This window comes from Toxotes jaculatrix, chromosome 12 (genome assembly GCF_017976425.1).
Source record: "Toxotes jaculatrix isolate fToxJac2 chromosome 12, fToxJac2.pri, whole genome shotgun sequence".
Classification (NCBI taxonomy): domain Eukaryota; kingdom Metazoa; phylum Chordata; class Actinopteri; family Toxotidae; genus Toxotes; species Toxotes jaculatrix.
Window position 1 is genome coordinate 18,293,879 of NC_054405.1, and position 72,089 is coordinate 18,365,967.

Sequence of the window (72,089 nt, forward strand, 5' to 3'; positions counted from 1 at the left end):
GAAGGTTATTTAGCTATCTTACAGGGAGGTGACATCCTCAAAATACTATGAAAAGTAAAGGGATCAAGCCATTTTAAAGCACTATTTTAATTAAAAAATGCGATGTACTAAAGGGCCAAGAAATGGAATCTAAATCAGAAGTTGATGATTAATACCTTGATACCTGTGGAATCGCTGTGTCAGTCAGTATAATTTATCAGAATGGTGACATTTTAATTTGAGTTCATCATGACATCAAAAGTCTGATCATGTCATGTTTTCCACTGATGGAAAAAACATGTTGGCTGATTTTACTTTGCCCTGAGTTGAAAATTAAATCTAACTGACAACCATTACTATTATTATTATTAATACTATTATTATCATTATTATCATTATTGGGTTTCATGAATAAGCATGCTTAAGCTTGAAGATAAATTAGATGAATCAAATCAGTAACGTAAAAGGATTAACAATCCCAATACACACACAATATGAAATATCATTATATGCTGACAATGTTACTCTTTGCTCATTAGATGTAGAACCATCACATTCTTTCTGTCAATCATGTTTCAAGAAGTCCTGGAAATAAACTGAACTGGACCAAATCTTAACCAAATCATCGCATCACTGTAAATAAACAGAAATAACCCATCAAGTTCAAGTTTACAGCAATGCAATGACACAACATTTTAATAGTGTAACCTCCATTTCATGCTGGTTATCCCAGATGTAAAGGAGGACACAGACTTCATTATATGCCACTAATAGGTGCATGAACCCACCAGGTGGCCCTCTGATTCTGACTCTGTGGCTTTCCAGAATACTAAGAAACTCTATCTATAATCTTGCCCACTGTTGAGAAACTATCACATGGTTTAAAAGCAGAAGAGCGATAGAAGTATTACCAGCAAAGCTTTTTCCGATACCACTGTAGTATGTAGCTGACAGAGGAGATATTAAAAGAGATGGAGAGAAAATTACACTCCTTATCAATCCATCTGCCATCTCATTTACATATTTTCATAAGCAACAAATAACTTACAGCTTATGACAATCAACACGGTGTTAGATTTCCAGGAGCCATGATACAGTATTAAAATCCAGGTCTCCAGGAAAAAGGGAACGAACGCAGCAACATTAAGCCGGCCAAAAAATGAAAATAAATTTATTACTATAGCAAGGCAAGCTACAAAGGAAAAGGGGGCATTTTAAACACGAGTCACAGGGTTTAAAATACCTGGAACTGACCACGAGTCAGCAGAATTGGAGAGAAGCATCTCTTTCCCGTAAACTATTCATTTTGTACTGCTGTCTAAGGCAAGGTAAAAGAAGTTCTCTATTAGTTGTTCTGCAAACACCAGTTACATATAAATAGTAAAATATTTTACTGCGTGGTTACCCAGTAGTACTGTGGAAAAGGGGCATAGAGCCGCACTTGGTGGGGTCTGGGGATTATTTTCATGATTTCATGGCACCATATTTATTATATCTGTGCTCACATATAAAGTCATTTAAATAACCAGGGTAAAAGGGTCTGTCTGTGTGCCGTTCAACACAAAGCATTTCCACACACACTATATTCATGGGCAACAAAATTTATTTTTTTGTGAACACTTATTCCAATGCTGTATGACAGGTTTATAGTTCAGGTGATCAGCTGTTCGGTATTCAAGGCTTGATTTGTTGCCCCCGTTAAAGTCAATCCGTTGGATGCACTGCTTGAGATATTCCAGCAGTTTAAATAACAGACTTTCAACTCCTCTTGGTGTCACCTCCTTTAGTAACTCTGCACAGTTTGCCTGAAAGACAAGAAATCAAGATAGTTCAGTGCACTACCTTTCATTAGTGTTTCTCAGTTTTCACGCTAAACTGTCACTGAATTTGCTTTGTCTATCTAAAAGTAGATCGCGGTACTTTAAACCTTAGTAAAACACAAGTGACTTCAGATGACAAAGGGAATTCTTACATTTCTGCCATTGAGATAGTTCTTCAGGTTTCTCACAATAACTTCCTTCTGGTTGTGTTTTACGGTGGCTTCATGCTTATGCAGGATATCATGCACTTTGCAGAAGAATGTATCCTGTATAGAACATAAGAAAAATATATATTAGCATTTAAAATGAAATCATGCACACACATAATGTAAAATTATGCTAAATGGACATTGCTATTTTCATTGCAATTTGTGTTCTTAAGTTACCTAAAAAAACCCTGATACAATACAAACTCAAGTCAGTAAAATACTACTGTAAACTATTAGTTTTGCCAAACAATCAACAATGTTTTAAAAACCATAAACTTTTCTCACGTCACAGCCGCTTTCATACAGATCCCGCACATCCTCCACACAGAATTCCTGCAGCACATCATAGAAAAAATGGATAATGTATTAATATTAGGAGCTTTTTTCTGACATGAAAGGTTTTAACAAGATAAAATAATAAGTTAATAAGCATGAAAATAGCTCTTACCTTAGACAGAGATTCATTGTATTTTTCAGCCAGATCAATTATATGGTTTAGGTTGACATTGTGAGGAGCAGGACTGGCAACAGCCTGATTGCCCAGCAGTGCCACAGTGGATACCAGCAGAAGAATCGTCATCTCCATGATATTAACTTGTTGGCTGTCAACCTCTGGAAGAAACTGCTTCAAGAAGGCCTTGAGCAGACGGTTCAACAGTCAAATGGTTGCAGATCATTGTGAGGTCTGAAGATTTATACTTGATTTGCCCGCACCTTTGCTACGTGTTCTCTGTCACAACAGGAACACATGCAGTGAGATAAGATTTGGTGGTTGACGAGGAAATGAGCGACTTCATCAGAGCTGAGCTGTTTCTCTGAACTGGATCTACAGAGTTAGATGCCACAGTAGTTACTTATTAAAAAAATATCATATCGCGTAGCCAGAACTTTATGAGCTCACAGACTGGCAAACAGATGTGGAAATAGTGAAAAGTGCAATATTGCCGTAAATTTCTAAGCCACACAGGTCCTCTTGTTGCCACTGCTGGCCATCAAATGGCTACTGGACACTTTGTAAATATAAAACAAAACAATATAAAAGTCCTGAAAATGACAAAATAGAAGTCCTGATCCACAGCAGTTTTCTTGAACACTTCAAGAACAATAAATGCACATACTCGGGGTATTAGATGGCGCTGTTTCACTCAGGTTACTTCAGTGTCATATCATATCATGGAAGCTGTTCATGCTATCAATAAGGATCCTAACTTTTAGTGTTACTTTGTTAAATGTTTTCTATTTGTTGTGTCATCCAAAGAACATTTAAACAATAGACAGAACACAGGGATCATTTGGGAAGTACTGGATTTATCAGAGTTTTGTAGGCATTTCACCTATTACTTCTTTGGTGGAAAGGAGGAAGTTTAGGTTATTGAACAGTGTGACATTAAAAAGGAACATTATCAGCAGAGTATGTTTCCAAAGAGTTTCTTGAAATTTGTATCTGACTGGATAGAGAAAAGGATGGGACAGAGACTGCCCTTCATGTTGAGGAAATGGATAAATAAGGCTGAGCTGCAGATGGAAAATGTTACACACTGTATTATGGATATTTGCAAGTCTCTTTGGTTTGGGTAAGTTAAATATTGTAAAAAAAAAAAAAAAAAAAAAGTTAACTTTTCTGCCAGTTAATGAAAGGAGTAGGAAGCCAAATAAGTATTTAAATAACCAAGATAAAAAAGTACATCATGGGAAACAAGATTTATTATTTTGTGAACACTTCTTTCAATACTGTATGATGGGTTTACAATAAATATGTCACTCAAATATATTAAACAGCCTTAACTTATGTTAAATACAATAAAAAAATAAATATGCAGATCTGGGTTTTGCGTTCTACTTGGGAAGCAGTTTCAGCCCAGAACCTTGATCTTGTTGCTATAGTGACTGCTGTGCTGATTTAAAAAAGATAACTGTAAATATCTGTTAAACGGCTATTTATTAAACTGCGTTGTAGTTTACTGTTGTGCTGTCTTGAACTATGCTGGCTTGGTACTGTGCCGAGGGACTGCAGATATACATTAGCTTGAAGAAAACTTAACACAAACCAATATTTGTAACTGTACTGGATATAGTTACTCCTAAAAAAAAATCCATGAAATAATTAAGATTAAAAGTAAAAACAGAAACAATTTAACAATTTTAGTAACAACTTATTTTACCAAATCACACACACAAAAAAAAACTACATAAATTATTCAATATCTCTGATCTTATCCCCAATGATTTCCTCTGTCAGTAGCAATGTTAACTTTGAGAAAATGAAAATATGAAAGTAAACTTTTTAAATTATGACTTCCCCACGAGAAGGAACAAAAAAACAAAACAAAAAACTTGAAAGCTCAGGTGATCAGCTGTTTGGGCCATTCAGGGCTTGCTTTAGTTGCCCCCGTTAAAGTTAATCCGTTGGATGCACTGCTTGAGATATTCCATCAGCTTAAATAATGGACTTTCAACTCTTCTTGATGTCCTATCCTTTAGTAACTCTGTACAGTTTGCCTGAAAGACAAGAAATCAAGATAGTTCAGCGCACTACCTTTCATTAGTGTCACGCTAAACTGTCACTGAATTTGCTTTGTCTATCTAAAAGTAGATTGCGGTACTTTAAACAGAAGTGACTTCCAATGACAAAGGGAATTCTTACATTTCTGCCATTGAGATAATTCTTCAGGTTTCTCACAATAACTTCCTTTTGGTTGTGTTTTACGGTGGCTTCATGCTTATGCAGGATATCATGCACTTTGCAGAAGAATGTATCCTGTATAGAACAGAAGAAAAATATATATTAGCATTTAAAATGAAATCATGCACACACATAATGTAAAATTATGCAAAATGGACATTGCTATTTTCATTGCAATTTGTGTTCTTAAGTTATTGTGTTTGGATTCAATAAGAAAACTGACACAATACAAACTAAAATATAAATATAAATAACATATTACTGTTAACTATTAGTTTTGCCAAACATCACAGCCTTTGAACTACAATCAACAATGTTTTAAAAACATTAAACTTTTCTCACATCACAGCCACTTTCACGCAGATCCTGCACATCCTCCACAAAGAATTCCTGCAGCACATCATAGAAAAAATGGATAGTTTATTAATATTGGGAGCTTTTTTCTGACATGAAAGGTTTTAACAAGATAAAATAAGTTAATAAGCATGAAAATAGCTCTTACCTTAGACAGAGATTCATTGTATTTTTCAGCCAGATCAATTATATGGTTTAGGTTGACCTTGCTGTGAGGAGCAGGACTGGCAACAGCCTGATTGCCCAGCAGCGCCACAGTGGATACCAGCAGAAGAATCGTCATCTCCATGATACTAACTCGTTGGCTGTCAACCTCTGGAAGAAACTGCTTCAAGAAGGCCTTGAACTGATGATTCAACAGTCAAGTGAGGTCTGAAGATTTATACTTGCTTTGCCCACGCCTTTGCTACGTGTTGTCTGTCACTACATGAATGTACACTGTGAGATAAGATTTGGTGGTTGATGAGCAAATGAGCAACTTCATCAAAACTGGGCTGTTTCTCTGAACTGGATCCACAGAGTTGGATGCCACACGTTTCTTAAAAAAAAAAAAAAAAATCTTTCTAACGAGAGAAAAGAGGCCGTCATATTGAATAGCCTTTGTCTTTCACAAGAAATTTAATGACAGAACTTTAAGTGGCAAACAGACATGGAAATATAATTGAAAACTGCAATATTGCCGTGAATTTCTAAGCCACACAGGTCCTCTTGTTGCCACTGCTGGCCATCAAATGGCTAATGGACACTTTGTAAATATGTAATAGTAAAAAAGTCCTGATCCACAGCAGTTTTCTTCTTTCACACTTCAAGAACAATCAATACACATACTCGGGGTATTAGATGGCTCTGTTTCACTCAGGTTACTTCATCATATCATAGCATGGAAGCTGTTCATGCTATCAATAAGGATCCAAACTTTTAGTGTTACTTTGTTAAATGTTTTCTATTTGTTGTGTCATCCAAAGAACATTTAAACAATAGACAGAACACAGGGATCACTTGGGAAGTACTGGATTTAACAGTTTAGGTTATTGAACAGTGACATTAAAAGGGGACATTATCAACAGATTTTGCTTCCAAAGAGATGCTTGAAATTTCTATCTGGCTGGATAGAGAAAAGGATGGGACAGAGACTGCCCTTCATGCTCAGGTGATGGATAAATAAGGCTGTGCTGCAGATGGAAAAGGTTACAGGTTGCATTATGGATATTTTCTAATATTTTGGGTTTGGGTAAGTTAAATATTGTAAAAAACAGTTAACTTTTCTGCCAGGTAATCGAAGGAGCGACTTCAAAGAGGATTTTTTTCATGCTTTTCAAAATCCCTGGCTGGAATAACATATTATGGATATCAAACTATATAGACTCGCCCCATTCCTCTCACTCTGTGCTTTGTGTATGTAGCCAGTCACCTCAAAGTGCCCACCATGTGTAGTCTTCTGTCTCATACACAAGTTTACCCTGTGTTAAATTATTTGACTTAAAAGTGGATTTTCTTCATACATTTCAAAAAAAACATATTTTTACGTTATCAAACTAAATGAAGTGAACATGAACTTTGCCCAACCGAAACAAAAACAAGAAGAGCATTACTGCGTATTTCTACATGAGTGTAAAGACTAATTTATCTGCTCAGTGGAGATAGGATGAGAGGGAGTTGATGCTGCACTTTGTGATTTCGGAGTTCTGGTCCTGGTTCTTGCGGATGCGGTAGAAGTGCTCAATGTAGCTGGACCGTCCCAGCAGCTCCACAAAGTCCTCGTCGTGTGTGATGATCAGCAGCTGGAAGTTACGCTGGCGAGAGCGACTTTTAATGATTCTGGGAAGAACAAGCAAGAGGAGATAAAGAAGTACATAAAATTAATGTAGGCCAGAGTCAAATTATAGTAGTGTTTCATAGTGTTTTTATAATATAATAAAGGAATGTCACGTAAGCTAACCTAAGTGGATAAGGGATAATGGATTACTATTCTGTGTTTTTCTAATAAATTTTTACTTTTCAACTTATGTGCATCTAGTTGTTACCATCACATTACACCGCCTGCTCTTGAAAATGCTACAAATTAAAATGGCCAGACTGAAGACAGCACTCTGTCACTGTTCCTTATTCATTTCAGCGACAGCGTGGGCTGCTGCAGAAGCTTTGCACAGCAAAAAAAAAAAAATTGCTTTCATTGCAGTGGAGGAGCAAATTATTGCTGCTGTCATAACGTTTCAGAGTAATAAAGTTATCAAAGGAGAGCAAACTGTTTTGCAGCGTCTTGAACTTCTTACTAGTATCTTTAGCATAGCATGTCCACGTCAAAACAGCCTTGAACATTTTATTGTTGCAGAGCTTTTATTAGTCTAATAATGGCCTTGATGTCAAGACTGGAGACATGGGTCTCCAAGAGGTTTATAAACTACAGCCAACTTGTGTATGGCTATACAGTGTGAGGACTGTTTTGAATGTTAAACCACTTAAATGAGGACACTTTGCCTCCCTGACAAACCTAAAAATTCCTGTTTAATGATTAAGACTTTAGTTTTGACGGTTAAGGTTAGGCATGTACTGACTCTACAAGAGCATGTGCAAGTGACTCTATGTTCTCCCGGTCCAGGTTGGTGGTGGGCTCATCCAAGGCCAGGATCCCACAGTTCAGACAAAAGGTCTCTGCCAGAGCTAGACGGATGATCAGGGATGCCAACACCTACACACACACACACACACACACACACACACACACACACACAGAAAACCACATTTGGGACAAAAAAATTGATTTTTTACTTCACTTGCTTACATGATGATTTACTGGAAAATACTCACTGATACAGAAACTACTTTTCTGGTACCTTCTGACCGGCACTGCAGCGTCCTCTCATGTCCAAAGCTGTGTCGCCTTTCACCATAACAACTCTGTAGTTGTAAACCCTACGCTTCACTCCTGCAGATGCATTCTCATCCATATCAGACCTGATCTCCACATATTCAATATCTGGAGAGAGGGCAAGAGGGAGTAAAACATTTTGAAAGAAGGATGAATGAGGGAGATTATGTACATACATATATACATACATACATACAAATAAATAAGTTTTGGTTTTTTTTTTTAAGTGAGATGCACCTTGACCCCTGTAGGTGCTGCGCCATAGGTCTCTGATAATCTTGTTGATCTCATCCATCTTCATACTGTGGAATCTCATGATTGTTCTGCGGAAAATAAAAAGAAAACAACTGTACAAATACTGCACTAGATACTATGATTATGAGTTATAAATATCAAAATGTATGTCAAATAGTATATTTTCATAGTATAAGCCACACCACATTGGGCCCGAAATGGCAAAACAGCCTTTTCTGTGTCTGTACTTGCTTATGTATGTGAGCCATTACTTTTCCCACAGTCGATGGTGAGCACATCTGTTTCAAATAGATATCAAGGTATGCAAAAGAAAAATTTAGGCCACTTAATGAGTCTTGGTGCAACAAAGAGGAAAATGAAAGAAGGAGACATAACTGTGTCAATGTAACAAGTTTCTGGGTATCCCATAAGAAAAGGAGAACAGTGAGAAATGAGGATGTCAAAAAGTCAAAAGTGGACATATGCGGACCACACCACAGTGTGTGAACAAGGATTTGTGCAAAAACAGCAGGCAATTCAACTCAAACTGACACAAATGGACAGTCACAAAGCTTTATGTAGGTCAAGGTTTGCTGCTGCACATACAGTATGACCTGTCAGACTTCCAGCATTAGTAGGTTTTTATCTTCGGATCAGTTACAAAATAAAAGCAAAAGCTTTTTTTTCTCCTCCACTAAATCCAACAAATATTGATACATAAGAAAGATAACATATCAATATATCAATGTCACTGGATGTTGCTTTCCTGCATACCAAGAAGCATTTTGTCTATAATCTAGAAAACTGAAGAGAAGCTCTAATGTGGTCTGAAAACACCAGAGTGATAACAGTATAATCATCAGCGCTTCTTACAAAGACCATATATGGTGGATAAATAGATGAACCATGAAGAGAGGAAGATAGAGGGAGCACAGCAGTCCTTATCCATGCATCTGACCTGCTACATTTACATAACTGCTTATGCAACAAAAAGAAGTAATTGCTTCTGACTTCCTATTGCAAGGGTATTTGACTTCAATGCGCTAGACTTCAAGAAATACGAGTTAGTCATGATCAGAAAAATAGAGTGATTTTATATTTGAAATACACCATACTGCTGGTACGGCCTATGAAAAACATGTTTTATTGTTAGAGAATTAGGATTAAGTAACATTTAAGTGGAGAAATCCACAGTCCAGCTGTGTCATGCCAATGTATTCTGAAGTTTATCAGAAGTTAATATAAAGCTTCAGCTGTCTGAGTTAATCAAATCAAGAGGGCTTCTTCCAAAGCTATAGTCTGTTCAGTACAGAGTTCTCTTCCTGTCTTTCCCTGGACAGTGGCTATTTGCTGGGTTGTGGTGGGAGTATAGATGGAAACTCAAATAGGGAATTTCAAGTGAGAAGCAAAATAGTAGACACTGTGATAACTTTCCAGAGTTCAAATATTCTGGCTCAGAGTCTTACAAAACATGTGTTGTCTGTTGTCTGCTGATGCAATGTTTTGGAATCTAATGAGCCTTCAAACTCATGGATCTACTCCTCAAACTGGACTTCAAGAGTACAAGTTTTTCTCTAAAACTCCACTTAAGTAAAAGCAAAAAGTATTCTTTGTTAAAATTACTTCAACAAATACAATTTACTGAAACAATGAACATGCGTCAGAGTAGATCTAACTCGTTACCAACCACCTCTGCATAGCAGATATTAGTTTATGATTGTTGTGGCAACACCAGAGTGTGCTCTGTATCTCTGACCCAGTAACCGAGTTGTCTCTGAACAACTTTCAAGTCAGATACTTGACCTTGAATTTTAATGTTGCACCAGTTCATCAAATACATGGAAAGCTGTACATTCTAACATAATGGCTTAACTGTAGTAAAGTTAGATTTTTATTAAATGATGATACACACTGTGCATCAGCTTAGATTTCGTTTTGGTGAGTCTGCAGATCCTTGAATGTATTAAAAAAAAAAAAATCACTTAAACTTTTTTGTTTTTTGCCCAAATTCAACTGCCAGTTATTTGACAGATAAATTAACAACTTGAGACCGCAAGTACAAATTAGCTGTTGACCAAACCCTGGCACATTTAGATGTTAAAATTAATGTGCACGGGTCACTATAAATAAACAAATAAGCAGAAAACAATAACATCAGACACACGCTCACAAACTGAGTCACAAAATTGAAACAGAGATTAAAAATACATGACAGTCACATCATTGTCTTTGGGGTTTTGGCCTATTATGCACACACAATGTGTTGAAAAGTGAATGACAAGGGGAGTTTCATATTAATTCTTTCCACACCCAAATCACAACTTAACCTGAAACCAACTTCTGTTTATACAGAAAGAGACTGTGACCTGGATTTCTGGTCTGCGGGAAGGCTGCTTAAGCCTGCTTTCAATCTTGATAACAGTGCAGAGACTGATGCTTTAACTAACCCACACATATGGGTAAATGATGATTCTGTTCTCTTTACAGATAGCATCTTTAAAGAGAACAGACTGAGGCTCACTGCCTTAATGTGCCTCGGTTAATGGGCCTCTCGTATTTATTCTTGTATCCAAAAACAAAACAAAACAACACAAAACAAAACAAAACCTGTTAGTGATAGTGACTCTGCTGTGATATCAGTTTTCTTATATTTTTTCATTTTGTTTCGAAACTGAATCTCCTCAGGTATAGTTCTCAACATTTTCAGATGTGCATCGTCATTCTATGTAACCGTGCTGATAATTTTCAAAATATGTGCATATTTTTATCACCAAAATCAATGCTGCAAATGCAAAGCTGATGCCACAGTAAAACGGTGCCACTGACAATAGTGTGGTCATGTTTCTACAAAACCAACCTGATATTTCATGACAAGTTTTGTGTTAAATCATACTCATAGATTCTACTGCCGATTCTGTTTTAAAAATCTGCCTTTTATTGTATGTTACTTTTGAATATCAGATGTTCAAATACTGAAAATGAAAAATTTTCTTTACTCTTGATACGCCTAATAATAAGCTAAACATATTAATGCTGCCACTAATGATTGAAAACAAGCTGCAACTACAAAACCTCACTCTGGATCATCTAAAGTGTGGAAGTATTTTAGACAGAAACCCAAGCTCTGCAAGTTGGAAGCTATCACCGCAGTACAACAGCTGTACATAAATATATATATACACTACTGTACACATTCCATTACATTGCAAATATGTTGATCTCATTTCTTATTCTATTTATATTTATTTATATTTACTGCATGCGCCACCAGTGCCACAGCAAATTCCTTGTATGTAGAAACATACTTGGCAATAAAACCCATTTTGCACATTCAGTCATTTCAAGCGAAATCATTCCACAGTGCTTTGTTTAAGATGCAGCAACAGCTGCAGACTTTTTTTTTTTTTTTTTTACTTTTTATCCCCACCCAAGCATGACATACACTCGCCGGTAACTTTATTAGGTACACCTGTTCAACTGCTCGCTAACGCAAATATGTAATAAGCTAATCAGATGGCAACAACTCGATGCATCTGGGCATGTAGACCGAGCTGTAGGTTTCAGCATTAAGATTCACTTCCGCGTTCAAAAAGCTGCAGTTCCTCGGCTGCCGCTGGGGACTGGCTCCAGAAGTGAGCAATTCTCCAATAATCCCCACGTTAAAATAGCCAACTTTACAGTCTTAAAAACGTATTTACAGCCTGGTACATTTTTTGTTTTTGGTCTCTATTGATAGTTTAAATTAGGGCATAGTTACATTGAGTGACAGCTCCATAGACAGGCACTGGCAGTTAGCTCTTTGCTAAAGCATCGGCTGGGCTAGGCGGCTACAGCGGTTGACAGTGTCCATGTTTGTTTGCCAATGTTCGGATACGTTTTTTTGACAGTATGGCTTGTTGTAGTGTGGACTGTACTAACCGACCGTCGAATGAGTCTGTGGTGCAGTTTTTTCGGTAAGTAAATTTCTCACTATTTTAGTTTGCACTAATTAGCACGTATTAGCATATTTTGCCGTTGGCTTATGACTTAATTGCTTTATGGTCGCCGCTGATACAGATAGAGGACCGGAGCAGCTAATGTTAGGAACGCTGTTACGGTGTGTTCCGTGCTCTTATTGCGGGAATACTACTTTTTTTCACCAAACCCTGTAGCTCCACCTTAAACCTCTCTATCTGAAAATCATCCACCACTTGTAACAAATATTAAAGTTCTTGAATTTTTTTTACCATCATTCTACATAGTAATTTCTAAAAGTTGTAACGTTAACGTCAACTTTTAAGATGTTTTGGCGGATTTTTTTGGCTTTATTTCTTATGTAATATGACCTCAATAAAAGATGAATTATTATTTCAAGTGCTGAGGCGTTATAAGCTTGTAAGGAACTTGCCTTCAGGTACGAGAGCTCGCTGTGTGTAGCGGTCGCACGGGGTCGAGCTAGTGGGGTCGGACTCGGAGACTGTCGTGTGGTGGATGTAGCTGCGTGTAGCTGCCGCTTAGCTTGTTATCCTAGCTGATTAGCCTTAGGCTAGCTCGGTTGCTCCGAGCTAAGTGGGCGAGTTGTCGGCCGGCTGACCCCGGCTGACCGGTGGGGTAACCGCCTCTCCGCCAAATATGGAAAGTACACTCCCAGTAAAATCCAAGATGGAGCAGTCAACTGCCCATGGTTTGGTCACAAAACCGACTCCCCGAAACCAATGGGTGACGTCACGGGTGCTACGTCCATGTTTTATACAGTCTATGATGTAGCCATGGTCAAGAGAACCAGCTGAAGTTCAAATCGAGCATCAGAATGAGGAAGAAAGGTGATTTAAGTGACTTTGAACGTGGCGTGGTTGTTGGTGCCAGACAGACTGGTCTGATTATTTCGGAAACTTCTGATCTGCTGGAATTTTCCCGCACAACCACCTCTACGGTGTACAGAGAAAAAATCCAGTGAGTGACAGTTCTTCTGGGCGAAAATGTCTTATTGATGCCAGAGGTCAGAGGAGAATGGTCAGATTGTACGACTGATACTAAAAACCCAAAGATGTTCGGTTTTCTATTATTTTAAATTATGACAGAGAAGTAGCAAATCCTTATATTGCAGATGCTGGAACCTTCAAATATTCAGCATTTTTGCTTTCAATATTACTGAAACTATTAACTGATTATCAAAATGGCTGTAGATGAATTATCTCTCAGTTGCATATTTTTGCACTTTAGTTCATTTCTGCTCTAATATGCATTCAGATATACACAGGATAGATGTGACATTTCTGGAAAGGTTATACATTGCATGTAAAAAAAAAAAAAAAAAACAAAACCAAAGAAAAAAAATTCCAGCACTACACCACAGCAACACACTTTGCACGGACATCACATATTTATCACAGCACTCTCTACCACGTCATGATGAGAAAAGCGATAAGTCCGAGGTAAAATTCATGACTAGTGACGTCTCTTACTGAATAGACTGTGCCCACCTACACATAGGAAACTCAGCTACTGCAGAAAGATGCATTACCTTTACCACAGATCTCGTCACTGCTTTTCTTTGCCCACTGTGAATGAATGCGCTTTAGACAAATTCACCACTGGGGTGCTTCCTAGAGGGAGAGACGCAGGCTGAGTGTCCTGGAAGCTTGTTTTAGCTTAAGAATTTAAACGAAACACAGAATGATACTTGTAATCTTTGATTCAATTTGAAACCAGCTCTTTTTATAGTACGGATTATCCCAGCTGTACCTGAACTAGTGCTATGTGTAACCATCTAGACATCTATAGCACACGGGGAAAAATGAAGAATTGTATGGATTGTAATTATGCACACTATTTAAGCAGCGTTGAACTACATTGCACGTATTAAACAGAACTTCCTCTGTAAAGCTCATTGAATATGTTTTCTGAATTTGTTGTCTATTTGTATAATACATTTGTTATTGCACATTTTTAATTCTCATCTTATCTACCTTGTTAGTTATTAGGTATATATTTGTTGTTGTTATTGTTATAAGTTTTCACAACAATATGGTTAAAGAAAAGCTGAAAAACTAATGTAATTATGACATTCAAAATTGACATTATATTAGTTAGCCAGTTGTGGTGATAATTACAAACTGAGTCACGTTTCATTTTGTGACTGACATGTAATTGAGATAAGATGGCATCAAGATAATGCTAAAGCTGATAGCTCTGGACTTTAGCTGCTTGAGATAAGTTTAGAAAGATGATATGATGTGTTTAAAACAAGTTTATCAAGCAAAAAGAAGATCCAAACTCAGCAAGCAGAAAGGTCCAAGCCGGACAGGAGTTCAAACCCAGAGTCTTTTTTTCTGTGAGGTGACAGTGCTGATACTGCATCGCTGCACCACCTTCATTAGAAAATAGTCAAATGTTCAACTGATAGATTTCTAAACTGGCCCACATGCCACTGCCTGGAGGAGTAATGAGAGAACTGTTCACTGTTCAAACTCAATTTTCCCACCATGAAGCAGCTGACTTTGTAGCTAACAGTGGTGGTTATGATGACTTAACTTCTAAGGTAAAAAAAAAAATATATATAGATGTCTCATAACAGGAAAACTACAAAAGATAGTGAGTCAGAGGATATGTTAGCGTTGCCACAAACTCTTACCAACACTACTACATTCATGTAAGCACTAGGCAGACTTAAAAATTAAAAATTTTTAAGTTCTGTCAGTAATGCTTTTGTATGAAACTGTATTCTTGTCATTTGCTGTGCATAACTATGTAAACCAAACTTTAATGTTTTATGAAACCCACAGACACTATACCCACATATATACACCTGCGCAAAAAGGTTAACGCATAGCATACATCATGTCGCCATGGTTTCACCCTGAAATCATTCATGCAGATCTGTTTCACCAGATCTGAGTAAATGTCAGACATTTACTTATCCCAGAATGAGTAAATGTCTCTGATCTTTTCGTCTACTAGCAACACTCTCGATAAATTCTCATTTGTTTCTTAGTCCAGACAACAAATGTCATAATAATGTCATAATTCATAACAACTGAAAACAAAAACATCACTACAACATCATATCACAGCAACAGCATATCACTATTGAAATGAACACCAGTCATTCATTCAGTTCTGATTTGTTTAACTTGAAGTGGTGAAGCATAAGTGTGTGTGTGTGTGTGTGCGCTACACTTACTGATCAAGGGCCTTGTAGTAAAGGTCCAGGTCTTTAATGACCAGCTCTGTGGTCCTCATTATGATCATCTTGTTTTTGTAGCGCTCATCAGCTTTGTCATACTGATCTTCTCGCAGCTCTTTTCTGCAAGTAATCAATTCAAAGAGCGAATTCAGTTCATGAAAAAACATGATGAATACATAGAGCAGTAAAACAATTACCTGAGGTGCAATGACATACAGTAGGCCAGCTTTAGATACTAGACTGGCATTATAATGAACCTCTCAGCTTCTTACCCCCCCCCAAAAAAAGACAGATCTACATGTCTTACCTGTAATGCATTATCTCCTCCTCAAAGCCTTTCTGACGACCCAGTGCAATGCTGCGGTTCTTCTTCAAGTCTTCCAACTTGCGTTCTATGTCACGTCGTTCTCTGGACAACCACAAGAGAAGGAGACAAAGATGAGGTCAAAACACTGCGACCAACTGCTAATATTACTCCCAGCCTGACTGTTATTTAACTGGAGAGTCCCTCAAGATGTAAATCCAACAGTTAACTTTACACATTCAGGTGAGACAGTGCTGAGGTAAACCAGACTGGGGTTGTCGTGAAGAGTTAGCTTCTTTGCCGCTTGGATTGCTTTTATCAGTCTATAAATTTCATTGATCTAACAGATGATGCAGTGTAATTGGTAATGGTGCAGTGCCCTTACTGGCGTAGCTGTAAGACTTGCATGTTTCCCATGTCTTTCATAAGAGCCTCTCGCTTAGCCACAACCTCTTTCAACTCCTCCATGCGCTTCCTCAAGGTCAGGTTGTCCTGCAACCAGCGCTCCTGGACCTAAGAAATATGAAAACATTAGAAATGCATTAACTATTGACAACTATTGTGAAAGGTCCCTACAGGTTCAGTTTAGTTATATCCCACTAAGATAGCCAAGGAATCCATGGGTTACAAAGGAATAACAGTGGAGGAGGTTAGCAGGTGTTCATGGTCAACACTGATGAAGGCCACAGACATCAGTCTGACAATATAGTTAATGCTACAAGTGTTGCTGGAGTTTTCACCCTTGAGGACCTCTTCTCTTCTTAATGCTTAATGCTCTTCTTTAAGTTTAAGAACATACAGCACACTGTTTCACTGATCTATTAACCAGTACAACAGTGGACTGAACTTACAACTTACAAAATAGAATAAAAAAGACAAAAGGCAGGAATGAAGATGATCCACTCGAGAGGCTGTACCTTTTGAGTGTCTATGTCCTGACGGATGTTTCCCATCTCCTTGTTGATCTTCTCTTTATGCTTTTCAGCCTCATGTAGTTGAGTGTTGGTTTCTTGCAGCTCAGACTCTTTTTGCTGCAAGAAAAACAGACATTCAGTCATTAAAGTTGTTAAATACTTTTAAAATCCACATTACATTAACACATTACCTCTTTGTATTCATCTTTGCCCTCATCAACGTATTTGGTGATGTCTCTTTCCAAGGTGCCGATCGCCTTCACTTTCTCTTTAATGGCATTGATCTATCAGTGACAAAGTTTTAGATTAGTGAGCAGATTAAGAATCATATGTAGCCAAAGAAGAAAACTGCTGTTAGTCCATTCTTTTTTTTTTTTTTAATAAACTCTGGAACTACAAAAGTGGATCTTTTTAGAACTTAGGAAAAAAACACTGCTGACTCGCTGTTAACTTTAAGGGCCAGTTCAGGCAAAAAAGGGGGAGTAACACCAAAAGAGGAAAAAGATAACAAGGAGAGGAGAATATATTCTACCTTGTTCCATTGCATGTGAGTGAAACAACCATTTGTTGCTGAATTTTTGCAATTTCCAGCGCAGAGAAATAATTCAGTGAAAGAAAGATAAAAGTGAGACTGTGTCCACCTTCTCCTGCCCTTCTTCTTGCCTCTGCCTCTTACGCTCCACCAGCTCCTGTTTCTCCTGCTGCAGCTTCTCCAGAGCTGCAGACAAAGGGGACAGCTGCTCCTTTGCTTCCTGATGAGACACAAAGTGAGGGGAAAGGGGCAGCATGGTATATTTATAGGGAACAGACCGTTTTCTTGATGTAAATGAAGTAGACAATAACATAAACAGAAAAAGATGAATTAAAAGTATTGCCTACTTCAGTATTTTTACTGTGTGCATGCACATGGCAGTAGAACCATGAGATAAAGTCCTGTCCATTTTTTGTGAAATACAGTAATTCACAAATGCCTTTATGGGTCTACAACTTCTCAGAGGAAGAAGCTTTCATAAGCAGACAACAAATAAAAGTACCCTGATGTCCCTGGTTAAGGCCTGTATCTCTGTGGTGAACTCAACACACTGCTCCTCCAGCTGCTGCTGTTTCTGCATATCACTGCTCAGCTGGAGCTTCTCTGCTCTCGTCTCATTCACAGAACTTTTCAGCATTTGAATCTGATCTTGCTGGTCCTGGATCAGCTTACGTTTCAGCTCCATCTTGCTGGAGGCTGCAAGAACACAAAGAGACAAAGACAGAAAAATAAAAAACCTACAATGCTCCTGATGTGAGGTCAACAATGTGGAGATGTGCATCAACATCTGGGGACCAACGGGTCCTCTTTATTGCAGGTGTTTTCCAAGGGACACCATTGGTCTTTAGATTAAAGATGGATTCCCCATGTTTAGAAGCACCCGAATGCATCATTAACAAATGTACAACACAGTCCCTGCTCTAAACTGTGTTGTCACCCAGTGTAAAGATAAGAGCAAGAGCTTAGCTCTGTATCAACATATCAAAAACAGTGGTGGCAGCTTGGAAGACATGAAAAATACTTTTTTCAACTTGTGAACCTATTTTCTACAAAATGATCAGAATGATTTGTCTTTAAAATGCATAACGCACATCTAGGTCATTGAGACATTTAGTCAATTTTTGACGTATGACATGATTTATAAAACTTTGCAGTTGAGGCTACGAACAAGGATGTCACTCAATCGGCGCTGTCCATGAGAGAACATGTCAGATAAGTGAACAAAGCTCCACACACAGGTCACATGATGACACCTGAACCAGTTCCATTATCTGAATGAAAACTGGGATCACCATGAATACCACAACTTTGGGTGCTAGTAAGTGAACCTCTGAGCATTTCACATGAAATGTGAAATGTAATGCAGTGCAGAGATATTCCCTTCTAAAATTTTTGAGTGAACCTTGACCTTGATACCAAACGGAAAAGGCCAAAGTGAAGGGAGGAGCGGAGTGGTTCACTTTCAAGTCTCTCAAGTCTGTCATACTTAAGACAGAGAATTAAGTTTAAATGGAATTGTTTTAAATTGTTTCTGTGGTTACACCATGTGCTGTTTTGCTAAGCTGTGTCTTACATATGGGCACTACATCTCATTAATTCAAGTACAGACGTGTGTGAAGATTCTCAGTCATCCAGGTCAGGGTATTTCCAAAAGCCTTCTTAAAGAACCTCAAGCAAGTCCAGCTGACTCTTAACTAACTAACTTTTGGAAGCACGGAAATGCAAAGCAGTGACGACAAAAATTACAACATAAGATCAAGACTGTAAAAAACAAACGGAATTTCCCTCTAAGTGGGTATGACTGTGTAATGTCACCTTACTTGTGTCTAGCTTGTGCTGAGTTTCTTGTTTCTCCTGACTGACTTGCTGGATGGTTCTTGTCAGGTCTACTCCCTGGAGTCTTGCTGACTGTTGGGCTATTTTCCTCTCCACCTCTTTAAGGTCCATCTGAAAAGAGATAAATATATTGTTAGGTGAAGTGAGACAGGGCGGAACCATGTGTAAGACGTGTCACATGATCTGTCAGTGGCTCATGGCTCAAAGCCCAATTTAATCACTTTTTGATACTGCTGTTATTTCGATTTTATTTGCTTATTTCCTGTTGGACAGATGAGGTCAGAAAGACAGACAAAGAGGAGAACGGTACCAGGAATCTGTCCATGAGAGATATGTCCTGCAGACAGGCCTTGGCTGTTTCCTCCTCTGACATCAGGGTACCAAGCAGAGTCTCCTGCTCCTCCACTTCTCCCTTCAGCCTCTCGATTTCTCTGTTAACAGTCTGCAAACGGTTCCTCAACTCAGGCAACTCCTTTTCCTGAAACTGTATAATGGACTGCCTGGGAGATGGGAACGAGACAAGAAATACACTTTGAGCAGAGAGTAAAGGGGGCTTCGAATCCCAGTGGTTATTCAGGAAACAGTTTTCTCCAATGCCTCCTGTGGATAAATGAATGGATGTCCACTTGGAATTGACAGTCAATTACACCCTGAATTTTAACACATTTCAAATTACCTATGATTTGTTCCCATGAAACACTTCACAAACGTCAAGTTCACTCAAGTTACAGGAGAGTGTCCTCTGCATGCAAGTTGGAAATTTACTTGACACGGGGTTAAAGGTATTCCTGCTGTAGACAGTGCTTACTGGGTTTCTTTTGTTTTCAAGTAGTCTGAGTTTGTTTCTTCTGAGTGAGCTTTAACTTTGCCATGTCAGTAGATTAAATTCTTCTGGATATCATCCCTCTTGCTGAAGGTTTAGACTAAAACTTCCCATTTCAAATAAAAAGAGAGAATGGCTGCTTCTCAACTGTGGGGGTTCTGCTCAGGTTATGAGAAGACAGTAGGGAGAACCAAGGATATCTGCTCAGTAATATGGGAACCTGGCTCCATCTAGTGGACTGCATGTCATAAAACCTGCTCTCTAGTCTTCTGAAGTTATTTTTCATATAATAATGTAGTATTATTGAATTAGTCTTAACCTTTTAAAATACAACATCCCATCCGTGGGACGTTTTGGCCTTGGTAAAGGTACTTTAAGTGCATTTTGGTCTGTACTGGACTCAGTATGTGCATAACCTTGACCAATTATACATTGTTTGAAAGCTTTAAGTCTCCTGATTGTATCTGTGCAAAGCATTTTGGGATCCCCATATCACTGCAACAGCTGTTGACACAGAATTGGCTCATACTTGTGGCTATGGCTCCCCAGTGTTTTCCACACAAAAGGTACTAGTACAGGCCTTATAGTCCCTTTTTAAGGTAAAAAAAAATAGGCCAGGATGAACACATTTCTACATTGTTTGTGCCTTTTAACTTTTGTACAGTATCTAGTACTCTTGGTTTGTTTTCTTGATTGTAAAATTTAAAGAGTTACCTTGTAAAGATGTTTAAGGGTTAATGTAAAAACACAAACCAATTCATCTTAAGCAATCTGAATCTTTGAATCCTTAATATTAGTGAAAAATGGAATGCTATAAAGAGGCCAATCACCAAATACAGATACACAGATGCACTTTTTTCCAGAAAAGAAGTTATAAAACAAGTTATGGAAAACTATGAAAATAAATTCTGAATTGTACAAACTGCAGTCGCAGACTTATTCAAATGCCCAGCACACTTTTTAAAAGATGAATTCCATATTTGTCCTTCATGTTTTTTTCATGTCAAGTTATTTATTTTCATGAATCAAATTCAGGATAATAATCTTGTGGTACACAACCCCAGTGGGCTTCTGAGGACTCATCCTCCTTCCTCTACATGTCGTACTGCTTGAATGAACACAGCAGATGAAAGCTGAATATCTATTTTTAGTGTGGCAAGCAAGTTTACAGCCTGTTGTGTGTAGTGTTTGGGTGACTGGATGAATACATCATGGATATTTTTGGCGATCTCAGTTTATTTTAAATTTCCTTAATCATGGTTAATTCATGTACCCTGGTATAAGACTTTCAAATGAGGAAGCAAATCCACTAATAAAGATGATGCTTGAGCTGATTTAGAATTTGTTTCGGAACACAGCAGAAAGTAGTTGATCCTAAACACACCTGACACGTCTGACGTTTTAAGATTATCGGACTGCCATTGCACACTTGGTTAGACTATACCTGACAGGTCTGAGAGTCATCATCTCATCTCTCTTCTTCTCCTTCCTCTTCAGGTCCTGCTCTGTGTTCTTCAGCTTGTCTGGCACCAGGCGTAGCTTGGACTGCATGTCGCTGATAACCTCCTGCAGATCAGGCTCTGAAGGGAACGTCCGCTGGCACACAGGGCAGCAGGGCTCTCTCTCCTCTGTCAGCTGGCTGATGAACTGGGTGTACACTGCCGTGGCTCCAGCAAGCATGGCTACACAAACACAGGTGCAGAAAGACAAAGCAGATATACCATACATACATTTGTACCACTTCCACCATTACGACAACTACTACTAGAGTTAAAGCCAAACCACCTGACATTATGTGAGCAACTGACTTCTGAATTGTGTCTCTGAAACACCATCTCTCAACCTAACTTTAACCTAAGTATTTTGGGGCATTTTATGCTTTTATTAGAGAGCCGACAGAAGAGACATGACAGGAAATGAAGGGAGATGGGAAACTACAGGCTAAATGGTCCCTAAAATTGCAGGCCACCAAACCATCCTTCTATTTGATATTTTGAAGAATTCACCTCTTTGTTTGGAAACCTTCTCCAGATCTTCCTGCAGTTTGCTCAGGTCCTGCTCCAGATCCTGACTGCCGCACACATTGAAGAACTTCTCTTCGTCACTGGCTAACTGCTGCTCCTTCTTACGCAGCTCAGCAGCAATGTGGCTTTTATTCTGTTCACTTGATGCCAGGTCTTTACTGAGAAAATGAAAATCACAACATCATATTAGTCAGTGCCACAGAGTGATCACTGTTTGAATCATTTTATTTTAATGCAGGTAAATCTTACGAACTTGAGTTTGGCAAGTCTGTCCCTGGTGTTGTTGATTTCCTTAGACTTGGCATAGATCCAGTCTTCCAGCTCTCTCTTGTTGGGAAAGTGGCCCAGTAATGACACCAGATCCTCGCTGTGACGAGACTTAATCTTACGTACCTGGTCCTCCTTCTCTGCCTGGGAGTACGAAAGAGGAAAGACAAGATTAGAGTCAACAAAGAAAGGAAAGATGAGAGGAGCCGATAGTAAGAAGGAGAAGATGAAAAAGGGGAAGAGAAAAGCAGAGAGAAGAGATAAGCAGGCAAGATTAAATTATCACCAAGGGTCACTCACTTTTGCTTAAGGAGGGAAGATGTGTGAGAGAGAGAGAGAGAGAGGAAAAACACTGTAGTAGAGTGTTTCTGTTGTGTTTCTGACGTTTTGTAACATTTTCACACTCTCTCCTGCTCCAGTCTGAGAACAGTCAGGGGTTGATGCATATGAATATTCAACACCATCTGTTATACATTACCTTGTCTTTTTTCAACATGTCCATCTGTGTGCGTGCGGTGGTGTGTGTGTTGAGCGTCTCCATCTCTTGGTCGAGCTGTCTCTGTGCACGGTCAAGTTCGGCCTTTTCTCTCTGGAGCTCCACGACCTCAGCCTTCAGCTCTTCCACGTTGGAGCTCTGCACTGCGCTCTGCAGCTCACGCTCCTGAAGATGAAAACACACACACACACAAAGCAGGGCTATCAGAACATAGGGTACTTAAGGATGATGTATGAGTTGTATATTACAAAACCGTGGTTTATTAGTACATTGTGTTAGAAGTACTTCCTGTAAAATGTCACATGCACGTCAAATGACATGCATGTAACAGGTTCGCACTCATGTACACACATCTATATATTTACTGACTTATCCAGCTAAAAAGTACATGGGAAGAGTGACTTAAAACAACAGAAACCCTGTTTTATCCATTGTCTGTACACTCACTGCTTTTGCCAATTCATTCTCCAGTTCTTGCAGTCGAGTGGACGAACCCTCCAGCCTCTGCAGTTCTGTTCTGACGTTCCTCAGTTCTTGCTGCTTCTTTCCCTGCAGGTCTCTCTTCAGCTCCACGGTTCTCTCCAGGCCAGTCTTCTTATCCCTCATTTCATCAATGGACTGCTGCTTGCGCTGCTCTTTTTCCTGCAGGTCCGCCTGAGTGCACACGACGATCAGAGGAGAAATCAGGCATTACAATCACGAAGAGCACATTTATTCATCACCTGACTGACTATGCAGTCACTGAAAATCCCTCTTGCAGGTTACAGTGAAAATGTAAAAGAATCTTCATATCTTCATATTAAATTGAAACTGACCTGATGCTGATAAAGCATGAGGAGAGGTGGTGTGAAACAGAGAATTTCTTACCAAAACCTGACTGACTGTCTCTTTTTCCTGCTCCAGTCGCTGAGTGACGTGACGATGAAAGCTCTCAAGCTGAAGAGCAGTGAAGGGCGGTCGGTCGTAACCCTCCATTTCGAGATAGGATGACAAAGAGCGCACCTGAGCAAAAGATAGGTGAGTACTTGTTAACTGTTTACTTTTATCTTTAGGTATAGTACATGCATTGAACTGAAATAATGATACTCTTCCATGAAGTCATTTTCAACATGCTGATAACAACTTATTACATTTGATTCTGTGTATGAAACAACATTTGATCTGTAGAAGCTGGCAGTGTTAATTGTGTGCGATGGAGATCGCCTGCTCTTTCATTGCATTACATTACAGTTATTTAACAGACGCTTTGACTAACAACAACTGCATTTTACTTCCATGGGAACAAGAGTTGGATGTCATCAAAAATTTGCGCGCATCCCCTCCAAACAAACAACAAAGAGTGTGTTTGGTGCTGCAGTACCAGTGTATAGAAGTCATCATTTTTTTTCTCTCACCTGAGTGTCACGGTTCTTGATGTTTTGGGTGTGGCGGTCAGCTTCCAGCTGAAGACGACCTGGTAAAGGAGAGGGGGATTTCAGCAGCTAATTTAGTCTCTTTATAGACCAGCATGTCCATCACAAATTCATTTTTTATGAAATTATACAAATGAATGCAAGGTGCGCCTCAGAATTCAGGCAAGATAATATTTTGGACAAAAAAAAGGTAAACGTGTGCAGAAGTGTGTACCTTGTTCTACCAGGAGATCAGCCTTGACTCTGTTCAGTCTCTGACACTCCCATCCAGCTCTGTCCAGCTCCTTCTGGCAGTCCGTCAGCCTCCGCTCTTTCTCCCTCACCGTCCTCTGGTGGTTCTGATACACTTCCTGTAGCTGCTCGTCTGAACCCTGAAACACCTGCCGCATACACAGTTCACTGGCTTAGAGCCGCTCTGAAGCTCAATGAGTACAGCTTAACAAACTGTGAGGGCCAGAGGTTTGACTCCACCAGGGGACATATATCTTCAAAATAAATGCACCAAAGGATCTTTAAAAAATGTTCGGGATAACAACATCACGACGCATCATACATGTACTTCAGATGTATATAAACCTACTTCAGATGTATACAAACAGGAAGCACATTACAGACAGCATTACTGACAGCATTACTGACACAGACTCAATCACAACTGAGAAGCACCCACAGGAGCAGGTGTTTCATCCAACAGTCATAAAAGACATTCGTGTTAATACAGGCCAGTGATGAACTGGCTGGTCACTACTGAATTACAACAATCTCGTTTGCCATCTGCAGTCTATCTATTAGTTTCCCATTTAGGCTAATGTCACTTCATACAGAGTAGAGTCTAGAGTACTGTTTAGCAGATGTTTAGCTAAATACACCCTCAGAGAGACAATGTTTTCCTCTTTTTAACTTTATCTTCACTCATGCATTTCATTTCCAATCTCGTTCTTTTTTTTTTTTTAATTCTATCCTTAATTATCTTTAAAGTCTCTTGTCAGGTTTCCCAAAACATTTTAGCCAATGTGCTGCCTCCACAATCAGTGGGGGGTAAGAGAGAGCAGTGATTCTGGTGCTGGAACTAGTGTTTTCTTCCATCTTTAATAGTTCTATTCTGATTTGATTTACTGTTCAAGCTTTTTCATCAATTTTCATTACATATTAATCTGTTACCTGTTCCATAGTTTCCTCCAGCTCCCTGTTGTCCTCCTCCATTTGTTTCTTCCTGCTGTCTAAAGCCTTTATGTCGTTGTCCAGTTTCATCACTTTCCCAAGTTTTGTGTCAATATCCATCAGTCGATTCTGAAAATGATTATAAAGCTTAGCAAGTTCACACCAAATAGTGATTTGATTTAGTTTTTTTCTGCCTACTGCACTTTGTATGAAGCTAACTGGCAAACAAAAACTATTCACGCTATGAATTTTTTTTAAACCATCTTACTTTTAGTGCCTAAAACTTTTGCACAAAACTGCACATGTATCAAGATACACAAAATCATACACCATCAACCCACCTCAAGTGGATCTATCTGGCTCTCAATCTGCTGGATGCTGTCTTTAGAGGCCATAAGCTGAGCCTCCTTGGTGGCCACAGTCTCTCTAATCTGCTGGGCCTTCTCCTTGTTCTGCTTCAGGTAGCGTAGCTCTACCTGACACTCTTTGACTGTCTGGTTCTGTGAGAGGCGCAGGTGACGCATTGTCTCCAGAGCTTTGATATACCTGGGAGGAAGACAGACAGATAGTAATACATATCTGATTGACATATGCAGGTTAATGTTTTTACTTCTGTACACATCTGCTTTAGATTCATTTTAGGTAACATGATCCTTTACTGTTTACAAAACACAAACATGTAAAACGTAAAAATGCGTTAACTTTACTTGGTTGCAGCGAAGATGGAGTCAAACTTGTCTTTGAGTGCCTTGCCCTCACTAAGTGGCCAGTTAGACTCTTCTTGGTGGCAGAAAATGACATGATTCAGCACAGGCTTGGATACGCCCAAGGCAGAAATCATCTCCCGGTCCAGTTCACCACACTTAGACGACAAGCTCACCCTCTCTCCATCTCTGGATGAATGCAAAACAACGGATCATATAACCTTAATTTCGGTTCAGAGACATTTATTTTTTTTCCAATATTAAACAAAAAAAAATTATAAGTAAAGAAACTTGAGAGTGTGACCTACTTTATTCTAGTGATGACCTGCTCTAAGCTTTTGAAGGAGTAGTTCTTTGCCTTCTGAGTGCAAGACATGGAGCGCTGGATGGTCACTTTCTCTCCAGTAACATCCGTGAATAAGAGACGGATCTGCGCTCGCACATCTGTCTCATGGGCATCCTAGAATTCACACAGCATAAATTTGCTTTAACAAGGATAGCAGGAGCATTCCTTATCTGACAGAGACCAGAAGAAACAGCTCTGGTGCATTTAATAGTTCCTGGCAGTTCTTAAACACGTACAGAAAAGGATTACGAGTCTTTTGTGAAAATATAGAAGTAAGGTATGAATGCAAAGTAACTTTCAGTCCACAGCTGGATAAATCTCATGTACTGACAGGATTTGTAGAAAAAGAATTTCTTTAAAGATTCTTAGCACAGATATGGAGGAGTTAGGAGTCTCATTGTAAACTGACTTAAATTTGACCATTGATCCGCAGGGCACCTCAGACCGTTTGCACGACTATGCAAATGTGCAAAACACACTTAATGTATGAATTGAGCACTGTGAACTAGAGGAAACTAACATCACCTTTGGATCGTGAACAAAGGCACCTCCTTTAGATCCAGGGGGAAGTTCCCCTGATGTTGCATATTTAAGGCACTCAATAATAGTCTGGAAAATAAAAAAGAAAAGGGTCACACTGAACAAGAATTGCATTTGTCATTGCATTTATTTATTGATAAATGATAATAAAATGATAAATGCATTTGCCTTTATAAATCGGATACTTATAAATTGGAACTTGGAAAAAAACAAATCATGAGTCCAGGCAGCCTAATCCCAATGCACACATGTCATCTCAAAGGCGTGCTGTCAATTTTCTTGTTCCTTCTCTGCAGGTCATGTTTCACAGTCAGTCTTTGCCCTGGTCGAGAAATGTTCTCATACCGTTTTCCCTGCTCCATTGGGTCCAACCAGCACAGTCAGAGGAGTGAAGAAAGATATGACTTGTTTGTCTTTATCCTCAATCCCAAAGCTCCTCACCCCCAGGATGCTCATCTTGTCTATCTTTGACATTTTTGCTTTTTGAAAGTAGAAAAAAAGGGAAGAGGCACAAGGTAAATACATGACCTAAATCAGCAGCAGTGATGAAAACAGGTCAGGCTCTGCCAACGCACTTTGCGGCGAGATCAACTGAAGAACATGCTCCATCAGTGGAAGATTACTGGTTTCTAATTAGCAATGCCAAATTAAAATTAGTTGCAGCCACACTGACAAACAGGTCCTTCGTGGTTACCAGCTCTATCAGTTAATCTGCTGACAACAGCATTTGGTTTTTGAAAGTGCTGGCAGTTTGCACTTTGAGGGTACTAATTTACACTGACGTATGATAAGCATATTTAAAAAAAAACATACCAAAAGTGAACACAAATTTCACCCATGGAGTCTTTGAAAAGCTGCTGTACAATGAAACTATTTTATCATTGTTTAAACTTCTATCCCATCACCTCTTCAAATCAAAATTAAAGTGAATTGACTATCCTCACACTCCTCGCGCAAGGATTTGTTTCACATGGCTATACTTGGAGGGTGGTTCTGCACTGAGAACTGCTGGCCCTTTCCTCACCAGTGGGTGTTCACAAAGCGGTTAGGGGAGCTGCACCGATTAGTCGCTTGAAAGAAAATTAAATGATCATTATTTTGACATTTAAAAATGCCTCAGACTGGATGGTTCTGGGTTCTAAAATGTGAGGATGTGTCAAGGCTTCTCTTCACCTTATATGATAGTAAATTGAATACTTAAGGGTGCTGGATTGCATTTCGTTAATGACAATTCAGGTCGCTGTAACTGCCACTTTTCCACGACGTCTGATGTTTCATTGACCAGTCGATTAATCAATAATGAAACTAATCCTTAGTCGCAGCCCTGCGCGCATTACAACCATCTAACCAGCTCCCTGTCCTTGCAGTAATTTAACAGTGGTTCTTCTTGGACGTTAGCTGATTTCTTGATGGGAAAAATACATACACTGGTAATTAAAGCCCGGCGTTTTAATTCATCCTAGGATGTTTTTGTCTTCATTGTAAGTCAGATAATAAATCTGTTTTAGAGACAGTGTAGTTTGTGTCTAATGCTACACACACCTGTCAACTCAGCAGCAGCCTAGCTAACATCAGAAGTTTAGCTGTCATGCTACACCGCAGCCTTCAACACACCAACCTGCCCAGCCTCCGTAGAGTAACACAAGAACATTTTTTTCGTTAGTGGCAGTTGTCTACAGCAAGATCCAAGCTGTGAATTCAACTCACCTAATGTAGTTGTTTTCGGTGTGCAACTCAAACGCGAAAGTACAGTTTTCGCGCTTCGTCTTCTTCTGTGTTTCCGGTAGGCTGGATGCCTTGCGGCACTTTGCTGCCCCCCGCAGGCTAGGATTAGATTGCAGTTCGGAGTGATTCTATTTTCCACTGGTGTAATCCTGAGTGTGCAATGAATTCAAGGACTGCTTTCACAGTCCTTCACCGATTACTCGGTGGGATTCAGCTGGCTCTTCACTGTAATCGTCTTTGTGCCCAGACGTGATACTGCAGCATAAAACCTTTCTGTTTATTCCGTGTAACACTTGCATTATGTGAGTATGTGTTTCACAAGACCCATGCCAGCCCACAATGTCCCAGTCTCAGTCTAGTCATAACAACCGTGTGCCTTCTCTCTCCCTAAATAACACTGTTCTTTCTTTACACAATTGCAAAGCACTGATGCCTCTTCTTTTTATTTCTTTCACCCACACCATTATGTTTCTCTTAGTAATGTATTTACACTCATATGTTCCAGTGTGTCCTCTCACAATGTCGCACTTCAGTGCTTTTTTAGCTGCCATATCAGCTGCCTCATTCCCTTCCACCCCCACATGGGCTGGCACCCAAAGAAACCCCACTGAACCTCCAGCCTGCTCAGTCCTCCATATCATAATCAGCAGCTCCACCACAAGGCTCTTGGCTTACATTCCCAAAGTGTCATGAGAACTGAAGCTGAATCTGAACATATGACTGTTCACCTCGGCTTCACCTCCTCGATCCGCTGCAATGCCCATGTTATAGCCATTAATTCGACTGTAAAGACAGAAACCCCCTCAGACAGTTGTTTTGTATTTTATAATGTCCAAATCTGTATTGTAAAAGGCAAGTCCTGATTCATTTTCCAGTTTTGGGGTCAGGTTTATCACATTTTCACACTTCACAATGCTGTCTATATGCTTTTTCCATTTTAGGCTTTCATTAACGTGCACTCCCAAGAGTGTGACTTCTTTTACCCTCTCAAATGCATGTCCATACATAAGCAAACCCTGACATTGTTTTCTTATTACCAAATATGACATACTTAGTTTTTTCTTCTGATATCTTAAAGCCCCACTTGCCTCCTCAGTCACCGATTTTATTTATGACTTCCATTTTCTCAGATGGGTGTTTAATATTTCTGCCTCTTTTCCAGATTGCTCCATCATCCGTGGACAGGGAGAGACCAGAAACTCCCCTCATGTCTTGAGAGATACAATTTATCATGATGTTAAATAGTACCAGGCTAATTACACTTCCCTGTGGTGTTCCATTATCAGTACCTGTGCCATTATAGAAAGCATGCCCAGCACTAACCTGTATTACCCTGTTCTTCAAATGTCTTGAATCCAATTAAGTAAGCACCCTCGCAATCCTACTTCATGCAGCTTTATAATTAACCCCTCCTTCCATAACATGTTGTATGCCTTCTTAGTGTCAAGAAACACAGGCTACTACTCCCTCTTTATTTATCGTGGAGTCAAGGGAGAGCACAGAGTCCGTTGTGTTCCTCCCTCTGCAAAACACACTTTGTATTGGAGTGAACAACCCTGCTTGTCCGGTTTAGACCACACTTCTTTCGGTGCACTAGATCTATATGACCCTGCCTGCACGGCATCCTTTCCAGGTTTTAAAATTGGGACTACCCTGCTTGCTTCCAGTAAGTGGGAAGAGTTCCTTCTTTCCATACATTATTTATGAGAACCAGTATGCCATGTAACACTGAATCACCCAGTCTCTTCAAGATCTCATGGCTCATGAGATCCTTTGCAGGAGCTGTTCTTCCCTTTTTCTTAGTATGTCTATGAAAAATGCAGATTAGCAGCTTCAGTGTTATCTTCATTTACCTCAAGTTTGGATATCTGTCGCCTTGGTGTTGTGTTCCTTTTCCTCATACCATCCTCACCAATGTTGGTTCCACTGTGAACCTTATTTCCACACACTTTTGCTTTCTCTATATCACTTGTGGCAACCACCCCCTCTTCCTCTTATACTGACATTCTCCTTTTCCTTAAAACTCCTGACATTCAGAGGTCTGCTGCCCATATTTCTCCAACAGTTGTCTCCCCACCCAGTCCTCCGCAGTGTGTTCTCCAACACTCTGTTTTTTTCCAGACTTTCCTAGCCTTTGCTCTCAGCCTTTTATATTCTATTGCTTTGTTCTCTGTGGGGTACTTTCTCAATACTTTGTAGATGCGGAAACTATCTCTGAGTGCTGAATGCTTTATCCCACCATGGGACACTTATTTTTTTCAGGGTTTTTCTTTTTAGGGATGCATTCATATGCATTGCATAATTTTATTGCACATAAGCTGTTATTCCATTCATCCATTCTTCACTCCCCATTTATACTCTAAAGGGTGTCATCACAAGGGTGTCATCACATTTGTCAGAGAACTGCTCCCACCTTACCTCATTGCAACCAAAGTATCTTGGTCTTTTTTGGTCTTCGGTTAACAAGGTTTTCCCAAAGTATTGGACCTACAGCTGTTACATGCCCCAAATACACAACACAATAGACGGCATATGTATTCTCTTACTTCAAAGCTCATGTATCCCATATTTACTCTTGTTGGCTAGGTTGGCAACACAGCTTTAAACCTACGAGTGGACTCAATCTCAGCTCCAAATTTCAGTTTTCTCAAGACTAATGTGTATCACTCCTTCAGCATTTTGAGCTTGAGAAAGAAAGCATTCAGTGGGCCTGAATACAAATGGGGGACTTTCATGGCCTTCAGTTTTATGGAAAATTAGAATGTTTCCGTTCAACATCACTTTCACATTCAGTACATTTCCCATTTTATTTTTTAGCTCTGCAGACAGCTTAAGGGGGGATAAGGCTTTATCACTTATCCTTAAAATTGGCAACAAACGTCTTCCTGAAATCAATCTTGCTCTTCAAACTTTTACACTTCTCATATCTGAGCTCACCCTCACCATTCTTCTGTCTCCCTTCAGGATTCTTTGTCTGCCCTTTCGCCCCTTGCTGTGGCTACCTCCTGAAGACAAAGTTTAACTTTGATGGCTAGACCTTCAAGGGAAAACCTGGTCATCAAGTCCAATAGTCCACAATTCAAATTCTCACGGTAAATGGACGGGTTACAAAACAGCAGAAACCTTTCTTGTTTTGAGATTCTTCTTTCTTCACTCCATAGGTAGTTATGATATGTCATCATCACCATGTTTGTAGTTTTGAGTGCCACATAGTGCTTCTGTTTATATTAAATCAAGGTCTGTTTATGATTTGACACATACATCAGACAAATCTCTTGTCATTCAAGAGGGCCTGTCCTTATACTGTTCTCATCTCAAAACATTTACCACAAGAGGACAGTGTTTCCCTGTGGAAAAGCCAATGCTGCCAAATCTCACAGATGGCACCATCGTCTTTCTCCTCACCTTTCCTCTCCTCTCCTCTCCTCTCCCCTCCCTTCCTCTCCTCTCCTCTCCTCTCCTCTCTTGTCCTCATAATGCTCAACACTGACTTGTCGGAGTCTTGCTGTGACAGTTCTAGTGAGGCTGTTGGGCCATTGCAGTATCTCAGTTGTAAGAAGCCAGTTAGATGCAGATGAGGTGCCTGTACTGTTTACTTCAGCAGCAAACAGAATATTATGCATATTTCCATAATTTACATAATAAATTACAATAGATTACAAGCGAAATGTAAAAACTGTACAATACCTACTGGTGAAATTTGGTAGAAAAGGAGAAAAGTCCACTTTCTGTAAACCCCTCTTCTTCCACATTACAGCACTGAAACTAGAGTAAAAACAGATGGCATGAGCAAGAGCATAATACTTGCAAGACAGCATGTGTGTATTTGTGTGTATATGTGTGTGACAAAGGGGGGGGGGGGGGGGATGAAATGAATTGGAATAAAGGGGCAGGAGTTATTTTGGGACTGCGTTTGGGGATGAAGAACAGTTTGTGGATGTCCACAGGGACCTGCAGGACTGGTGTTCACCACCTGCAGCTAACCCCCTAAAAACCTGAGAACATCATCTCTCTGACTTCCTCTCTGTTCTCTCCCCCTTGAAAGAACACACACACACACACACTCCCGCAAACCGCCTTCTGCTTTCAGCCCACTGATTCAGTCTGTCTGTGTTATCAGCCCACTGACTCATTGTGCCTCAGTCTGTCCAGCTCATGGCCTTCTTTCTATTTTCATCCTGTCCTGACATGAAAATGCCATGACCTTGTGTCTTGTGTTGGACCACTGGATGTATATGTGTATGTGTGTGTTATTATGTGTATGTGTTTGAGTGTGAAAACCTAATCCCACATGCAGTCGCCCTTCCTGTCTAAATGGCTAATGGAATTGGTTTATTTGTCGTTTTTCATAATCACACGGACAAACCGGGAACCAGCTGGTTCTCTCCTGGTTATCATCAAAACATGATTGGAGAGCAAGTAAGGATAGAGTAATAAGAGGAAATATTTGGAAAAGAGAGGGGGCGCAAAGGAGAAAAGGGAAGAAGTTAGAGGGGAAATAATTTAAAGACAGTGACGTAAAATAATAGCAGATAGAAAAAGCGTTATTTTATAAATAAATAAATGAGATGTTCTAGACCGATGACGGCAGTCATCAGTTGCAGACACAGAATCCGAACTGACAGACTTACCTTTCACTGAACTGCTACAATGTTTTCTGACATTGTATAAACTCCTTTCAAAAAAATTTCAGTGCCAATATTTTATAAAATCCTTAGGGACTGTTTGGATGGCAAATCAGCCTCTGTGCTGCCACTGGCTGGAAAGTATCTTGAGAGAGAGAGAGATGATATGAAAGAAGAAGAAAAAGCTCATTGATTTGATGGTGTGTCAGAGTGCTCTCTGGGTCTATCTGCTGTGTGATGGATTGAAATTAAACATTTCATGGCAAATTAAACATTTCACGGCAAAATAACCAACAATAATCCTACAAAGCGATTAACAGTATTTTCAGAAGCAGCCGTTTTTGAGACTTTTGAGTCTTTTCTTTTTTGACAAATTGCAGGGCTTAGTTTCTATCCCGCTGAGTTCTCTGAGGAGGGCCCATTTTGACCAGTGGCTTTAAGATGGTTCTGAGCTGAAAATAGAGACAGATTGAGGTCTGAAAAGCAGCATTTCCCCCCTCATCTTCCTTGCATGCATTGAATAGTGACTTTTCCTCTGCAGGACCTGTTTTGTATGCTGTTTTCACATCCATTTCCTGAGTTACAATGTAGGATAATAAATCTAAAATCCTTTTAACTTCTACTACAACTACAAGAACTATAAAAAGAGAACAAGAATCATAGCATTTCTATTGAAGCTCTCTGGTGCAATGTCTGTCAAATAAGTATACATGCATCTGTGTATGACTCATCTCTCGGTAAGCCATCTGAAGTACATTCTAGTGCTTTCATGTGGCTTTGTGATTTTACTCTGCCAGAGTGACATTTCCAACGGTTTGACTTCACATTTATGATGTGCTGAGGGCTTTAAGGTATAAGCACTTGAATGTCTTAAAACATTTTTTCCTTCTTTTTGATTTTAAAGTCCTGCTGCTTGTGCATATCTAGCACAGCACCTCCCACACAGTCAGGATTTGTCAAAATGAGTTTGAGTTTCAGCAGAGGAGGCTGTCTCCTCCGAAAAGCTCTTGATAGGTTTCAGTTCAGGGCGATAAGAAATAAAAATAGGAACAAATAGCTTTACCTTTCCTTGGCACAAATACAGTCCTAGAAGTTTTAATAGCCAAATGACCCCTCACAGTTTTCATTAATAGCACCTCAGAATATTAAAGGTGTGAAATGACTTTATTCAATGATAAAGTCATTTCACACCAAGAGGTTTGACGTAAGACATTCCAGTGTAGGTTTCTGTTGCATTTCAACCTCCTTTGCACACTTTTTACTTCACTTTAGTGACTTCACTTTAGTGCTATCAACTAATATGAGTGGAAACATTTCTTTGGCCAACCTGGCAGTTTTTTATCATCACTTCCAGTGTGCTTTTCAATAAAGACCCTGTTTTTTGTCTTCACACATGGCTACACATTTATTCACTCACCCTGAGTCAAAAAGGCAGCCAAGGACATGATTGATGACAGTGTCAAACACTGTGTAAAATAAAGATAAGACACATCTGGACTATCCCTAGCTGAGAAAAGCTTTGCCCGCAAAAACAGTGGACAGTGCTGGCTAATTATAATATTATTTTGATATGTTGTTAAAACTTATGTAAAGAACCTGTCATAATCAGCCCCTCCACTAACTTTTCTTGGACTTTCGTTTGGTTTCTTTGTTTTTCTGTTCAGTGTTTCCTGTTTTGTTTTTGAAGTTACATTCCTTGTGCAACAGTTGCAGAGTTACTTCCTGTCTTTGTGTTTTTTCCCACCTTTGTGATTACCTGCCCTGCCCTGATTTGTTTCACCTGTTCCCAATTACCTCTGCCTCCCTTGTGTATTTAAGACTCTGTGTGTTCTTTTCTCTCCTTCTCAGTTTCTTTGTGTTTGTTTCCCCTTGTGTCTGTGGATTTTGCCTCTTGCATTTTTTTCATGGAATAGTTCCTTAGGTTCCACTGAGTTTATGTTGCTGAGTTTCTTCTCTGTGTGAATTTTTGGATTCCCTGAATTTTGTTCCTACCTGCCTAGACTCTAGTTTCTCCACCCTTCAGCCTGTAAGTAATTTTTTTCCTTGTCCTCATTGATAGAGAATGTCTTCCTGTCCTGTTTTTTTTTTCTTTCTTTCTTTTTGTTCCTATTTGGGGGGGCAAAGGTACATTTTATTGTTGGGCAATTTATATGGCTGAGATAATTATGACATTAGCAAAGGAGGAAGTTATATGATGTGGTGTAGAGTGACAAAGTCCACATCAGAGCAAGACTGAGGTGACTGGATGGGTTGATGAAACACAGGACAGGAGACCATTGTTTGTTTCCCATGTGAAACAAATGGTTGTTGTTTATTTTATATATCTTTAACTGTGTTTTTATTATTGTCACCATGGTGACAACCCACCTTCTACTAGTGCACCTGCTACTGGTGCACTTCTATGGCTCATGTCTGAGGGTAAGGACAATATACTTAAATGGTTGTCTAGGTTTTAGGACTTCCTGATTGAGAAAGTTAAAGCAGCAATGAAAAGGTGGTAGGAGAAAATACAAAGGTGCCCATGAGTGCAAACATAGTACTTTTTTGAAAGTCTGTACCAAGTACCAAATGATGTCACACATGCCAATTTCTACCCACTTAACACATACAAGTGTTTTTACTTCACCTGTGTACTTCAAAGATGTCCTTTACATCCAAATAAAGTCAAATCTAAAATTCACTGATGAATAGCTCGTGTTGGAGCATTATGGCAATTACACACGTCTTACTGAACAATGGCTCATCAGAGAGGAAAACCTAGCATGCTTACTTTTGTGCCCTTGGGTGGCTTTCTAATCAGGGAGACAAGTGGATGTTATTGATTTTGAACTGGTTGGAGAAAAGAGAAAAGGGAATTTGGCGGAAATGGGTAAAGATGTGGAGGGAGATGACAAATACACAGGTTCTGGTTGTTGGTTCAGGTTAGGTCACTGAAGCATCTTTTCCGCTTGTGTCTCTCTATATCCAAGTGCCTGTCTGTCTTTATTTCACTCTGTATAAATCATTGTGTGCCACGTAACAGTAATGTAATCTAAATTTCACATAAGCTGTATAATGGGCAGCTGCATCTAATTAAATAATGGGAATGCTTAATTTGGTGAGCCAATTATCAATATTTGCTTGACAAACAAATGGCTATTGTCAGTGCTTGAATATTGGCACACCTGCACAAGATGGACCCTTTTATTTATCTTATTAGCTGCAGCTGCGAATCCTGTAACCCAACTATGACTTTTTGACTATGACTAATTCCTGGGGCGTGTCTCTCACCTGTCAGCCCAGATCTTACTGCCACAAGTCTGTCTATATCTGGACCACTTGATACTCATTACTGCTCACATACTAAGCAGGCATCTAGAGTTCAGTGGACAGTTTCATTTTCAGTTGGATGTACATGATTAGCCTGTCAGTCATCCGTATAGTTGTCAGATTTGTTGTAATCTATATGCTGCCCAACAAATGTATACAAACCTAAAGCAGCTTTGAGAGAGAGTCAACATTCACAATAGAAACAAGAAAGTGAGCAAAACCACCACACAGCTGGGGAGTGACAAATACCGTCCTCTGGTTTTCCTCTAATATTAACAGAAAAGGTGGAGGTGATGGAAGTGGCTGCTGGGTTTAAATTAATAAAATTCGATCAAAAGGCAGCCTCATTACACAATAGTTTAGACCCTTTTCACAGCAAATTTTGAGCATGTTTGTAACTAATGAAATTAATGATGACTCTGTCGTTTAAATACCAAAGCAGGTGTCCAGCATGCATAACAGGCCTTTTACACAGCTGATTCTGTATTTTGGCAGCTGAAAGTAGCAGAAGCACAGGCGTTACTAATAACATTAACAACAGTTCTGTTCTAGTCACTGAGCAATGACAGTGAGTGCACACAATACAAGGACCTTGAAACTGCAACAACAAATGAGACTTCAGCATTAATTTTATTGTTTACACCTGTGATTTCCTAGCATGTCAAAATATCTTATGTGAGGAAGGCCTACATACAAGGACTGAATGTGGCATGTAGCCAAATGGAACACAGCTGTTATTAATGTTACCTATGTCTACAGAAAAGCCTATTATGGGGATTTTGGAAGCCCACAGCACCTGACTGAATTATGGCTCTGCCAAATTTATCTTTTACCAGCAGACTTATGTGTGGCAGACTGCCCAAAACATAATGTTTAGTACAATTATGATAATAGACACATTACTTGTTGAATATTAAAACACACATACCACACATGGCAAACACACACACACACTGCTCTCTCAGCCTTTATGGCAGTAAATACTCAAGCAGGGAGAGACTACTGCAGGCAGCGATAGCACAGGTGAAGCAGACATGAGCACACAAAGCTGGTGAGGGGAGGGTGGTGGCATGTGCTGGACCTGGTAATGGGAGATAAATTAGCCTCCCACTGCTGAGGCGTAGCGGTGTCAAGAGATACACAGCATTGATGGAACAACAGTGAGCTACTGGACCACTGCAACAGAGGGAGGGAGGGGGAGGCAGCGGGAGAAGAGGAGAGCAAAGAAACCAGAGTTTGCTCTGAAATCAAATCAATACAGTTTTACATGAAGTGAAGTGTTAAATTAAGATTTTTTTCCCCCTCATTTACCATACAAATCATTTCTATTTTATATTGGTGTCCACCATTTTATAAAACACGTCTTGTGGTTTTAATATTTTTGAAGGACTTTCCCTGCCTGTCAGGCAGCTGCTGGCCTACATTTACTTCAGTGCATTGTGAAAATGGACTTACAAAGACTTGGAATGTGCTTGGTGAGGTAATCTGTCACAATTTATTGTTGTCATAGTGTCAGCTGTTTGGTGATTCAAGCCTTGATCAAAACACTTGAACCCTTTTGCTACACTGAACTATTAAAGGAATTGTTCTTTTAAATCATACATGTGAAATGATCACAATGACTTTTCGGCTCAGTTGACACCTTAGATCACACAGGTTTGCTTGATACCAGCCTTACATTACCACCGACTCATGTATTTCTGAACATGACTGACAAATTTTGTAATTCTGAAAACCATCTTTTCTATCACAACGTGAAAGCGAATGACAGCTGTGCTCATGCTGCCATGGTTCCCTTTAATATTGTTTTGAATTTCAACCCCTGCAGACAGAGGAGCCTGCGAACATGTTTTGATGAACAGAAATATGGATGCATTGAGCAGATGCTCTAGGGCCCATTGTCTGAATCTCTCACCGTATTGTTTGTTCCTCCTATCTTATCTCAGCAGAGAGCTTGATGCCCCGCTTTGATGGAACTTGTATAATGGAGAACGAGCTGGTGTGTGAAATCAGCAGAGGTAAGGTTGCCAGTTGGAAACAGGTGAGTTCACCCTAGACAGCCAGCTAGAATGGGAGCAATAATTATGAACAAGAGAGGTGACTATACTGTCTGGCTCTTGCTTATGTTGAGCTAAGGCTCTCATCTATTCTAGGTGTGTTTGTCCATTGTATTGTATTTTTAAAAAAGTGTTTGATTTTTTTATTACTCATTAATTCTTTATGAGTACTAAAGAGAACAATGATAGCATTGTAACTTGTTTTATGTTTGTGTGTTAGTGCATGGGAATGCAATAGATCTGAATTTTGCAGCCAGAGATGGTGTACTTTGCTGTGCCATTAATAATTAATGTTGAGACAAACACATGAGATGACTTGACCCTTGTGTTTTGTTGACATTGTATTTCCTTCCTTGTTGATTAGACTCTCACAGATTCAAATGCTTTATGCGTAGAAATAATAATGAGTCCACCATCCCACATACATTTCAGATCATTGACATTTTTTCCAGTGTGTTTTGCGAACATATTTATTTTTATATCCGTATTGACAAGCTTGCTTAAAAAATTCAGGGGCTCAACATTTGCTGATACAAATAAAACTGATGAGGTGTTTTCTGAATGAATAGATTCCTAATGAGGTGTATCTTATATTAAATACTGTACAATTATGAAATTCAATCTGGTTTCAGAGAAGTTATGAGAAGTCTATGTTTATTACATTAAACATTATTCATCACTTTTGCTCATGCCACGTTTAACATGCAAAAAAGCCAAATTAGTGGAAAGCTGTTCTTCTTCTTTTGAAGTAATTCTGTGCTTTATTGTTTTTTCTGCTTGGATACATTTCAGTGCGTGTGTGCTGGTGTCGGTCTCTCTGTGGTGTTTCTGAATCTGTGTCTAACAGTTTCAGTCTGTCTGTGTGTTTGACGTGAGTAATGACAGCATGCAATTGTGTGCTGCGGTCCCGCAACAGTTGATCACAGCCCGTTTCCAAAGCTGATTTGCTCATCCAGCGACCAGCTCAGACTCTCCAGTACACTTCCAACTCCCGATGGCACAAGTCACTTCCATTTTGTTATTGTAAGAAAGTATCACCCAGAATAATCATCTTTGGAAAAGTTGCTCTCATGCTGTGCCATTTCCAATTGAACATTTTTTTTTTTTCATGAAATGACTGCCCAATTTTGCCTTTTCTCCTTTTGTCGCTCATTGCTGATTACATCCAGGCACTGCTTCTCCTCAGCCACCAAAGCTGAGAAGCACAGATTTCATACATTTTAGCATGCACAACCAGAGGTCACACTGCAAGGTCCTTGTTAGAAAGAAACAGATTAAGCTTGTCAAGAAGGAAAGGTTTCAACAAAGTAGGGTGATAAGATGCTTCATTCATCATTGTTTTCTGCGTAATGCCTTGTTTCAAGCCACTGCATGCTTGTCTCCATCATTAGTACTGCTATAGCAAATCTCACAGAGACATACACACTAACAACGCACACACATGCAACCTAAATCGGAACATCTCTAGCTTGGATTTAAGTGAGGCTAAACTTTGTTTATTCTACAGCACAATCTGCACTGGCTTGAATGTAAAGCTGTATGAACTTAAGCTGAGCTGCAAAGCCTTCTTGGAAAAAAGGATGCAATGCTTTATATGTCTAGTTGAAAGGAATATACTATATGGTATACACGCAACTGTGATGCAAAGAGCAAGAGAAACAGTGGTGGACAGATAAAATATGCCAAACAGAAAACAATCAAATTTCGTACTGCAATTAGAATTCATCAGAAGGTCAAACAATATCCAAACAGGTGTCGGTGTCCTGCCAGGCAGCCGCAGCAGGATCAAGACAAAATCAAAAGCTTTTCCTTAGTTCTCTTAACCTTTGGTGAAATCTACCAGTATTTGTTACGCCTCAGGGCAGAGACAAACTGACTGAAAAATATTTTAAAAGATAAAAAACACAGAGTTAAACTGAAACGCAGACACCGTCACATTTTGGGGCCAAAACATGTTCCAATCAGATCACATACCTTCGTCGCAAGGAAAGCATATTAGCAGACATGCCAAAGTAGATTAAAAAAATAAATAACAGAAGTCAAGTTTGCATAATTGCAAATTGATTGTCTTTGGGCTTGTGACACTACCATTTAACAACTGAACAAAGAAGCGCTATAAACACAATCAAATGTGACATTTGAAAGGTAAATGTTCTGTAGCACTTTGGAACAATCTATTAAGGGGGTTGAAAAAGAGCTAGCAAATGATATAACTTTTTTGCTGTACTGCTTTCAGGTGGGTTGTCTTTCTTGGTGTTTTGCACATGTGTACAAACAAAAAAAACATGCCTTTTGAAATGACAGTGTTTCACTTTTGAAGCAGCAAATACTTTTGCAAGACACTGTTTGTACTGAGAAGCCCATGCACCATTTCCTTGACTGTAAAGAGTAAGAAAAACTGACTTATTGCCATTTTGCTATTAAACAGTGATCCATTTTTTAAAAAGTGTGATCTGAAATTTGGTTGGGTGAGTCAAATAAAAGTAATAATGGTATAATTGTAGTTTTTTGGGGGTATGTAGTCTCATTTATTATAGTGTTTACAGATGGCTGTGAAACGTGATAGATGGATGGATAGAAATCGTAGTGCTTGTGCATGTGTGTGCAGTATGTTTAGAGATTAACCTTTTGCATGACTGATGCTTCCGCTTCTTTATAAACCTACTTTATCAAATGAAACTGCCGGCAGATGGTCCAAATATCAGTAGCAGTGCTAAATCTTTTATCATCGGATATAAAGGAAGAGACGAGGGAGAACGAGGAGAAGAAAGCGAGATAAAACCATGAGTGCCAGAGTATGTGCATATATGCATAGCTGGAAATCCTCTGAAATATGAGCCGTGTAGAGATTAAACATAGGCTATAAAGGCACCATATAATAAAATAGTTCCACCAGTTCAATGCCATTTTTCCAAGATGTAAAACCTTTAAATGATCAATCCTAAATTCCTCAATTTATATTTCTTTAAAATAGACATTTGATCTCTCAAGGGACTGACTCTTCTGCTCCATTTTATTTCTTCAACTAATGATGAAAGGGTGTTTTTATCCTGGTCATCTGTGCCTGTCATCTCTTTACTTTAACTCACTTTCACCTCTGTCCCCATTATCTTACACAGGGTAAATGAATATATTTTTAGCTCTGGGGGAATTCAAGCAGATCACAAATTAAGGGCCTAATGGCTCAATGAAATCAGTCAGCGGTCCTTTTGGGAACCGCAATAAGCTTCTGTCACACAAAAAGCTGTCACACACTGCAAAGAGCAGCATGTACACACATGCACACAGATCATACTGTAGGTTGTGATCGTGCTGCCTCAGATTACCATAGTAAGGATGGTTATGTTGTTATTGTTGAATTAAGTTGTCATTGTCGTGTGTGTGTGTCAGCTGGTGAATCTTATTGTTGAAAGTCATGAGAGCAGTGTGTGTGGGTGTGTGGGTGGGTGTGTGTGTGTGTGTGTGTGTGTGTGTGTGTGATTGGTGCACAAAATTCCCTTCATGCTGGGTGTCTAACGGTTAGAGGCTCAACAACGACCTGGGACCTGATGGATGTCACACTGACAAAGAGGATTTGGAAGAGGGCAGAAAGACAGAGAGAGTAAAAGAGTGTGTGTGAGAGAGGGAGAGAGAGAGAGTGTGTGTGTGTGTGTGTGTGTGCGCACGCGTGCAAGAGAGAGAGAGAGAGAGAGATAGGCTTGCTCTTTAATCTGGGGTCCCTTTTTTTGTTGAAGTGGGACATCTTTGTCACGGATTAGTCTCCTATTCTTCCTTGGCCCTCTTTTTCTCTCTCCACAAACCCACGGAGGTTGCTCCATGCCCTGTGACATGTCAGTAAAATATTTGAAAAGCATGACTCAGTAATATCTGACAGTTCTTGTTTTTTAATGCTATTTTCAGTCAGTCATTTCACAGGGAATAATCTAATGCTGTTGACAGGCCTGAAAAACGTTGTCATCTTGTGGCGATCACCTTGATACAAGTCTCATCAATTCCCACTGATGTTTCATTATCACAGTTCAAATGAGATTTCTTGTACTAAAGAGAAAAACCAATATGCCTATAAAAAGCTATGTCTCCTGAGAGAAAACATCAAGAGGCGGAGTTAACACTGTTTTTTTTTTAACTACTTTGTCGATAGATGGTTGTCTGCCAAAATGCCTCTGACTGTGCTTTGGGTTGCTTTGTCCTCTTGACTTTGTTTATAAGTGCCGGTCGTCCTGTTAATGCCACTTTACCTTAACTATTCAAACACTCAGCTAAATAAACAACCACGTCATTGATACGGCAGACTGGATATTTACACCAACTCAACAACCTTTGTAATAACACTTAAAGATTATACTTTGCATAAATGGTTTAATGGATTGGATGTGAAGGCCAAAGCATTTTCACACACATGCTGATGCTACGTGGAAGTTTAACCCTACATGTGCCTTACTGGATGCTCAGTATTCACTGTTGTTTTGAGGTAATTATCCCACTTATTGTAGAAGAAAATAACTAGGCTCCAGCTAATGAAAAATGAATGCTGCCTCTGGTAAATGTCATAAAAAGCTATCACTTTAATTGAATTCTACATTAACTTCTGTAAATTTACTGCGGCACATTTGAATTTCAAATGAGCGTTTGCTAGATACATTCAGCACTGTCCCTTAAATATCTTGTTATGCAAAACCAGCTTTGGCTTCACTTATCCCTTCTGGCAGCAGTTATCCATTATAAATGTACATGTGTGTAGATCATTGCTTTCTGAACCTTATTCAGTATTCAAGTATATTATGAAACTTGTGTTGAGCGCCAAAAATTAATCTGAGCTGTCCCCTGCAGATTCTGTCCCCCCCACCCCCCACCCACCAGCCTTAAATCTTTTGCATTTCCACCTCAGCTTGAATGGCTGAATCTCTGCTTGTGGTAATATTTTAAAATTGAACTGGGTTCAGGATGAATCCTTGAAAATTAAAGTATAGTACTTTCCGACCCGCAGAGATCAGCATGTACTGTACAAGCACAGTGAGAAACCTTTCCGGAGAGTTTTCAGGTTATCCCCTCCAATTAATTGGATGTAGGAATAACTGATGGTCAGCAGAATGGCGAACAGAGTCAGATGATGAACTTCCTGTTAGGAGGTGAACTGCCACACTCTCTGTGCTTCATGAAAAGTCACACCAAGTTTTGTGACACCAATTCATTTACAAACTTGATGCATCTGTTTCAGTTAAACCAGCAGACACGTGTCCAAAGATCTCAAAACAACATTCAGGTCATCACTGAGACCAACGCTGATTTTAATTTTAATTTCCCCAAACTTGGACTTAATGGTCTTATTTATTTGTATGATTTTTTGGCTTTTTATATAGAATACTCCATTGGAAGGTACAGAGAATGCAATTGTGAAACCATGCTTGGAAAAACTGAAGGACAAACATGTGACCCATACATGTATGTGACAAAATATAAATTAAAAAAAAAAAAAAAAAGTCATTCTAAAAGATATTACTGGAGCTCTATTCTATTCTACTCTATTTTGTTTGCTTTTTGGAGCAGACATAAATTACCCTGCATGGCTGGTTGTGTGTGCGTGCGTGTGTGAGTGAGTGAGGAAGTCTATGTGTGTGTTTGTGTGTGACGTGGTCTTGGTTTGAACTTTGTGGGCTGCACGCACACCCTGGCTCTGTGCTACAGGGAAATGTGGGCGTTGTGTCTGCCAGGCCTCTTACACTTGGCTTGTCTACATGCATTACTCACACACACACACACACACACACACACACACACACACACACACACACACACACACACACACACACACAAAAATGCAAACACACACATTTACCACAAAGAAACACACAAGAATGCAGAGTCATAGATGCACACATACAAGTCAGACATACATACAGAACAAGAGTCACATAAACACACATTTACCACAAAGACACACACAAGAATGCAGTCATAGATGCACACATACAAGTCAGACATACATAGATGTCACATAAACACACACACACACACACACACACACACACAGTGGGACAGGGTCCATTGAGGATTTCATCTCGCTAAATAGTTAACATTCAAACTGGCCAGGCCTGCCAGGCAGACAGCAGCATGATAGCATTAGCTTCTGTAATTCACATCTGCCTCCCTCTCTCTCTCGCTCTCTTTCTCTCTCTCTCTCTCTCTCACACACACACACACACAGTCACTTACACACACACACACACACACACACACATACACACATCTCAACACTCAGTGTCTGTCTTAATTCATGGGTCTTCCTGCTGCAGCGTGGCTCATGAGACTTTAATCTAATTCAGAGTTGTTCAGTCATGTTTATGGAGGTGACGTTAATGCAACAGCTCTGCAGCTCGCTCTCTCTTTCGCTCTCCTATCATCTCCTACAATCTTACATCCAGTAGATGGCCTCATCGTGCCTCCGTGCACATGCCCGCTCGCTACAAGTTCATCTCAGGACATCATTCCTTCATCCCACTTCATTTTTAGCTTTCAACTCTTTTTGTGACTTTACAGCGGTGATATTATTCGAGGTTTTTTTTGTAAGTGCAGGTCAAGTTTAAAATAAAGTTAAAGCAAATTAAGCAAATATCATTATTGTTGCTGTAAAAACGCATCACACCATGAGTTTATTATGTAGCTCGTAATATAATATTGGTAAATGAGAAAGTTACCAAAATCTAACGGATTTCAGAAATTCACACCATTTGACCCACGGGAAAAATAACGCCTTCCTGTTTTTTGTATAAATTCTTCCATAACAAAGCTTACATCAGTTCATCATTTTGGGTTGTAATGTTTCTGCCATCATGTGGCTGAACTCTTTGGAAATAAGGAGTGTGCTGTGGGATTATGAATTTGGGTGGCTTTACTCCTCACAGCCTCCCTGGATAGATGGAGCAGTTGTGGCAGAGACCGTGGCGCACAGCAGCAGGCAGCAGCTGAGCGGAGAGAGAGGAGCGCGCATGAAAACGGTCTTGGAGAGACCAGAGTCATTCCCATCACTCTCCGCCGGCCAGTCGGACCGCAGACACATCACAGGCTAACTGAATGTTGCACAACAAAGGATGACCCAATAAAAAACGCATAAGGACTGATCAAACACCTGAGGACCGTCGCAACAGGGGAGCGTGACTGACTTCCCATGGAGGAGAGCGCAGAGAGGGTGAGCGCCTTCTCTTTCACTTCGTACCAAGATACAAGTTGGATGTATGCCGAAGAGATGTGGATTTTGGGGGACTGAATATTTCCTTTAGTCCGTTAAATTATTGGAGTTGATTTTTGGATTTTGTTGTGTTTTTTAAGCCAACCCAAGACGTCGCCGCTCGTCCTGAGCTGTCCACATCCACGGAGGGGAGTGCACGCTGCCTAAAAAAATAGAAAATAAAGAATAAACTGCGCCTCTGTTTCAAAGACGTCAACCCAGTGATTGCACTGCCATTGATAATTTAGGTGGGTGGCCATAATAACTCTTGAATGTTTTTGAAAGCTGAGCAGTCGATTTGCAGTATTCACATAAATGGGCACGCAAACTAAACGAAAAGAAAAAAAGACCTCGTATCTGGATCAAAGCGACATGGCAGCATGAAAATAGCTGTGATTTTAATGTGCTTTTCCCACATGTGATGAATTAGACATTGTATGTCTCTGCTTTCAAAATGAACTGTTGAGACTTCTGAATGCTGTTTTCAGCCTAAATTTTTGGCTCACAACACTCAGGTGGAAATGTTGGCTGGAGACTGTGCCATTTACTAACGGGGAGCTGCATTCAAAGAAAATAAAAATAAATAAATAAATAAAACACAATACCTAGCAGGCGGGGTGGATCAGCGCCAATGCATGCACCAATATAATCACATAGACACGCCTCGAGGATCATTAAACAAATCAGATAAACGAAGCGCGAAAACCATCAATACAAGTTATTGATGAGGTGGTATATAAGGCTAATGATTGGCCAAGCCTCTGTTTACTCAACAGCTCGGCAACAATATGGTGTGAAACTTTCGCTGAGGGCTTGGCAGCTGAGACATACAGTGAGAGGGGAAAACAAGGACTTTTCTTTAAATAGCCTATCATTCATACTGCTGCTTTAGACTTTTTTTTTTTTTTTTTTAACTTCTGGGCTGACTGGAAAAATAATTGGAGATAACAGTTGGAATATTCTTCCTGCTTTTCATACTAGAATGTCTGCTGTCTGTACTGCTGCTGCAGGAATTTATCAACCAGGCATTTTTGTGGGGCAAATTTCTGACGAGATCTTTCTGAAATATTTATAGCAGCTCTTTTCTGCAAGGATGGTGGTTGTGACAAGGAGCCTATGGGTGACCCAGTCTGTGGGAGAGCTGGTGCCGAGACAATTGACCTCTCCGCCAGCTACGCCGTCTGCCTAAAACTCTTCCCCGGAGAGGCACAGCTGCTGCAGGCTGGGGATGTGATGGGGTGACTGTTGACACCCTTCTCACCCACCCCCTCTCTCACTTTATTAGCAGTGTAATATAAACAATGGATCAGAATTTCTCAACGGTTCAAGATGGCAAGCAGCTGCTACCAGAGAGAGACTCGTCCAAACGTGTGCTGACAGGATGCTTCCTCTTCCTCCTCATCTTCACCACACTGCTCGGCAACACGCTTGTGTGTGCGGCTGTCACCAAGTTTCGACACCTGAGGTCGAAGGTCACCAACTTCTTTGTCATCTCGCTGGCCATCTCTGACCTGCTGGTAGCTATCCTGGTAATGCCATGGAAGGCAGCAACAGAGATCGTAGGGTTTTGGCCATTTGGTGCGTTCTGCAATGTCTGGGTGGCGTTTGACATCATGTGCTCCACTGCCTCCATACTGAATCTGTGTGTGATCAGTGTGGACCGTTACTGGGCCATCTCGAGCCCATTCCGCTATGAACGCAAGATGACCCCTAAAGTGGCATGTTTGATGATCAGCGTGGCATGGACCCTATCTGTCCTGATCTCCTTCATTCCTGTTCAGCTCAACTGGCACAAAGCTCAGACCACCAGCTACGCAGAGCTCAATGGAACGTACCCCAGTGATCTTCCCCCTGACAACTGTGACTCCAGTCTTAACAGGACCTACGCCATCTCCTCCTCCCTTATCAGCTTCTACATCCCTGTGGCTATTATGATCGTCACCTATACCCGGATCTACCGCATTGCCCAGAAACAGATACGGAGAATATCTGCCCTCGAGCGGGCAGCAGAGAGTGCCAAAAACCGTCACAGCAGCATGGGGAATAGTTCGAACATGGAGAGTGAGAGCTCATTTAAAATGTCTTTCAAACGAGAAACCAAAGTCTTAAAGACGCTGTCAGTCATCATGGGAGTGTTCGTGTGCTGCTGGTTGCCCTTCTTCATCCTTAACTGCATGGTTCCATTCTGTGAGCTGAACTTGCCAGATGGTGCCATGGACTTCCCCTGCGTCAGCTCCACCACCTTTGATGTGTTTGTGTGGTTTGGCTGGGCAAACTCCTCTCTTAATCCCATCATCTATGCCTTCAATGCCGACTTCCGCAAGGCCTTCTCCATCCTCCTGGGCTGCCACCGGCTTTGCCCAGGGAGCAACGCCATCGAGATCGTCAGTATTAACAACAACATGGGCGCTCCTACCTCAAACCCCAACTGTCAGTATCAGCCCAAGAGTCACATCCCGAAGGAGGGCAACCATTCATCCAGCTATGTGATTCCCCACAGCATCCTGTGTCAGGAGGAGGAGTTACAGAAGAAGGATGGATGTGGAGGGGAGATTGAGGTGGGGATGGTAAACAACGCCCTGGAGAAACTCTCGCCAGCCATCTCTGGGAATTTAGACAGCGACACTGAGGTCACACTGGAAAAGATCAATCCCATAACACAGAATGGACAGCATAAAGCTGTGTCATGTTGAGAAAAGGCAAAGATAGATCCGAGTACACTAAGGCATGTATGTACGCACAAAGGAAAGAAAAAAAATTACAGTGAAGGACAGCAAATGGAAACAAAAAAGACAGACATCTCTAAGAACATGCCTGACAGGGAAACAGTGAGTGGGATATACAAGACTTTAAGACTGTCTACAAAAATCCACATGGAAAAACCTTCAGAATGTTTTAAAGTAAAGGCACTTTATCCTGGATATAACTATCTGCAAAATACTCTCAGCATTTATTGATGAAATTGACACATTTGATGATAAATGTTGATAATGTGAATATTAAAGCAGAACACTAGCTATTTGCACATGTATACATTTTTGAAAACATTTACAAAGATGTATCCATCTGCATGTGTATACTGTACAGTGCTGACACTATCCTGGGAGGACACAGTATACACAGTATATACAATGGAACAAGATGTAATAACTATTAGCAAAATGTCTTGTAGGTAGGTGCTTTATATGTGTTTCATGGACGAGAGAACAATGTGGGTAAGCTGGTTTCGGTACAGTCTAATTAGTTGCTTATTGCAGTTATTTCTCTTCAGTACATTTCTAAGGATAATAATTTTATTACAAAATTGAAACACTGGTATTGCAATGGTAATTTACCTTAGTTAAAATTATTTCAGACAGCAAAGTGACGATGTTCTGATTCACACTAAAACAGGTATGGGACAAGTAATGGAGTTCAAATCCCTAAGCCCAGTTGTCACATCTTCATGAATATTTAATTTTTACACCCCCCTTCCCATATTATTTTGCAGTATGTACAAATTTCTTATGAAATCTGATATGGCCAGAGTCCAACTGATGTGTGTGAGAGACAGAAAGAAAGAAAGGCGGATAAATCACTCCTGTGGTTAACTTTCCTTCTCCTCTAGTCCATTCTGATCCATCCTCAGTCATGGCCCCCTGGGACCTATCAGACAGGCTCACCTGAGGTTTCCTCTATTTCTTCTCCTCACTCCCTGTTTTCATTAGCTTTGTCCCCTCTATCTGCTCCTATTCAGAAAATCCTCTCTAGGGCCCTCTAGTCTCCTCTCCTCTCTATTTTCCTGCTCTCCTTTCCACAGTAACAGCAGTCCCCTTCTTCCTTGTGCTGGCCTTATTTCTTCAGTGTTGTCAACCTCTTCTCTCTTATCCCAACTGTGCCCTCAGTCAGCGCAGTCCTTTGTACCTGCACCATATCTTACTTTAAATTTTTTTTTTTCCCTGCCTGCTCCCTTCTCACCATCTCCTTTGGCAGCCCTCCATTTTAAGTCCTTACTCCACTCACTTAAAGTGGCACTAATGGTTCTATTTTTGGCAAATGTCGTCATTCCATAATTAAAAAAGAATGTAAATCTGTAAACTGAAACTTCTGCACTTGGACAGAAGAGGCAGAGCAGCAGCAGCAGTAGAGTTCACTCAGCTGGAATGCAAGTGACACTTAGTGACCTTTTGCAAACTTGCAGATATCTGATTTTGTAAATTGCTCATGCTGGAAGCCATGCTGTGCTGTAGTGGTGATGTGGAGCATGCAGTGTGACAGTCGCTCTGTTTGCAGGGGTGGAGTCCAGGACAAACCATCATGATGAGGATTACCTTCAAGATACTAGACATATTTTTATTGATTCTCCTCTTCCAGAGATTTCTCTTTGCACAGTTGCATTTTAAAAAATAAAGACGCAGCACTAAAATACAATTACAATGTACAGTTAAGTGTTGATGCTAGAATACTTTTTTTTTTTAACAGAAGGCAGTTTGGAGTAAGCTAGTCCTGATTATGAAATACTCCTGCCACAGATTTGCTGTAATACTACAGCTGCCTGATAGATTTTAATTACTTTTTTAAGCAGTGCTCAAATTGTCAGTGTTTGTTCTTAGCTCTACGCCTTGCACTGACCAAATTGGTATTTTACAGTTAGTTTGCAAAGGATAATAGTTTAAAACTAATTAAGTCTGATTTTCAGGTTAGTCAGTACAACATTTGCTGAACACTGGCCACTGTGGCCAAAACTGAAAATTACATCATAATGGTAAAACAGTGTAGCAGTAGATATTAGAGCAGAGTCATAAAATTAACTAACTGGTTTTGTAATGTTGTACAGCTAAATTGATCTAGAGTTTGCTAATGTTAGCTAACATTAGCTTCCATAAGCTACTGGTCGTACCGGAGTAAGTAAGACAGTACAGAAACAAAACTGAGTGTGTTAAAGTGAGCAATGGTGTATTTTAGTGCTAATGAATTCAACCTTTCCCTCATAAGTTACAGTTGTTTCTGCTTTCAGAAGTTAGTCACATGTAAAGTTTACATTTTATGTGTTTGTGGCCATTAAAATCAAATGTAAGGACAAAGAACAAAGAATATGAATGTAGGGAGTAAGGATAAAGTCCCTAAATGGCCTATTCATTATGTTTACGTAATGATTTAATGCAGAATTCACAATGTCAAAGATGTATGTAGTTTATTGTTTTTATAGGGTGAATTAAAGTGTATATTTTTTCAGAGTTTAAATAAGTGCAAAGTCTGTGCGTGGCAAACATAACTATCAGAACCGATAAAATTAGCTTTCTTGTCGAAGTCTGTACAGCGAGCCTTTCTGCTCAGCGGCATGCCTTCTGACATTGTATGCTGAGGGTCCACTGTGTGTGTCCATGAAGGCGTGAAACTGTTGCTCATCAGGGAAAGGAAGAACTGATCCAATAGAAAGCAATTGGTCTTGAACGAAGCATTTGATTTTCCTGCAGTGGAAAATCCAATTCTATCTAGATGGCAACAAAGGGGGGGGGGGGCTTTTAGCTCAATACGTGGCTTGGTTTGTGGCACAAAAGCAACTCATTGTCCTCTCTGCATCCCTGTCCTCGGCTTCTGCCATTTGCTGCTCCATCAGCTTGAAAACCGATATTTATGAACTGGAATTTGGATTGGCTATCTTGTATAATGAATTAATTTAATTTTCCAAGTGCTCAAATTCTATTTCAACCGCCACAACATGCTGTAACATCCCCCTTTACTTTCTGCCTTTTACAAATTCTCAACCATATCAGCTTAGCAACCCTCTATTTTCACTCTTCACCAGTTCTTCTTAATTTACTCCCTAATTATTTCCAAACACAAGCCAGCTCCAACATGCGATAAAATGTGAACTGCACATACTCTGTCCGGATTGGACATGGAAGGTAACTGCCTTGAGGTTCATTTGCCCCCCCGCTCCACCATCTATTGCTGCTTTTCTCTATCTCTTTCCCTTTTCTCTTTGCTGCGTGTGTTGACTTGTTCTGGTTCCCAGTGTTAACACAGATTGAATTTATTATTTAACAGACAGGACGTACTGTTTCCCTTCTGTAATTTGAGGCAGAGCGCTGAATCCAAGCCCCACCTGGCTGGTTGATTATTATTATTATTATTATTATTATTATTATTATTATTATTATTATTATTATTATTATTATTATTATTATTATTATTATAATATTGCTGTTGCCAAAAGTCTCATTTTTGGCTGAATGTGACTGTACTGTAGCTTATGCTGTGATTTAACCGGTGTTTTATAAGCTGAAATTGGGGGGTAGGGGTACTCTTAACGACATAGAGATTAATCTGCCATTCGTCGTGACATCATTGGCATTTACGGGTTTACCAGATGTTTCTTGTATGTGCTGTATGTATACATTTATAGAAACATACCTCCAGCTGAGAGTTGAAATGATCTCTGCTTTATTTTGGCTCCATGTAAAACTCCTCTGAGCTTTCACCTTGTCAGCTCAGTGACTCATCTTTCCAGCTGCCACTGCTTTGATTTTGGAGAAGGGCGATGTCAGGCAACAAGCAAAATGCTTTGTTTGATCTGGAGCGTTTCCCCTAGGCTGCCCTACAAGTTGCTTTGGGGAGCTATAATGACAGTACATGGTCTCTCAATCAGTGTAGTTACATGAATAATGACAACTTAAGCAAATCTGACAGTGCAGAATCTCTCCTCCTCCCCTGACTGGGAGGGGGCAAGGGATGCAGCAGGCGTAGGGCCGAATAACAGTCCCAGGCCCAGGGAATTTAATGATGATGTTTCCAGCTTGCCTGAACTGTCTAGGATAATGACGGCGTCCCTACCTCGACATCAATTCAGTGATAAAGCTTCATGTAAAAAAAAAAAAAATATATATATATATATATAAATGGCAGTGGGGGAGTGCAGGGATAGATTATTGTACAATGATGTTCAAAATGTAGTCGTGATGAACACAAGTGCTTTTTATCTTCAAAAATCCTTAATGTGTGTAGCAAACTTACATGCTGTATGTTTTCTCCAGTGTGGGATTATAACTTACATTAAGATGCAACAGTCACTGACTATTTATATACTTATTTATTTACATGTTTTGGGTGTTCATTCATGAAAGTGATGTCAAAGCTTATAACCCTCAGAATTATTACGGTATTTAGTTTACAGTTTGTACAAAAAAATATGTGCCCTTCTTGTAAAATAAACATACATGTTTTTTTTTTTTTCATTCGTGGTCAGTGAGTTGTGTTTATTTGAGAGGGGTGCCTGGATGTGAGTGGTGTTGTACCTTTGACACTGAGTGGGTATTGGAAGATCATGTCGCTGCAGAGGATCGATGGAGATTGATTTTGAACAGTGACGCATATTTTTTTCCAGCTCCCTGAGCGTGGTGTCCTCGCTGTGTTCCTGCCTTCGCCCCGCATTTACATAACCTGACAGCCACTTGACAGTTGACATGTCCTCTTCCTCTACTCTCTCCCCTGCCTCATTTGTTAACTTATATGTGGCCACCAACACATACAGACTCAAGTGCACATTCAGTAACATTTTAAGAGACAAAAATCCACTGCAGCCAAGGAATAACTGCACCTTTTTATGATCCCAAAGCAAAGCAGTTTTTGTGGTACATAACAAATAACTTCAGGACTAGCCTGCACTTGTCCTTTTTTTATATGCACAATGCCTGAAACAGTTTCCCTTATTTTACCTTACTGATCAGTCTGATCACCTTTAGACTTTTAATCTGTAATGTATATTAGTGTCTGAATTGGATTTAGCCTACAGCAATGAGGTCCCTGCCTTTTTTATTTAGCTTCAATACAGACTGGAATAATGATCAATAATCTCTTCTCCGCTCACTTGGTTTGAAGCTTGTTTCATCAGCGTTTGACTAGAAGGTAAAAAACTAAGTCTAAATCAGTACGACCCCTCAGAAGGACTTGACAAAACCCATGACTGCGGAGTTAAACTATCTGATTACTCAGTTTTACTTAAAAGTATTGTTTTGCATATCTTCAGTGAATCAAGCAAAGTAGGATTCAACAGTGAGCAGATTTGATTTGATTAGTCTACTGTTAATCCCGTTTCACACCCTCGTGCATTTGCTCTTTACATATTATGAAAGGGATGTATTGATATTGGGAAATGTAGCTCAAGCTTGGTCTAACCTATGGAAAAAAGGTGATTTCAGGGCATCCTGTGGTCAGTAGAGCCAGGAAAAAAACATAGCAGAAAACATAACAGTATAACACTGACCCCTTGGTTAATCTCTCTGCTTTCTCTAAAATCTGTTTGATTTTGTCATTCACTTCTGCTAAGGAAAGGAACAATTTCATTTTTTGCAATCTGTATTACACTATTAAAGGAATTAAAGGTATCCAGACACAGCACTTGTGCAAGGTTTTAACATGCACTGATCGGATTGTTTCCTCCATGGGTGATGTATAAATTGCACTCCCTCACAAGATCATCCTGGGCTCCTAATTTGAAATGTGGCCTAACTAAGAGCATACACTCACATACACTCAATTGTAGCAGTACAAACATAATTACAGGAACAATCACAGCTGGAGATACACAAAATTTTCACAGCAGTTGTGTACACAGTCCTGTTAGTCACTGAGTGACAGTGCTCGAGTGAAGGTTAAATATAGTTGCTAAAGTCATATTTGAAGAATGGATCAACAAAGTAACAAGCCCTAAAAAATTCCCAAACAACAACCAGAGGATTCAAACAGTCAATCCTTATTTAAGACAGATTTAACAGCAAAGCACCACTTGATATTTAAATAACAGGTTCATTATCCTGTGTCAGGGCTTGAACACAGACCTACGGAGCAATCGTTTAGCTTTCAAACATCATGATAAATCTCCTTCTAAAAACAAGAAGCTCTGTATGTTCAATAAAGAGGGTTACAAGGCATGCTTTCCATAACTGGTTTTATTTTAGTGGAGACAGGAGACATAAATTCAGCAAAACCTAGGACCTGAATGCAGGTTTGTGATCATTTGAACTGTGTGTTTATATAAAGAGACATGCCTGACAATCCTGTGAGCAGTCTTTCTGAAAAAGAGATTCATCATGATGTTTGAAGACCTAATTGGTTTCTCTCTGAACTCTGTTAAATCTCAGCATGAAGCTGCAGCAGACATAGCTGAGAACTGAGAACTAAAGCTATCAGTCAGGTAAAATGTCTGCTCAAATTATGGGAAACAACATACTAACCAGATCTGTCCTGAAAAACAAAACAAAACAAAAAAAAAAAAAAATGACTCTATCCTTTAAATCTGAGCGCTTCCGACACACTGGCACATCCCATATCAGCCCTGTGTATTGATATTTAACTTCTCCTGATCCAGCCTGAAAGAGAGAGAGGCAGAGAGGCAGGAGTGGGGTCACAGTGGAAATACAGTCAAGGTTAATGATAGACTGCAGGCAGCAAAATGCAACATAGTGTTGTTCTTGTGTGCGTGCTTGCATGCATGCACACGCTGTAATGTGCTTATGTAACTACACCAGCACTCATTCGGCTCCTTTTGCTCAGTCCCAACTTAACAGAAGCAGCAGGCGGCATCCTCTCTGAAATCCAGAGCTGTCCACATTTGCTGATAAATTTGAATGAAGAAATCCGATGACCTGTGTGCATTACACAGATTGATTATCACTACCCTCAAATTTGTGATTCTGATCCTAAAATGAAAGAATTATAAGTGTCCGTGGGAACTGAAGTTGCAAGCTGTTCTTGCTTTGGTCAGTTAGGGAAGAGCACCCAGAACATTAGCAGCAGGCTAACAGCTGAATACTATACTCTCAACACTCTCATGTACTTCTGATATACATTATTTCAGGTGTCCTTCATCGCTGTTTGCCATGCCAAAGAAATGAACTAGCGAAGGTTGTCAGGTTGTGGATAATCTAAGGCTATTTGGGTTTAATATTGTTTGGTTTAGGACTTTGATATATTTTGATATACTTCAGGAAGACACCAAAACCCCTCTGAACTGCTGGTCTTTATTATTCTAAAGGTTCAAGGTACATTTGTAACTGCCTTACCTGTTGTCTGAATTTATTAATCTTATTGCTTCTTTTCTTTTAATTCAGTGTAGCTGAGCATCCATTTTAAGGAATGTGTCCTTGAGCTGCGTCTTTACCTCTGTGTCTGCCAGCAAATTCTCAGAGGCCTTTTTGACAGCTCCTTCCAACATTACTCAAGTGCCTCTGTTCACCACTGAGGGGCTGGGGCTTTTGATCACTTTTATAGCATCAGCTTGACTCTTATGCTCCCTTGAAGAACAAAAAAGAAAAAAATGGAAGAAACATAGTCCTACTATGGTTAGACGACAACTTTAGAGTGCTGTAAAAATTGTAATGTTGAAGCATCATGAAGTCTTAAGGATCTGAGAGACTGACCTTATTTTGAGGAACCAACATAACTCTAGTTTTCAATATCATTCTGATAATAGCAGTGTCTCTGTTTAGAAGCCATGAACAAAGGACTCTCTCTCTGACAGGACCCTATCTGTCACCATTAACAGTTTGGCTGTGAGCGGTTTATAAGTCGTTGGTTCAGCGATGTCTTGCATGAAAACCTCCATCTGTCCCCTGCATATTGTTTCTGAGCAGTTTCTGTGTAAACTGCAGAAATTTAACAAACATTTACCTACAAACACTTGTCTTGTTACTTTGTTTTTTCTGGGTTATATGCAGGTGTTCAAACTTTTCTTAATAATTCATTTATACTGCTCAAAGTTCATTTCCAAATTGATCCTGTTCATCCAAAGTTTTCAGAAGTTGACTAATTTGGCTTTACACAGATGGCATGACACAAGCAGCTTGGCAAGATCTGCTTGTGTCAAGACGTCTCCTCTGCTCACATTTGAACATATTATTAAAAAAAAAAATCCACAAATTCTGTCATTAAATTTGTCGTGCCAACAGCGGAACAAGTTGAGATCGTCAAAGTAACCAAACAAGTTCATAGGTCTGTCTGTAAAGAATAGCTCACTGACTCTCTTCTACGCCCACTTTACTCTATGAAGATGAAGAAAAAATTCTTTATTCTTGTTCCAACTTTTTCAGACACTAACTTTGAAAAATGTGTCACTGCCATCACATTTATAGGCTGAAATACATTTTATGGCTTCCTGCTGATGTTTGAAGCCAAAACACGAACTCAGCCTCTCCTCTCATCTCCTCCTCTCTTGTTTCTTCTTCTCTTCTCTCCTTCCAAACATACCCTTGACTAACTTTCCAATGCTCTTAATGCTTCTTTTCCAATTCTCCTCCTCTCCTTTCCTCTTCCCTCCCTAAGCAGTGGAGTCCCTACTCCCTCTGCTGTGATGTGCTTTGTCTCATCAAGGAATGGATCGAGCCAGGCATTCTTATTACACCAAGAAGGCTGCTTCACTTCAGCAATAAAATAGTAAAAAATAAAAAAATTAAAGTAGCCTATTTCTTGAAAAGAAAGTTAATGGAAATTGGCACCATTTCAAAATACAAAAGGTCATTTGTGCCATTAAGGTACACTGAATAATAACTTTTGTCATATGCCATTTCTTATGCATTTTGCATTTTGGATGAGGCGCAGAAGATGACTGACAGAGTGCTACATAAAGAGTTACAGTGATCACAACATGAAGAGTTGAAGCATGTAAATAAGTCTTCAGTCTCCTAAAGTTGAAAAAAAAAATTGCTTTACTGTTTGAATGGCAGCTGTCCAGAAACGTTTCCTTCATTATAATTGTGGCACAACCTATCAAATCCATTTCAATGACAAGGACAAAACAAGAATGCTCAACTTTCCAGGTCCGGGCAGAGGGGAGACACTCTGTATCGGTAAACTCGGGTTTTTAGGAGTGAAGTTTCACTCTCTCGTTATGATACTATGTATTATTCATAAACGCACTCTACTTCCTTTCTCTGCCATACCTAGGCTGTTCCCTCGCTCTGAGCCTGGTTTGCATGGTAAACCCAGGTTCCTTTCTATTCCTTATCATTTCATTGTCATAACGCTAATATGCAAATTTTTAAATCACATCAGCTTGCTACTTTGCTTCTTAGTTTGTACCAACCTTTGGTCCTGTGAATGTTTTATTGCGTTGCTGAGCTTTTGCATTTATAGTTCATGTAGTTCAACATTCCACTCACAGGTTTAAATCCTCAGCCTCACAGATTAAAGCTGCAGCTTGATAGAGGACCATTGCAAGGTCATTTTACAAAGGACTAAAGCAAATTAAGACATTAATTAAAGAAACTAATGAAGCCAGATATATTCATGTATGCTACATAGGAAAATCTTCATGGTATTTAAAATGATACTGTGGAAATCAGAGAGCTTACGTTGCATGAACATAATAATTCATGGGCCTGATCACCACTTGTTTTATTCAGTGGCTCTGACTCTGCACAATCATTCTGCTGATATCAATTTCAATTCAATTTCTCTCTGCTATCAATTTTGCATTAGTCAGCACATACTGGTGGCTACCGCTGTGCTCTTGCAGAACAAAGACAGACAGTGAGTCAACACCTCTGACCTGAGAAAATCAAAGAAAGGAAGAAACCAATGTTAGACTTTGAAGAAAGAGCAAAGAACAGCGGGAAGTATTTGCTGGCATGGAAACTATACACTGTAGGTCTGCGACTAGGCCTGAACCTGAAGGAACCTTAGAGTATTGATGTATTCAGGCTTGCCTTTGCCCAAGAATGAATCACACGGGTATGCGTATGCGAATGGCACTTTTTGGCTGGCAACTGTTTTTACCAAAAAAAAAAAAAAAGAAAGAAAGAAAGAATGGGAAAGCTCACTGTACTGGACTGCAAACAGCAGGCATCAGACAGCCAAAATAAATGACTGGGTTGTGAGCAAAGTGGAGCACTTTGCAGCTAAAGAACCAGATATTTCCCTCAGGAGTTGGAGGAGACCGATATAGACCTAAAAGGAGAATGAATAAATTATCAGGTAGACAAAAACATAACTCCAAATGAAAGCTAATGCTGCTCTGTATCTGCTGGATGTGTAAATAGGCAAATGTTTGCTTACACATTTGGCATATCAACTAAAAAGTTGGTAATATATAAGTGTTGTGTTCCAAGCCCATTCAGGTGGGTTCAGGCTCTCCTCTCTCCTGCTACCTCCCACTTCCTCACGTGCTGCTTGTCTCAGGGACACCACAACTCAAACCTCCACCAGAGGGCTCAGGACCTCTTGCAAAGCACTCTGTCAAGATCTCAGGATCTCATACTCATGTGTGGTTTTTGGGGCATCAGGCACACCAGGACAAATCCTGGTGGGCTAGTGGACCATCAAAAAAATCCATAAAGTTATTACTGGCTCTGCGTATCTAGAATCCAAAACTCTCCTGGCAGAGATATATGAATGGCTTTTATGAACATAATTGTCTCTGTTCATAAGCTTTGGAAGCTAAAGGCAATCTGTTTTGGTTTTTTAGGTGGGTCAACAGTACTTGTTGGTTGGCATTATCAGTCTGGTAAGGTCTCATCCCCACTCCTACATATAATCCAGCTAAACACACCTGCTTTCCATTTCCACCCTACCTCAGCAGGTCAACCTCATGTATGTAACAGTAGATAATAGCGAAAATGATGTGATGTGTGCAATTATACATACACGTCTGTGTGTATTGTTCTGTATGCCTTCATTTACTGCTATCAGAACGTGGTGCATCTGCGTGTGACTGTGTGCAGCTGCTGCACTGCATTTATCTGCTCCTGACCAGTGCTGTGTTTGCTATGTTCTGTTCTACACTGAGCACCTGTCTCCTCTTTGCTTCCTTTCATTTTGTAATGCAATGATTTATGGCCATAACCAGTGTGTCCTACTTTAGGCCACACAAAGGTTAAATAATAATTCATAACCTTTATCACTCCCTCAAATGAATCTCTCTATTGACCAGCCAGTTCTCTTGACAATACCTTGTACATTGTATAACACATATTGTTTCTCTCTGAGATAACGTATCCATTAATCTTGATGTCCACTACATGTGTGTAAAAGCCTGTGATATGTAACCATATGTTAACAGACTAGACGTGGGTCAGACGTTTTATTTTAACCTGAACATGAGATCACCCCATTGCCCCATTAAAGTTTACTTTAGTTGAATTTACTTACTTGATTTGTATTTGGACAGTGCCAGAAGCAAGTAAAAATGGCAGATCCTTAACAAGTTGTTTTTCAGAACAATGTCTGTGGCCAGGAATATCTGCAGTCTCCAGTTTTTTTTTTTTTTTTTGATGCACTGCTCGGAATTTTACGCAGTTCATGCACAGCAGGTAACTCATTTTAAATTTAAATCTTCCAAACACGTAATAGGAATCTTATCATAATTTACCTTTGTGCTTTAAAGAAAATCTCCAGACCCTATGTCCTCTGCATGATCCAAAATTCTGTTGCGTCAGCAAGATTATTTCTGTTGCTGATTACACCACATTTTAGATGTAGCTTTACTCATTTTCTAAAATTACTTAATATGTCTGCATGCTGATGGGTGTATTAGTCTCTACATAATCCAGCATCATCCTCTCTTGAATTCATTGTTGGAATGCTAAATGTGACATTCAGTACATTTTTGCTTCCTTGACATGTTTCTTTGAGAAGGGCCTTGGACGATGAGCAGAGTAACACTTATATCATTTTAAAGAAGCCTTTCTTGTTGAGGTGCGGTGGACAATTTGCTGGAAATTGGCATTAAAGGAAAGTATCAGTTACAGCACTATTAACATGAACATCACACAGGACACATGGATTAAGATTTTCCTCATGTTCCACTCTGCTTGTTGCTGTTTCCTTGTTGGCTTCAGGCAAGGTCAACCAGCGCATCCTCCGCTCATCTGTCTGCCTTGAATTTTTCACTTCATTGCTATCCTAGTTTTCCATCAGTAAATCCAAAGAAAATTAATTTTTTTCTGATTCTGATTCTGAACTTCACATCCCACTTTCTCACCGTTGAACTTATCACCATTGCATGATGTGTTACCTGTTTTCTGTGAAATCAGTTTCAGCATGCATAGGTGTTTTCTCATTACAATTCTGGTACTTACAGCTGGCACCCTCTGTGAAGGCAACATAGTGTCAGGTCAATATAATTAGAGGTAGGAAAGGCAGAAATGCATAAAAGTAAAGTTGATGGGTGAGCAAAAGATGAACTCATGAATGCAACCTCATGTCACACATCAGGACAAAGCTTATTGGCCAGTGTAGTCAGGATAAGTAACCTTAATCAAGCTAATTTCACACTTGTTTACAGTCTTATTATATCAATGTTGCTTGACTAAGTCCTGGCCAACAGGGAAAAATCCTGCTGTTCCAGATGGCCAGTCCAGTCCTGCTGTTGGGGTAATTGTAGTTTTATATATGGCAAGTCACAACTAATTGCAGTACTAATTCATCAATTAAAAAATGTAATTATAAAATTTAACTCATTATAAAAAGAAGGGCACCCCCTGTTTTTTGTAAACCATGTAGATATCAATGCTGTCCTGAGAAGTACATGGGTATGGGTGTGTAAACCATCTAACTAAGTTGGAATAGCCAGTCAAAGCCCTTTCAGTTCACTGCAACAGCCTAGATGCTTTAAAGTAATAGTCTGAAACTGAAACTCGAGGAAAACAGAGCAAAAGAGGCTGCTTTGCAATAACAAGTTAATAGAGATTGGAATAATGCCTAATAACACTGCCACGCTGAAAGCAGTCAATGGTAAATAAGTCATTCTGCAGTTTCATTGGTTTCTTTAGATGCTGCCATCCATGAACTGGTCACTGGATTTGCAGGGTTTGCTGCCTTCACAGCACCATTTTTGCTGTGCTGTTGTGACAAAGGTTCACATCAGTTAAAAAATCTTGGCAGAGACACAGCAAAGACCATGCTTAATTGCTGTGACAGGACAGTTTTCTCCCTGCATGTATTATGTCAGCTTCCTTTATCGAAACCCTCAAGCGCGGGACCAGCAGAGAGAAAATAAAACAATGCTCATGTTCAACAGTTCCACTGCTACTGAAGTTTTGTTCTTTGAAATGCAGGATGTTTCTCTATACTTCTGTCACATTAAAAGATACTGTACTTGGTATTATTTTCCTCTCATATCTCATCTTAGTTTTCACTCTGAATATCTGGAAATGAACTGTGTAACTATTTCAAGGCAGTCTCCTTAGAAAAGAGGGAAGCAATTTTAAGTAATAAAAAAACATGCGCTATTTTCTGTTTTATTTTAAAGTTGGCATCTTGAATCTTGTGTTGGTTTGTTTATTGGCTTGAAAGGTTGTGGCTGACAGATGGCTGATTGCAATGTAAATCATCTGCTGAAAATGAGATCATTGATATGTTAATATGTTTTAAATTATGATTAGGGTCATATACATTTGAATCTCATACCAGCTTGAAATCCCATTTCCCATCAACCTTGACTGTTCCTATTATGAATTTAGCATTTTGCTAATATTTATAGGTGATTTTATTTTTTTTAATTCTACAGCACATTCAATATTAGGCCAACAAGCCAACATTGACTATGAATTAAAGCAGAAATATTCCACAGGGGGTGCCTCTTTAAATCCACAAAGATTAAGGCTCCTCTATTTTGGAAACATTGTGACCTTGTGCTGTGTTATTGCCACTAAACATGAAATCTAAGCCGAATGAGATATGAGCTATTACATCTGTGGACCTCAAGTGTGAAAGACATAACAGAGAGTGGTCCTTGGCCCTTCTGCGTGCATGCATGGGCGCCTGCTGTGCACTCCTGTTTCACAAGGTGATGAACATGGCTCTCAAATGAATAATTGAAAATGCTCGAAGAGCCTTTGCTCTTTGTGACACACAGTTGACCTTTACTCTCCTGCTCTGAAGTACGAGCAAACACTGGTACTGGGCTCTTTGAAAATGCAAACATAATACATAGAACAAAATGCGGTATCTTCATGTGGCGTCATATAAAGTATGTTCCTTCTACCACAGTGGAGAGAGAGAGAGAGAGAAGAGCAGCAGGTCCAGCCACTCAGAGCAGAGCATGTGCTGGAGATGGTGTTGATGCAGCCTAACCCACACTGTACATTTCTTATCAAAAGAAATAAATGCTGTCAAGTTGTAGTAATTCTACAGTTTAATCATTGTCAAGTTAAAATTTAATGATTTGATGAATGAACACAAGCCATAACATGTTTTATTTGATGTTAGAATAATCAGATAGTCTCTTCATTAATGATCATCACTCCATTCTTCTTTCAAAGAATCTGTTTTTATTAATATATATACCCATGTTTAATTCACGTCTTTTCCCACTACAAACTTGCTGTTGGCTTGTGTAAATGCCAGTTGTGCTATTTTTGTGCCTGGTCTCTAGAGATGGAAAACTTTCCATGTTAAACTAAATGTAAATCTGAGTTTTCTGAACAAGCTGTAGGCCACAGCAAAAAAAAAAAAAAAAAACCTCAACTGAGCACTGTATTTTGTACTTAGAGATGTACAGTAAAGACTGATCTGCACACTGCTGTAGGAGCACCTTTTCTTTGCTTGAGGATTTACTGAATTATCTGAGACTTAGATTTTCTGCAGGGATTGGCCTACCTTTGCAAGCTTCTGGAGTCTTATATTGCTTCCTAAAGCAGCATTGCTTCCTGAGACATTTGCCTTGCATTTGCATAGCAGGTACTTCATTACCTTATTACCTCTTTCGGTGGCTGTGGTTGTAGCTATGTTAATGAACAAAAATCAGTGCCAAGTGGAACTTGATGATGTGGTAATGATAGGCCAATTTACTTGCAGATCAGAATCACACTCAAGATTATCAGCCAGATTACAGGATCAGAAATTAGAATATTAGCTTGACTGAAGGGGTTGAGCTAACTGATGGGCCCAGCTTTTTGAGACCACTTAGCTCTGACTGCCATTTTTGTTTTGTGAAGCCAGGTATAGAAAGACTGCACTGAAATTCAGAGTATTTTTTTCAGCCAAAACTTGAATTTATTTAAATTGTTTGACTTCTCTCTTCTAAGTCTCATTATAAACAAACAGCAAGTAGAAAGCACAACAAAATTAGGAAGACAGACTACAACACACCCAAGGAAATTTTTCAACTCTGTTGACATAAAAAAAATTATTGGAGGAACCTTGTCATGTTAAATGTTTTTTTGTTTCCAGTGCCAATAGTTTTTAAATTCTCACCGTCTCTGTCTGGACATAACAAAAATCAAAGTTAAATAAACTATGATTAGGGCATGGTTCAGGTAAAACACTTTGCTAAGATAGAGTGCAGTTACAGTACAGAAAAAAAAGATTAATAACGTTTCATGTCTGTGACAGGAAGCTAACGCTGGTCTCCTGCATGAATGTCGGGCACCCTTCCGCCATCGGAACCTCCTCAGCTTTACCTTTTTATTTATATAGAGCACACTATATACTGTATATACTACTCATAAATTGGCACTGAACGTGCGCGTTGGGCATAAATTTACACGTTGTGGTTTTCCCTCCCAGCAAATGTTAACCCAGTTACCGTGGCTTCGACTGTGTAGTAGACCTTTGAATCCCAAGATACCGTGGAGCTGCCCAAGGCTTTGTTGATTTGTAGCTTTGGTCAATCATGTGAGCCAATACATCAACCTCTTCATGGGATTTCCTGTCTGGCTCAAGTGCCAGCTGGACAAATATTGACAGTTCAGAAGGATGGTTTAATGGAAAACAATACACTCAAAGAAAGGCAATCATTATAAAGCAGCAGTAGACTCCCTGTATCTCTGTATCATTTTCCATCCATGGTGAAAGACTAAGTGATGCATTTACAACAGGTAATAGAGATTAGTAGTGTACATATTTAATAATACGTAAAGCCCATGGAATGAACATGAAAATAGCAACAATGTCTAGACAGGACTAAACTCACAGAGCTGTAAATTAGAAATAGGAAACTTTGAGAAAAAGTGTGACCCATGACAAAGATGTGCTGGCCAAAAATCCAGTCAGGACAATCTCTCCTTCCCCATAGCTGTCTCAATCAAGAATTAAAAATAATAATTGACAAGTGCAAATTACACATAAATAAATGAACAGCAGATCAGTACAAGACACAACTCTTACAAAGGGCAAAAAAGCCCACAAGGGCATATTCGAATGACTAATGGCCTATCTGTCATCTGTCTCATTCCTTTCTGTTTTATCTCTTTCATGTGTTTATGTGTGTGTGCATGTATGTGAGACTGAAAGACTAATTTAACACACAGACGAGGTCGAAGAGTGGCCACAGTTATCGGGGAAACGTGAGTCACTCAGCAGCTGACCACTGCAGAGAGATGAAAAAGAGAAAGGAGAGGTAAGCTGGAAGAAGAAGAAAGGGACACAATTAAAGGGAGGAGAATATCAAGGATTGAAGGAATAAAGAAACCAAGCAAATAGGTAGAAAGAGAAAGGTGCAGATTAAAGGAAGAGAAACCGGGTTGAAAGGAAGAGGAAATTAATGACAGACGAGTGAACAAAAGAAGAATTAAGGGGAATTCACTGCCTTTTTTATTTACTGGCGTGTTTATGTTTCTTGCTGTGTTTAAAATCCTGCATGATGCCGACTTTTTGACCATCTCTCCCGCTATCACATGCACACACAGACACCCAGCATTGCTCATTCACGCTGAGATTTCTCTTTTGCTTTTACTTTACGAAGCACACCCTGATGTTCGAGTCATAAGTTCACTCTCTCTTGAAGTTGTGGCATATCGCTTCGGAAGTTTAAGAAGAACTTGCTTATGTGTGGAGATGGTTGTAGATATCTGGGCAAAGACTGTGAAAACACATCACCTCAAATTTATGTTTTGCAGTGAACAGACTGACTGAATGACAAACAAACATTACCTTGAGCACCGCAGTGAAGGAAATAGTCAATGTGCCAAGTTATTTCTAGGTTCAGTAATCAAACGTAACAACAACACAACAACACAAAGGTGTATTGCATATAATGTCCTTGCAGAGGTTATTTTGCTTGACTCTCTAGAAAAACCTATTATGATGTGCCATTGGCTATAATAATCACATTTTAGAGACTTTGATGGAGACTAGAGACAGCTGATTGCTGTGTGCAGTGATGCTGTGTTTGATATACTACAAAACTGTTCAGCCTCCCTATCTGCAGCAGATATTTAATCAGTCAAGTTCAGTCTTGTCTTTTGACTCACATTCCTTTGATTTCAAAGAAGATATTAATCTTAATATTAATCTCTGAAAAGAGCAATCTGCATGTCTATGAGAGGAGGCAAAAGGGAGACAAAGACAAAGAAAGATGACAAGCAAGTGAAAAGAGAGACAGGTGGATGGAGCTATGAAGAGATAGGTCTGAAAAACCTTTGTGGAAAACAAATACAGCTTCCCTCAGGACACTCCGTGTCTCCACACAGAAAAATGACAGGCAAGTCCTTTTGAAGGAAAGAAATCAAAGGTTATATTTTGTGTCTCTTGTACTATGAGTGCAGGCAGAGCAGTTTAATGACCTCTGAAGACTGGCCCACTAACCTCTGCAGAGCATTGCACTGAAATTTGCATAAAGTAGTTTGGCCAGTCAGGGCAGAGCCAACAAGAATCACCTCCTGATATAAATGGCTGTTTTATCCTGACTCCCAGCCTCTAGCCTCTCCAGACAATAAAACTGCCTCACAAAATCTAATACAAAGCAGATTTACTCCTTTAAAAGCTTCACAACAGTACCATCATGAATTAATTATAAATGCTCAGTCCCAGAGATATACAGTTGCCAGTGGCTACATGCGATTAAAGGACTTCCTGAAGCGCCCCTACAACACAACAGATGTAAAAGTCTATTACTGAAGGTGCTTGTTTGTTCTACCAAGGTGTCATGTTGAGGTGAGAGTCATCTTTCTTCTGGCTAGCTCGTCCACTAGTCCTAGATAATTCTCACAGCAGATCTTGCCCTCTGGACAAATTTTTTTCAGCATCTAAAAGTGAGGTTAGTCATTTTAGACAATGCTGCAATTGTTGTTTTTGCCCTGGACAATTTAAACACTACTTTTCAAAGGTAAAAAGGAAACAAAATCTAATTCATGCAGAGTAATATAAATTGAGAGAGAGAGAGATGCAGAGATTACACAGGGGTTAGGAAGATTAATGTAAACATGTCGGGGTGATAAATGTGATGTGCGTTACAGTGGAATGCCAAGTTGAAGTGGATGGAGTGGGCCCAGCGAATGACAAATATTGCATTTTTACTGAAACTGAGCTGTATTGACATCATGCCTAGGACTTCACGTGGGTAGTCCTGCAGCGCCTTTTCCATAACATCCATCTCCCTCTGTCGAAACCTTGATCTATAACTATTCTCTAGACAGTGTTGTTGATTTCTCTATAAGATTTTGCTACTTAAATTAATAATACATGATACTTTGTGATGTAGCTTGGCCACAAATCACTGCTTCCGCCATCTTTATTGCACCAACAAGACTTTGACATCCTGAACAATTCAGTCGTTTGCAGCCAACTGAACCTTTGTCATCGAGGTACCTTCTGTCCATCGTACAGTATTATGCTAATGGAAAGCTGGGAGTCATAATTTACTCAGTTATTACCATACAAATTATTCGCGCTCTGCTTTCAGCAACCCATTATAATTCCTTCCTCATATATAGGTTGATTTAGCCACTGATTGCTTTTGATGATTAAGTCATAAAGTGACTTGTCTCTAAATATGTCACTACAGTAAATAAATAAGTTTAGACAAAATATGGTAAATTTTCATTTTTTGTCTTTGCATGAAAGCCTTCAGTTTTTGTCCCAAAGTTCCCTACTTTCCCCTGTCCTTATCCTTATCCTTACTTGACTGATTAAGACTGCATTGGTCTGGCAAGCTATCAGTTAGTAATGAATGAAATAATCTAAAAAAAAAAATCTGTTAAAGGGGATGTTCACAATCCTCGGTGTTTGGAGGAAGGCTTCTTAACTGTGGGAATTTTGTGACCTTTTCTGATCCATGGCCATACCTTTACATAATCCTGGATTACAAGTGTTTGAACTGTTTACAAGTGTTTGAAGTTCTGACGGGAAAAAAGTTACTAGACATATTCGTCTGACTGCTATCAGGAAAAGGAAGACTTTAGGAAGACTTTAGTTTATATGAGAATCATATAAACTAAAACATAAGGCAGATGCTTTAATGTCATGTCATGTCATCATCTGCCGCTTATCTGGGTCCAGGCCCAGGTTGCGGGGGCAACTGCCGCCCTGTACTCAATGCACCGAGGTATGCTTTAACATGTGATGCTTTATTGTCATGCATGTAGTATGCTGCAAGTTGTGTTATTGCCACTAAACATGTAACCTGAGCATCTTGCATGTTGCCCTAGTGGGCTGTTGCTTACACTCATAACTATTACTTTTTATCGAATCATTATTTTATTGAAGAGATAAACATGTCTTCCTCGTTTAAAAAAGAATGTCTACAAAATAACATCAGACTGGGTATTTTTGTCTCAGTGTCATGTCTGCGCAGACCACAAATCCACCTTCAAACACCTTATGGATTTCCTGCACTAACTAATCCCAGCCTAAGATAATAGATCAATCTTACAACTAAGCCCTACAGATATAAACCAAACTGAAAAGAAAAAGAATCACTAAGTATCCCGCCATCAATGTAATTTCTTTTACTCCCTGCTCTATAGAGCAACCAGGCATGGGGATAAAGGAGAACCTTGTTTAAGTGGAAGTAATTAAGCCTGATGGATGAGACTGTGAGGAGTCTGGGGGAGGAAGGGGGGAGGCTGAGTTAGGCCAGCGGTTCTCTCGCTGAGCTTGATTCAATTCCCACAGCGCATGAGCTGTGAGAGGAGATTATCTAGCAGTAAAGATTGAGCTGAATTACATTTCCTTTCCCTGCTTATCAAAAGAGCTCACATAGTTTATTGACAATGGCAGTGGTGACCCATGAGGGGGGGAGAGGCTGGCTATCCCAAGGTCGGAGTGCCCGGCTTTTACAGTTGTAGGTCACAGTGAGCCGAGGCAAAATACGTAGTAAGATGGGCAAGATGGAGGGTACTCTGAAAGTCACCAATAAAATGTTTTTGTGTATCTTGTCTGGTCCCTGAGAAATGTTTTGCTGAGTAATACACCCTTAATTTTAGTTTTTCTCTTGCCCAGTTCTGTCAAGCGAACATGACTGCTCCCAAATTCATGATTATCCCTGTTTATGTTAATTGTCTCCATTGTGTAACTTACAAGTCAGAGATGTAACTCAACAAAGAAGACAGTGAGAGTGTGAGCTTTATTCCCTGTCACTCACAGTAGTCTAAAGATCAGTCTTACCCAGAACTTTGTGAAATTACCATATCAAGCTCCTTGTTGTTAATCTGATAGAAAAGAAAAATCTTCTTACACATTCAGTGTTAGTTTGACATTAAGGTTACTTTTTATGATTTTATCATCAAAATACCTCTGAGATGTTTTTCATTTTAAATGGGTGATCAGCAGAGTTACCTACTTCGACAGCAAAACATGAGCAAGAAAATAAAACTGAAAGTTGAATTGGGGTAATTAGCAACTTTTGGGGGACCAATTAAATCTAGACAGAGACAGAGAAAGGGCAAAACTAACAGGCCTATAGCAACATTAAGAATAAACTGTGAACAATCTATAATAACACCTTGTTAAAGTTAACTCCCCACTGTGTAACACAAGAGTGAATACATTCAAAGAGAGTATGCTAATACATAGGTGTTTACTTGTCAAGTCTCTTCCTTTTTCCAACACAAATTGCACAAAAAAAAAATGAATTGAAAAATGAAAAAAAAAAAATTATTCCTTTAGTCAGGTCAGGTAGTTGCTTCGTTGTTCCCTCGTGTGAACAGCCATGCAAATCACTTAGCAAAGTGAGTCCTGTTCTACAAGGAAGACAGGGTGGCTCAGAAGTTTATTTGTAATGTCTTCTAGCATCTGTGTGCTCTGTATGATACCTCAGGCTTTTAACTTCCCTCCTCTCCGCCTTCCCTCATTTTCTCTCTATTTTCTCTCTGTCTGTCCACACACACACACACACAAATTATTACAACCTTTCACAACCCTCTGTGTTTCCTATTACTCCAGGGCTCACGGTATGGACTGCTGTTGTGAAACATTAATATATACTAGCAGTAATAGTCTTTCTTATCCCTGTGAGGTACTTGAAAATAACACACTCGCATGCATGCAGAAAATCCTCTCAGCAGACACGAGGTAAAGACTGATAGAAATAACTTACATGCATAATAAATTAATTTTTTATGGTCTTCCCAATTAGGTTAATGCAAATGTGTTTCAAAGCATGTATTTTTCATGTGGTAATATGTTTGTGAGTGCATACCAGGCTTAACCTACTTGGCCATGATGTTAATATACATAGGGTATAGTCAGCGATTCTAATCCAATACACTTTTTGTCAAATTCAGTGAATTGTCCTCATGATCCACTAATCGTCTTCTATTCAGTGGCTAACTGATCAGTGAATAGTACCGTCACAACCTGCTCCAGTTCACATATGTTGGAAGATTTTCAGTATATTTCAGTATTTTTATGTTCATGAAGAAAATTTTGTTCATTTGCAGTACAGACACCGAAACGTACACTATGGCAACAAGACTGTTTCTGATCAGGAGAAACATGGTTTCCTCTCTTGTGACCTGGACTTAACCATTTTCATCATCAGTCCAAACATGAGCTGAAATATTAGTTATTCTCCTCTGGAACTTGACTCAAGAGGAAAACATATCTGCTACATGTCATGTCAGCGGGTTCCTGTGACCTATTTCATGGTACTACAGGTTCATACATGTTAAAATTGGTTGGCCTTTTACTACATTTGAAATATATTTCATTAAATTGAATTGCATTGGTATTGCCACGTGACTTCACTGATTCTTGATGGTTAGTAGTTGGATAGTTGGATAATTTCATGAATACTTAAACTACTATACAAATTTTGGACAGTAACTAGGAGATCACTAGTTGCTGCGAGTGCTGCGAGATTTAAGCACATACTGTTCTGTACAGTCATCTGATTTAGATACAGGGGGAATTTAAATATAGTCTGCATAGATTTGTTGGTCATTGCACTTTCTTTTAGCCGTTAATGTCTCCTTGTAACAAAAACGCTCACTGAAGAAGTTTTCAGTTGCCCCAGTGAATCTCTTAACCTCAGGAATTGCCTTTTCTGTTTTTGCTATGTGGTTAAATTTAGAAAACAACAAAACCACGGTGAGGGTGTTATAGTCAGGGCTGAGATAAGCCTTGAGATCAACCTTGTTAAATGCAGAAATGTTAGATAAGAAAATCTGATGGAAAGTTGAAAAGGATTTTGAAATGCAATGCAGATATTAAAAAAAAAAAAAAAAAAAAAAACCTTTTCCATTTGACAGGGTCAGACAGCCCTTTCAGATGTTTATTTCCAGTGAATCAGTGTTTGACTTACACAAGAACATTTAACATTACTGTTTTCCTTTCTTGTCTTTTGACATAAATCTAAACTTTACTACTGTAACTACTTTTGGTGTGAGTCCATGAGTGACAGCGAGATAATAGATAATAGATAAGGCAATACCTTCATGCAAATAACTTTTTCTCTCTGATACAGTGTCAATCCTTGACACTATATCAATAATATGGACATACTGTCAGGCACTTACAGGAAACAAAAATACAGTAAAACAACAAAGTGCTTTAAAATTCTTCTTGGAAAATAATTTCTATGGATTGGCCTCACTCTCTGCTTTTAATTTTAATTTATGCTGCCACTGATGTTAATTCAGAGGCTCAATGTTTGTCGTTCCCCTGTGGTTTGGAAAAAAGCCAAGATCAGCACAAGTTGGCCGGAGTCTGGCAGTATAATGGGTCAGTTTAATAAACAGGATAATTCACACAGTAACTGATTACTAAACAAAAACATGTTATTAATATCAATCATCAACAGTTGTTTTGGCACTAGATTTAAAACGCTGTTTTCACATTAGCTGTTCACTAAGCATCATCTCTGTGGACTCTTTAAGCCATGTGTCATAGTGTCTGAATACAGATATTGAACAGGACTGAAACTGATTATAATACAATCTCAGGAATGTGGCTGAGGATGTTTTGGATCACAAACATACTGTGATCAGGCGTCTTTTTTTTTTGTACCTCTCTCTCACTGCTTCTCATGATGGCACACTGTTTCAAAAACTTTAACAATTCTAGCCGACAACTGATAATCTAAAATTCTGCATGAAGAAATCAGCATCACGCCCACATTCAACTAACCAGTTGTCTGGTGGATGCAGATCTTGACATGTGATTATGTCTTAACCTGTCATTCAGTCTTGCAGACCCAACAGACTCAACAGATTTAGATTAGTCCAGTCAATTCCTGGTAGCTTGTGAAAGATTGTAATAATAGTGAACTGGTCTGAAGCCAGGAATGACCTAATCATTATCAGAATCATCATTATGATGAAAGCTCTGTACGTTTGCCAAG

General features: G+C 39.5%; 3 protein-coding genes across 3 annotated transcripts; 1 reads left to right on the top strand and 2 right to left on the bottom strand.

Moving 5' to 3' along the window:
* Positions 1 to 1,565: 1,565 nt before the first annotated feature.
* On the bottom strand, positions 1,566 to 3,550 carry LOC121191025. Its single transcript, XM_041052077.1, has 5 exons — positions 2,723 to 3,550; positions 2,457 to 2,645; positions 2,294 to 2,341; positions 1,952 to 2,065; positions 1,566 to 1,784 (listed from the first exon to the last, which is right to left on the bottom strand). The coding sequence occupies exons 1-5, from the start codon at positions 2,756 to 2,758 to the stop codon at positions 1,566 to 1,568; spliced, it is 606 nt and encodes a 201-aa protein (XP_040908011.1). The 5' UTR covers positions 2,759 to 3,550.
* A 2,089-nt stretch (positions 3,551 to 5,639) lies between these two features.
* Positions 5,640 to 28,438, bottom strand: rad50 (RAD50 homolog, double strand break repair protein). The gene is made up of 28 exons (XM_041051750.1): positions 28,380 to 28,438; positions 27,018 to 27,151; positions 26,658 to 26,741; positions 26,095 to 26,246; positions 25,790 to 25,975; positions 25,424 to 25,628; positions 25,083 to 25,211; positions 24,136 to 24,301; positions 23,904 to 23,962; positions 23,377 to 23,511; positions 22,957 to 23,163; positions 22,492 to 22,674; positions 22,000 to 22,157; positions 21,729 to 21,904; positions 21,167 to 21,404; positions 19,210 to 19,399; positions 18,884 to 19,010; positions 17,566 to 17,759; positions 17,173 to 17,283; positions 16,723 to 16,815; positions 16,535 to 16,648; positions 16,003 to 16,130; positions 15,621 to 15,722; positions 15,311 to 15,433; positions 8,152 to 8,237; positions 7,880 to 8,022; positions 7,601 to 7,734; positions 5,640 to 6,863 (listed from the first exon to the last, which is right to left on the bottom strand). The coding sequence occupies exons 2-28, from the start codon at positions 27,144 to 27,146 to the stop codon at positions 6,677 to 6,679; spliced, it is 3,939 nt and encodes a 1,312-aa protein (XP_040907684.1). The 5' UTR covers positions 27,147 to 27,151; positions 28,380 to 28,438; the 3' UTR covers positions 5,640 to 6,676.
* Positions 28,439 to 46,914: 18,476 nt separating this feature from the next.
* On the top strand, positions 46,915 to 48,306 carry drd1b (dopamine receptor D1b). Its single transcript, XM_041051772.1, has one exon. It carries the CDS (start codon positions 46,915 to 46,917, stop codon positions 48,304 to 48,306), a length of 1,392 nt encoding a protein of 463 aa, XP_040907706.1.
* The last annotated feature ends 23,783 nt before the right edge of the window (positions 48,307 to 72,089 follow it).

Excerpts from the sequence above, each read along its gene's own strand:
- rad50 (XM_041051750.1), bottom strand. The coding sequence starts at position 27,146 with ATGTCAAAGATAGACAAGATGAGCATCCTGGGGGTGAGGAGCTTTGGG. Across the intron at positions 16,131-16,534 it reads AGGACATAGACACTCAAAAG|GTCCAGGAGCGCTGGTTGCA; the intron begins GTACAGCCTCTC and ends CATATTTCTTAG. Across the intron at positions 7,735-7,879 it reads GCTGCAGTGCCGGTCAGAAG|GTGTTGGCATCCCTGATCAT; the intron begins GTACCAGAAAAG and ends GTGTGTGTGTAG.
- LOC121191025 (XM_041052077.1), bottom strand. The coding sequence starts at position 2,758 with ATGTGTTCCTGTTGTGACAGAGAACACGTAGCAAAG. Across the intron at positions 2,342-2,456 it reads ACAATGAATCTCTGTCTAAG|GAATTCTGTGTGGAGGATGT; the intron begins GTAAGAGCTATT and ends GATGTGCTGCAG. Across the intron at positions 1,785-1,951 it reads ACTATCTCAATGGCAGAAAT|GCAAACTGTGCAGAGTTACT; the intron begins GTAAGAATTCCC and ends CTTGTCTTTCAG.
- drd1b (XM_041051772.1), top strand. The coding sequence starts at position 46,915 with ATGGATCAGAATTTCTCAACGGTTCAAGATGGCAAGCAGCTGCTACCA.